Genomic DNA, 72,089 nt, shown 5'->3' on the forward strand with positions numbered 1-72,089 from the left:
TTCAGAAATATAAGAGTTGGCATAATAAGGGTGCTGTTACCCTTTTTAATGAAGGCACATGAGGGCACTTTTTAATGAAGCCACTTTTCAAGGAAGACACAAATGGGGTGGAATGAGGGTTCAAGAGGGGGATTCAATTCCAGAGGTTTTTGTAGTTCTCTGCCTTAAAACAAGCCAGTTCTGGCAATTCTTGGATTTCTTTTAAAATTAAAAATCCATGGAAAATTACAGGACTGCCCAATCTGCTTCAAATGCATACATTGCCTCTGGTTATCTAGCTCCACATGTGTGCCCAATATTTAATCCCTAGGACCATCCCCTGAAAGTTGGTGATTTTTAAAAAATTTCCCATTTACCATTATGGTGAAAAATCCAAATTTAGGTCAGAATTTGGATTCAAATTCTGAATCTGATCCAATATCTCACATGGCTAGAGCCCATCGAATCCAAATCTAACATTGTCAAAGTCAGATCAGGTTGAATCCAAATCTGAATCTTAATTTTCTGAATGCGCACAGGCCTAGTACAAACATCCATACACTTGTACAGCATAATGTCTGAATCTGGCTATTGAAGCTCTGGAAAGGTAAACAGGAAACACTTATTCCATAATTTGCTGCTTTGTTACCTACACACAGCCCTTCCTTTTGATTTATCCCCGCCCCCGCCCCCATTCTCTTCATCTCTTCATTCTTGCATCGGTGCTGATTTGGACTCCAGAGTTTTGGCAGTTTCGGCAGACGTGCCTCTGGTACCATCTGGTCCTATTGTGTTGGATATTTTTCAGTTGGTGCAGCCTGAGGATGTGGACAAGATCCTGGGCAGTGTGTTAGTGGAGACATAGTGTGCTCTTGACCCTTGTCCTTCGTGGCTAATAAAAGCTGCTAGGGAGGGGACAGGTAGATGGTTGGAGGTGATTATTAATGCCTCATTAAGGGAGGGCAGGATGCCATCATGCCTCAAGGAGGCGATGGTAAGACCATTATTTAAAAAGCCCTCCCTTGATTCCTCCAACCTGGACAACTATAGACCGGTCTCTAACCTGCCCTTTTTGGATAAGTTGATAGAGCATGTGGTGGCATCTCAGCTGCAGGGGGTCTTGGATGATATGGATTATCTGGACCCTTTTCAATCTGGCTTCTGCCCCGGATATGGGACTGAGACTGCCTTGGTCGATCTAGTGGATGACCTATTCCGGGAACTAGACAGAGGGAGTGCATCCCTGTTGGTTCTGCTGGACCTATTGGTGGCGTTCGATACCATCGACCATGGTATCCTTCTGGGCCGCCTCTCGAGTATGGGAATCGGAGGCACTGCGTTGCAGTGGTTCCGGTCCTTTCTTGGGGGAAGGGTCCAGAAGGTGGTGCTGAGGGACTACTGCTCGGCTCCTTGGCCATTGGGGTCCCGCAGGGTTTGGGCTTGTCCCGCATGCTGTTTAACATCTACATGAAACCGATGGGAGAGGTCATCCGGGGACTTGGACTGAGTTGTCAGCAATATGTGGATGACACTCAGCTCCATCTCTCCTTGTCACCTGATCCTAGGGAGGCGGTGGATGTCCTGAATTTGGGGCTGGAGGCTGTGATGGGTTGGATGTGGGCTAATAAACTGAAATTGAATCTGGACAAGACGGAGGTAATGTTGGTCAGTAGGAGAGCCAATTGGGATGAGGAGATTTTACCGGTTCTGGATGGAGTTGCACTCCCCTTGAAGGAGCAAGTATGCAGCTTGGGGGTATTACTGGACCTGGCTCTGCTTTTGGAAGCTCAGGTGGAGGTGGTGGCCAGGGGTGCCTTTGCACAGCTTCGGCTAGTGCAAAGGCACCAGCTGTGTCCCTTTCTCAAGAAGGCAGATCTGGCCATGGTTACCCATGTCTTAGTCATGTCACGGCTGGGTTACTGTAACGTGCTCTATGTGGGGCTGCCCTTGAAGAATATCCGGAAACTGCAGCTAGTGCAAAATGTGGCAGCTAGGGTTTTATCTGGAGCTGCCCGGTGGGAGCACATCACACCCATTTTGAAAGAGCTGCCCTGGCTACCAGTTTGTTTCCGGGTCCAATTCAAGGTGCTGGTTTTGACTTTTAAAGCCCTTAATGGTTTGGGCCCAGGATACCTGAGGGACTGCCTGCTCCCAAGGGTTGCTGTCCGCTTGACGAGGTCATCTGAGGGGGCTCTGCTCCGGGTGCCGACAATGAGGGAGGCTAGGTTGTTGTGCACGCGGGACAGGGCCTTCTCTGTTGCTGCCCCCAGACTCTGGAATGCTCTCCCAGTGGCTATTCGCTCCTCAGTCTCCATCACAGCTTTTAGAAAGAGTGTAAAATCTTGGCTTTTTGCCCAGCCATTTATTTGATTCTCTGCTGCTGCTCTTTGTATTCTGTATTGCTTTTATGCTTTTGTTTTAAATTTTTAATCAGATTTGTTTAATATTTTTCACTTAATATTTTAATTGTGTCTTTTTTACCATCTTGTTTTTAAATTTTGCTGTAAACTGCCTTGGGATTGTTTGACTGAAAGACGGTATATAAATTTAACAATAACTAACTAACTAACTAACTAACTAACTAACTATATAAATAAATCAATTCTGCTCCCCCTCCCCACCCACCACCACATATTATAGTATTCAGCCTTTTTGTGATAAGTCTGTGTTCCAAGGATGGTGTGTATTGTTGGAACTAGCTTTCGGATCTGTTCATTGGTCTGTTGCAGGTATACTGATCAGATGCTCTCTCAAATCACTTCCAGTAGGGGGCAGTGCTGTATAAATGCAGGGCACATAAACCTTCTATACACTTAGACCAGGGGTCCCCAACCTGCAGCCCTCCAGATGTTGCTGAACTACAATTTCCATCATCCCAGCCACAATAAGTTGTACCTGGGGATGATGGGAATTGTAGTTGGGCAACATCTGGAGGGCCGCAGGTTGGGGACCCCTGACTTAGACCATTTCTGCATTCAAAGCATGCAGAACTATACTCGGCATACACTGAACTATACTCCTTCCTGTCTTCTAGTTCTTTCAAAACTACCACTTTTTTGGTCGGACATAGCCCACATGTAGTATTGCAAGCGAGCTTCTTGAGCAAGGGTCCTCTAGTCTAGAAGCTGGCTTGGGCCGCCTGGAGGTTTTTCACGCCAGGCTTTGTGCCTCGGGGTATCTGAAGAGCAAATCTGCTTCGCAGCAGATTCACAAACTGTTTCCTTCGGGGGATAAAACTGACAGTCCACATAGCTGTCTGCCCCTCCCGCACTCCCTGTGATCTTTCTACTATGTGCGTTCCCTCTGCTGGTTTCAATTTCCCCCCTCCAAGCAATCACATCCCAGGAGGAGGTGCGAGATGCCTCCCTTCAGTATTACTTTTTTAAAAGTGTCATGGCCAGCGTCACGGGTATCATCGTTATTTCTGAGCCTGGTTCAGTAAGCATCACGTGCTGCTTGATTTAGAAAAGAACGGGGTGGAGGGAGGAAGGGGGGGATGTTTAATTTAGAACATTTAATTAAGAAGTGGCAGCAGTGGCGGCAGGCAGCAGCAGCCTGCGGCAATTAATCATGGCGCATATTTGTGCGTGCGTATGTATGTGCCCGTGCATCCGCCCATGCCCCCATATTTCCAGCTTCTCCCATTTAAAACTCTGCTCCATCCCGATCTACAAAGATAGGAGCCCTTGAGTCACCACTCCCAGCCTTCCGCCCTCCCCACACCCACACTTGCATTTTGCAAAAGAAGAGTGAGCGAGCAAGCGTGTGGGTGCGTAATGGACAAGATCCCTCCAACCCCGGCAAGGCGGGAGGGAGGGAGAGCGAAAAGGTTTCCTGTTGGGAGAGGAGTCCTCTAGCCTCTAGCGTCTCCTCCCCCACCCCCTACAGCTCCCGGATGGCTGCTGCGTGACGACTGAGCTGTCAAACTTCCCTTTGCTGACTCCTGGGTGGGTTTATGAGAATCCACCCAGCAGACTTTTTTTTTTAAAGACACAGAAGTGTGAGTAAGCCAAATTGTCAGCAATGGCCCCTCCGCACATCAAAGGAAAACGTCGGGTTTTCTTCAAAAGCCACTGGAAATACAGGAGTTTTGAAAGCTGGACACCCTTCGGGGTAAACCAGAATGCCCAGCCTCGATTTGGGGGAAAACAGAGTCATGTTTAGACTGGCCCATGATAGCCCACAGAGAGGTCAGGGTAAATACAACTAATATGTGGGCTGGCACACTGCAAGCCAGATTGGATTTGTGTTAAAAGCCATGTGTGTAAATCCTCCAGGTATTTTTTGGGCTGCTACAACTCTCATCATCCTGAAGACCATTGTGGCTGGGAATGATGGCAGTTGTAGTCCAACGTCTGGGGACCAAAGATTGAGAACCCCTACTCTAGAGAAGAGCACCTTCTTTCTTAAGAATATAAGGACAGCCCCGTGTGATCTGTCCAACGGTCTATGCAGCTTAACAGCAGCCAGCTAGACTTATTTTGGAAGTTCACGAGCAGGATGTCAAAATGATAGGTGTCTCCTGTTTATCGATGCATCAAGAGGGAATCCAAATATCGTATACTGAATTGAATCCATATAGGGTTGAATCCATATAGGGTTTTGTTTTCTTTTGTTTGGGCCTGTTTATTGCCAGTACTTGGTATTCAGAGGTAGTTTGGCCTCAGCAGAAAGATCTGATAGGTTCTTTGAATGGTGACCATTCACAGAACTGTCTTCTAGGAATGCGTCTAAGCTACAGTATTTAAAAATCCTTCTAAGCTAGTAGCTTGTGGCCGTGAACTCCATAAGTCATTGTGAAGAAGCAGAATAACATGAGATCAGCCTATCTCTGTTATCTACTTTGAAGTGACTGTAGGATTCTGTAGTTGTTGGGCATCTGGCAATTACTCCTGGATAAAAACCAATTTATCCCCAGATAAATAGGGGAGGGGGAGGGAATGAAGGGCACACTTGCACAGGGACACAGGAAGCTGGCTTGTACCAAGTCAGATTATGGATCCATCTAGCTCAGGATCATCTACACTGACTAGCAGCAGCAGCGCCCCAGGGTTCCAGACCGGGTGCCTTCCCCAGCCCTACCTGGAAAGGCCAGGGATTGAACTTTGGAACATAGGAAGCTGCCATATACTGAGTCAGACCATTGGTCTATCTAGCTCGGTATTGTCTACCAGGGCTGCTCAACTTCGGCCCTCCTGCAGAAGTTGGCCTACAACTCCCATAATCCCTGGCTATTGGCCACTGTGGATGTGAATTGTGGGAGCTGTAGTCCAAAAACAGATGGAGGGCCTACGTTGAGCAGGCCTGGTCTACACAGACTGGCAGTGGCTTCTCCAAGGTTGCAGGCAGGAATCTCTCTCAGCCCTGTCTTGGAGAAGCCAGGGAGGGAACTTGGAACCTTCTGCTCTTCCCAGAGCGGCTCCATCCCCTGAGGGGAATATCTTACAGTGCTTACACTTCTAGTCTCCCATTCATATGCAACCAAAGCAGATACTGCTTAACTAAGGGGACAAGTCATGCTTGCTACCACAAGACCAGCTCTCCTCTCCTTGCATCTGCAGCAAGTGATAGAATGATGTACCTGCTAAATTTCTGCCTGGATGTTTATACTACTACTATTATTATTCTTTATTAACACAGTCAGACAGATCTTATTGACTGATTTGTTTTATCCAGACATCGAGTCCTTCCCAAGGACCTGGGATACCTGAATTTTATTGTCAATGTTGTTATAAATATCGTCGCAACATCTAGGCTGTTCCCAAAGTTCCCAAAGCTGTTGTTATGCATGGTGTGGAGAAAGTAGACAGACATTAGGTCTGTGCTATTGGAAGTAGCAGAACTCCGGATAGCGCCATTCCCTCCCCCACCATGGGGAGGCAGTGGATTGTGGGGCAATTGCCCTAGGCAGTGTGGTGGTGCTGGTGGTAGGTTATTGAAATCCCGACCCAGCCCTGATATGGGGGAGGCTGGTTTGGAGAATGCCAGGAGTGTCCGTGGGGAGGGTGGGGAGGAATTTGTGGGGTGGGTGCTGAGAATGGGCACATGGAGGCTGGGAGAAAGTGTGGGGATGTCTGGGGACTGTAGTTCCTCCCAGAGCTTGTCCAATGGGAGAAGCGTTGCTAGGACTTCTTCACACAACAACATGCATTTATGAATTTGTGGTCACAAGACATGGTGACAGCCATTAGCTTGAAAAAAGAAGGAGGACAGATTGTGCCATCGATCCAGGCAACAACAGAGCCATGTGGTTTTCTTGGTAGAATACAGGAGGGGTTTGCCATTGCCTCCTCCCACGCAGTATGAGATGATGCCTTTCAGCTCCTTCCTATATCACTGCTGCCTGATATAGGTGCTTCCCATAGTCTGGGAAACATACCAGTGGGGATTCGAACTGACAGCCTCTTGCTCCCTAGGCAAGTTGCTTTCCCACTGTGCTGAATTTTATTATCTGTATTGTTATTATTATTATAGATATCATTGTTATTATTATTATAGATATCATAAAATATAGGCTGTTCCCAGTAAACTAAAGTTGTTTTTTGCAGTTGGCTGATGGTGATTTCTGTGGGCCCTATGGTGTTGAGGTGCTCTTCAAGATGTTTTGGAATTGCACCCAGGGTGCCAATTACTACTAGGATTATTTTGGTCTTCTTCTGCCACAATCTTTCAATTTCAATTTGTTGATCTTTGTAGTTTGTTATTTTTTCTGTTTCTTTTTCTTCTATTCTGCTGACACCTGGTATTGCTATGTTCTTCTTCTCCACTACAGTTATATCTGGTGTATTGTGTGGCAGATGTCTGTTTGTATTCAGAAGTCCCATAATATTTTTGCACCTTCATTTTCTACCACTTATTCAATTTTGTGGCCCCACCAATTTTTGGCTGCAGGTAGCTTGTATCATCATCATCATCATCATCATCATCATCTGATTGTGGTAGGACGAAAGCCTCTCCTATCCGGCTGCTGACCTTGGTTGCAGGCAACTGGCCAACGAGAGCATAGTCAGCCCCAATTTAGAATAGGCGGCTTCTCCAGCTCCAATCCTGTTCCTATGCACATGTCTAGTATGAAACTGAATACCCCCCAGTTACTGGGGAGTAACAGAGAATGAAAGTAATTGCCTTCAGGTCCTACTTGTGGCTTCCCAGAGGCATCCACTTGGCCACAGTGGGAAGCAGGATGTCAGACCTTTGATATGATCTGGAAGAAGAGCTCTTATTTCTTATTTTACTGCAGGTGTTAAAAAATGGGGGCGGGGAATCCTGCCTCCATGTCCCCCTTTCTTTCTTTCTACACCAGGATCATGCTTGTTCTGACCTTGGTAGGCATCTTCTGCATAAAGACACAGTTAGGGCAACAGCTTCAGAAGTTTTTACTAGGCACACTCGGATGATTGGCGCATGCTCAGAAAAAAAGAGATTGCCTAATCTGTCAGAGAATCATTTTCTAGTGTACACAAGCCCTTTATGTGAAAATTTGCCATCTGCTATAAACAGATGTGCAATGGCATTCTAGGGATGTGCACGAACTGAGGTCTGTGTACAGGTTTGGTGCCGGCGGTGGGGGGGGGGCAGCGAGTGGCAAGCAGGATCTTTAAAAAGGAGCAGAGCAGCTCTGCTGCCGCATGAAGCTTTCTGCTGTGACAACACCCCCCCCCCAAGAACCCATGCACCGGGATGCACCATGCTGACCATGCAAATGGTGCCCACTCATGCGTGGTGCCATGCGTAATTTCTTGGGGGGAGTGCCGTCGCAGCTGTAAGCGGCAGCGGAGATCTGCTCTCCTCCTTTGTAAAGATCCTGCTTGCTATTCTTCCCCCGGTGGCCCCGAACCTGTGCACAAACCTCAGTCCGTGCACATCCCTATGGCACACGTGTTGTGGAATATACACAGTAGAGACTGCAATACCTCTGGAAGCATTTGTCTCATAAACCAGGTGGGAACAGTCACCACTACATTCATTTGCCATATGAGGAAATCCCTCCCTTTCCTTGCTCTGGCATGTGCCAAGCTAAACCCTTTATGGAGAGAGAGAGAGAGAATTACCGAGAAATATATGTTGCCATCAGGAAGGACTCCTCCAATCACAATGTCTGCACCTGGCATCTCTCCAAAATTGCTGAAGCCAAAAGCCACCCATCCTGTTGACTGGAATTGAAGGTCAAAGCTCATCAAGTCATTCGCATCATAGTCCCATTGCAGGTAGATCTGGTGCCTGGGGTCCAGGAATGCCGAGAAGCGCAGCGGCGAAGTCTCAGAGTGGCTAGAGCAAAGGCACAGAGTGGACAAGAGAAACAGTAGACTTTTCATACAGGAGTGGCTCATCGTCATGGGAGCAGAGTGGGCTCTCTTGCTCGTTCTCTCTGACTGGGGTTTCCCCCATATTAGCTACCTTGTGAGGTAGAGACTCAGTTTATAGGCAAGAGGGGTGCGGGTGGGACCAGTTCCAGAAAGGAGGGGCCATGACTTTAGTTCTGCAGATCAGATTAAAAAGGCGGGCTAGGCGTGTCATTTTACATAACCCAGTGGCATCCTTCCCAAAGGGCTAGGTAGGAGGTTTCTCCTTGCATCTGTCTTACAAAAAGTATAATAGCGCCTTCTGAAAATAGTTGGTGGTGAAAAGCTCCATTCAATGTAAAATGATGGTATAAGTTTTCAACTGCTGTCAACATACTACCATCACAATGCTCTTTGTTGGCTTGTTAATCTGAAAAAGAAAAACAACAGATATGCACATTAGGGGTGGGGGAAGCAAGGAAATGCAAAATCGAATAATTTCTGCTTTCAGTGGCCACAGAGGGGTCTTAAATCTGCACTGCAGTGTCTGGTAAACAATGTGTAAAAGATTCCTTATGCGTCATTTATGAGTCATTTCACAGAACTTCACACATTCATCTTCATCACTCATTGACTGTTACATCAAGTGATGATTTGCATATATGAATAGGCCACTGAAGAATCAATGTCTACACAGACATCTCCATCACTTCCATTCTTTTCATTTGACACTCTTTGGTTTCCCCCCCTTTCCCTTTATTGCAATAAGGTTGCAGTTTATAAACATAATCAAAGATGATAACAATACATGTAATAGTCACCCCTTGGTGACTCTTAGCCAAATGTGTGAACAGGTTCCTTTGAAAAGCCTTGTGCTTGTGGGCCAGTTCACTTCTTTTCTCCTCTTCCAAGTTCACACATTCAGCTAAGAGTCACAAATGGTTGAGTAACCAAGTGATGAGAAACAAAGTGATGGACACGTATGTGTCAATCAACCTTAAGTCCACCCATTTAGTTTCATAGCCTCCCAGCACCCAGGCTAGAAAGACGGAATTTGACACTGTAGGATGAATGATGTGTGAGCAAAGGAACTGATCTGATGTGGTTTAAATAATTTACACTTTATAAGATTTCCGATCACATTACATCTTTCAACATTTAGTGATCATCCAAAAGAGGATGATGCTTCCTGGGGCCTCTGCAGAGGGAGTACCATGGGATACGATCACACTATCCTCCCTTCATCTCCCTTCTCAGCACAGGTGCATCATGGGTGGGTATGTACTGCAGCATACAGGCTATTAGGCAAGCCAGACTGGTTTGGACCTTGTCTGAACTGGTTCGGCACCAAACCAGTTTGGTTCGGACTTGAACTGGTTCGGACCTTGTCTGAACCGGTTCGGCACCAAACCAGTGCAGTTCATGGACATCCCTAAAATAAATGTGTCAGGAAGGCAAAGCAACTGCTCCAGTGTGCATAGCGCAGCATTGTGCATAGCACAGCATTTTCCCCAGAAGGTGGGTGGGGGGGAAAGGGTTTCTTTTTAAAAGTTTTCATTTTAATTCATTTTGTTTTCCATTTGTTTGAGTTTGTCTCGTCAGTGCTTTCATTTGTGTCTCCCCCCATTTGTTTTGTCCAAACCAAAAGCAGTGGCGGTGCGGGGGGGAGGGAGCTCTTTCCCGGACTGTAGCAGGAGCTTCTGAGATGCTGCAGTCACCTTCTGGGGGCAGCTATTTTCTTACACCATGTGCCCCAGCATGCATCATTGGCACAGGGCACCATGAATAAAAAGAAAAGCACCCACCAAGAAAAAGGGCAGTGCCCAAGGGACAACTGCCATTTTTTTCCAAGGCTGTGGTAGCCATATTTCTTTTTACCCACACTGCCCTGTGACAGCAGTACATTCTGGTGGGGATGTGCATGGAACCGGTTTGGAGGCCTTTTATGGCCCTCCGAACTGGTTTGAACAACTGGCGGTTCTGCCAGTTCGAAGGTGGTGGTGGTGGGGTTGACTTTAAGGGCGGGGGAGGGTGCACTTACCCCTCCCTCTGCTTTCCTCCCTCCGGTGCTCCATTGCAAACCAGTGCAGCAGGGTGGCAGCGTACCTCCCTGCCTCCCCGTCTGCTCCTCGGACTGGGAGTAAGTGGAAGTATCCGACGCGTGTGCACAAGTCGGAGGAAAAGTGGAGGGAGGGGTAAGTGCACCCTCTCACACCCTTAAAGTCAACTCATCACATTCAAACTTCCATGCACATCCCTACATTCTGGGGCATATGGTTAAAACAATGGCTATCACCATATGGTTAAAACAATGGCTACCACCAGCAGGCAGCTGTGCCTTGGAAGCTCCTGCAGAGCACTACAATACAACTAGGTTTTCTCTCCCCTCTGCCCCCCATTTAAGAGCTGAAATAAATTAGGGGTATGCATGAACCATGGTTTGAGCACTGGTTTGGTGCTGCGGGGAAGGGAGTGAGGAACGGGAACTGTATGAAAGCGGAGAGCAGGTCCCTACCTGCTCTCTGCTGCCCCATGCAGCTTCCTGTTGGGACGGCGCTCAGCCCAGGTACCCCTGGGCTATGCCAGCATGTACATGGCAACTGTGCATGTGTGGGCGCCATTTGCGTGGTCAGCATGGTGTTGCTGACCACGCAAACGGTGCCCGTGCATGCACGGACACCATGTGTGTGCTGGTGCCATGCGGGGGTAATTCGGCCCAGAACTGCCCCAGCAGGAAACTGCATGGGGCGGTGGAGAGGACATGCTCTCCTCTCTCTTAAAGCTCTCGCTCTCTGCTCCCCTCCCTACGACACCGAACCAGTTTGCACCTTGTCTGTACCGGTTCGGCACCAAACCAGTTTGCTTTGGACTTTGAACTGGTTCGGACCCTGTCTGAACTGGTTCGGCACCAAACCAGTGCAGTTCATGCACACCCCTAAAATAAATGTGCCTGCAAGGTAAAGCAGCTGATCCAGTGTCTCCAAGTCTCCTCATGAGTCACTGACAGTGGAGACTGGGAAGACAAACAGGAAACAAGAAGGAAAGGTCATTGGAGGAAATCATCCTCCCTCCCACTGTCTCTACACCCACACCCCAGCTATGGCAGGATTGGTGCAGTCAGCCTCTACAGCCTAGGAGCAAGACAGGTTACTTTAAATAATAACAGCTGGTAAGAAGTGGGCTTTATTGACTCTAGGCAAATATCATAGACATGTAATGCCTAGAGTATGGGGCCAGTGATGAAATCTAGTCTGGCATCCCCTCTGGGAACTGATATCTCCAGGGAGTAGACACGATTCTGAGGCCACAAAAATTTCTCTTCCATACAAAACTGCAATGAATGTGGGTCCTGAAAGCCACCATTTGTTACCATTTGTTCCATTTGTCCATTTGTTTTGGGGGGAAATGGAACCTGATACCACTGGGCTCAATTTACATTGAGTTCTATATTCATTCAAAATAACAATAACAATAACAATAACAATAACAATAACAATAACAATAACAACAATAATAATAATAATAATTCGATTTCTATACCGCTCTTCCAAAAATAGCTCAGGGCAGTTTACAAAGAGAAATAACAAGCAAAGCAAAACAAAACAAACAAATAAGATGGCTCCCTGTCCCCAAAGGGCTCACATTCTAAAAAGAAACTTAAGACACACACCAGCAACAGTCACTGGAAGTACTGTGCTGGGGGTGGATAGGGCCAGTTACTCTCCCCCTGCTCAATAAAGAGAATCACCACGGTAAAAAACAAATGAACACGCCTAAAGGCCATCACTCAGAATGGGAGACTGGTGAGCATGTATTTTTCCTGTGCAGCCTTCTCTCCAACACAGGACTCCAGCAGTGAATTTGCTGAAGCTCAAACTCTATTGAGAGCCAGCGTGGTGTAGTGGTTAGAGTGCTGGACTAGGACCGGGGAGACCCGAGTTCAAATCCCCATTCAGCCATGATACTAGCTGGGTGACTCTGGGCCAGTCACTTCTCTCTCAGCCTAACCTACTTCACAGGGTTGTTGTGAAAGAGAAACTCAAGTATGTAGTACACTGCTCTGGGCTCCTTGGAGGAAGAGCGGGATATAAATGTAATAATAATAATAATAATAATAATAATAATATTGTTATTGAAATATTGAAATTGAAAGGCTGTGGCAGAAAAAGACCAAAATAATCCCAGTGGTAATTGGCGCCCTGGGTGCAGTCCCAAAAGACCTTGAAGAGCACCTCAACACCATAGGGGCCACAGAAATCACCATCAGCCAATTACAAAAAGCAGCTTTACTGGGAACAGCCTAAATTCTGCGACGATATCTATAACCATTGACAATAAAATTCAGCCATCCCAGGTCCTTGGGAAGGACTCGATGTCTGGATAAAACAAACCAGTCAATAACACCTGAATAAATAAATAAATAAATAAATAAATAAATAAATAAATAAATAAATAAATAATCTTGTGCCCCATGCCGATTCTAGAGGTGGCTGTTTTTGATACAGATGGGATTGTGGCCATAGTACTTTGCCTGTGTTTCTTCCAAACATAAGAAAATAAACACTGCTGGATCAAGCCAATGCTGATCTAGTCCAGCATCCTGTTTCCCACATGGCCCACCAGATGCTTCTAGGAAGCTCACAAGCAAGAGATGAAGCCATGCCCTCTCCCCTACTGTTGCTCCCCTGCCTGGTATTCTGAACCTGGAGGTGGCCTATAGCCACCGGACTCATAGCCATTAATAGACCATTCATAGACCTAAATTCTCCATAAATTTGTCTAAGCCCCTTTGAAAGCCATCCAAGCTGGAGGCCATCACCACATCATGTCCAGTGGCAGAGCATTCCATTGATCAATAGTGTGCTGTGTTAAAAAGTACTTCCTTTTCTTGGTCCCAAATTTCCTGGCCATCAGTTTCATGGGATGACCCCTGGTTCTAGTGCTGTGAGAGAGGAAGAAACATTTCTCTCTGTCTACTCTCTCGACTCCATGCATCATTTTATAGTCCTCTATCATGTCTCCCCTTAGTCACCTTTTTTCTAAACTAAAAAGCCCCTTTGTTGTAGCCCTGCCCTCCTAAGGAAGGTGCTCTAGGCTTCTGATCATCTTGGTTGTCCTCTTCTGCACCTTTTCCAGTCCTATGAGATTCTTTTTGAGATACGGTGACCAAAATTGTATGCAAAACTTCAAATGTGGTTGCACCATAGATTTGTATATAATATTAGCAGTTTTATTCTCAGTCCCCTTCAGCTACCTCATGGCACAGTGGGACTTGATTAGTAAGCCAGAGGTTGCCCGTTCGAATCCCCGCCGGGCAGCAGCGATATAGGAAGGTGCTGAAAGGCATCACCTCATACTGCACGGGAGGAGGCAATGGCAAACCCCTCCTGTATTCTAACAAAGACAAGCACAGGGCTCTGTGGTTGCCAGGAGTCCACACCGACTTGACGGCACACTTTACCTTTACTTTACCCCTTCTTAATGGTCCCTAGCATGGAATTGGCCTTTTTCATAGCTGCACACTGAATTGAATTATTTGAACATTCAATTAGCATTCACATATTAATTAGATACGTTCTCTTGCCATTGTATCTTTGGCTCCACCATAGTGTAGTGGTTAGAGTGTTGGACTAGGACCAGGAGGACCCGAGTTCTAATCGCCATTCAACCATGAAACTCACTGGGTGACTCTGGGCCAGTCGTGTATCTCAGGATATAAATGTAAAATAAATAATACATAAATAGGAATGCAGAATACTGCCGGAAACTGCTAATCTTGGAAGCCGATTGCTTGGGCCCAGTGGCTGGCTTGTGCTTCTGTTCTGCCATTGTCTCATTTCCCCACTGCCCCATTACACAACACACATTCTAAGCTGCCCCTCACCTTGTGCCTACTTTTTTTGCTTTGTAATTCTCATAAGATCCACCACAGCCTGCCCATACTAATCCTTTGGCAAAGGAGAAAACTGAGGGGAGGACATTTAATCTGTGTCTTTAGGAAAGGATTTCAGTAAGGCTCAGATCATCATATTTTGCTTGGATCTTGGTTTACTTTGATGACAACCCTGCAGTACTGTATTAGCCACACATAACGCTGGCATTCTGCTCTGCTTTGGCAGTGAAGGCTTAATCAACACCCCTTCCCTTCCTTCCTTGATATTGGCTTTCTTGCTTATAAGTATTTCACAGGGGCTGAGGCAGGCAGCATTTCATGGTATTTGGGGGCGGGGGCTTAAGGATACCCGCTCTGAATGTGTGTGTGTGTGTGTGTGTGTGTGTGTGTATAAGGAAACAATATATGTGAGAAGCATCAAAAACCTAACAAATGAGTATTCTAACATATTTCAACTGACTTAATTTATTAAATAATTTTAATACAATTGCAATATATTATTAATACCATTAAAAATGTCCCCAGGGTTCAAGTGCCTGTTAATCATCCCTGTGCCTTTGTGTTCATTGGCTAGAAAATTGGAAGGTTGGGCCAGGAACAGGTTTACTCCTTCCTGACTAACTGGGTAGAATACTGCCTGCATGTTTTCCGTGCCTGGAATGTAGCCCCACAACCTCTCCCAGTGTCAGCATCAGTACTTTGCGTGAGGGCATGAAGACATTGTTTAGGGTGTTGTTTTTTACACCTTAAAATAAGGAAAGGAAAGGTTGTGCCATCAAGTCGGTGTCAACTTCTAGTGACCACAGAGCCATATGGTTTTCTTGGTAGAATACAGGAGGGGTTTACCATTGCCTTCTCCCATGCCATATGAGATGATGCCTTTCAGCACCTTCCTATATTGCTGTTGCCAAATATAGGAGTTTCTCATATTTTGGGAAACACACCAGTGGGGATTTGAACCAACAGCCTCCTGTTCTCTAGACATGTTGCTTCCCCACTGCGCCATTAGGTGGCTCACACCTTAAAATAGAAAATGTGAATACAGCACATGGGTGCTTGAAAACATGGGTCATACAGGAAGATGTGGGATTGGTTGTGGCTCCCTGTCAAGAATACACTCAATGAGAACTGCTGGTGTTTATTTGAATACATTTTATGAATCTTCATTTGCATATTGAGTTTAGCAAATGTTTCTTATGCCCATTGAAGACTGATCATGTGCTGTCCTTTTTCTTAAAAGCCATTTATCATCATCATCATCATCAATTTTGATGGCTTAAGAAGATATAAGAAATAACACAATTCCATGAAAGGAGGAAATCTTGGGCAAGATTGAATGTCTCCCTTTTGGTGTTTTAATGGCATCTGAGATGTCTTCAGGAAGAATGAAAAGGTCTGTGTGACAACAACGAGAGATTAAGATATATGAACAGGAGATAAATAATTTTAAAAGCACTTGTTGAACACTTAACATCTGGCACAGAGCAGAATGTGGAGAAAAGCAGTGAAACTTAAACCCTCCAGTGAGACAAAGCATGCATTGAGGATAGAAGTCTGTGTGTCAACATCCTCTGTCTCTCTCTCTCCTTTGCTTCATCAGAGTATTACAGCAGAAATTCTCTTCCTGCCTTAATCAACAGAAAGCGGCTCTTCTGCAAAGCAACATCAAACCTATTATTGGTTTATTTGTTTACTGAATTCCTATACTGCCTGATATAGAAATCTCTAGGCAGTGTTGCTGGGGATTGTTTGCTGGAATTTAATTGCTGGGCATTGTTTAAGTACACCTAATGCTTCCTATCCCTTCCCTTTTCATCCCTCTAGTGGGTAACCGGATGGCAAGGTATCCCTGTCTGCTGTCTGGGTGCTGAATTCCCAAGATGCCTGCTTCTTGATCTTAAATTAACCTCCCAGTTAGGTTTACCAACTCTTCATCCAACCAGGGGCGCACCTAGGTGCCCATTTTGGTGCCCAGGCCTGAAGGGCTTCAGAGGGGCCCCCCGCCCCCACGAGGCACACACTCCCTGCCACAAGCCCCCTGCTGCCACGAGGCCCCCCCTTGGACATTTTTAGTGCAAACCTAGGGGGCCTCCTGCAATGCTGCCTGCAAACGCCACTGCCCTGGCCGCCGCACCACTCCTTGCCCTTTTCACCACCTTTTTGCGGCCACCATGTGCATGGCCGGTGAGGGTGGGGGTGATCCAAGCAGGCCTCCCTCCATGGTGGTGGTGGTGATGGGCGGAGCAGCCGCTGGGCCTGTCATCCAGGGGCTTGTGATGATCTACTCCCACTGTGCAGGTGCGCTGGAGTGCCTCGCAGTTCTCAAGGGCTGCTGGGCTGCTCCGCCCACCGCCACGGAAGGGAGGCCTGCTAGATCAACCCCCCACCCCCACCCCGGCCACGCACATGGCAGCAAAAATTATGAAAAACACTGGAGGTTCAGCGCAGCCGGGCAGCGGCAAGGTGGGCACAGGTGGTGGCAGGAACCCCCACTGACATTTTCCCCAAGGTCCGGGGGTAAGAGCGCCTCTGCATCCAACTGCCAATAGCAAGATCTCTCCATAACCTGCTTCTCTGCACTAAGGAACAACGTAGGTGAGAAGAAAGATGTATATTTTCAAATACTCAGCCAAGGCAGCATGTGGCAAATGTAATTGTTTATTTAACAAATTAACATTTGCTATATAACAACTTCTTCTTCTTCTTCTTCTTCTTCTTCTTCTTCTTCTTCTTCTTCTTCTTCTTCTTCTTCTTCTTCTTCTTCTTCTTCTCCTTCTCCTTCTCCTTCTCCTTCTCCTTCTCCTTCTCCTTCTCCTTCTCCTTCTCCTTCTTCTCAAAGAAATAAACAGTGGTTTTGATTGCAATGAGTGCAAAATAAAGTAGCTCAGCTCCGGCAACAATGGCTGTTCTGCTGCCTCTTTTTTTCTGACCGGAACATCCTCCATTTGGTTGTTCGGAGAAGTGCCTTTTCTTATCATTGTTTGTAAAGAAAATGGGCCTGACACTCTTTCTGTCTTACAAGCAGTTTGATGGTTCTATGACTGAAGTCCAGAATTTCTTTGATCATCTGCTTCTCGATGGACAGCATCGCCAAGCCATTAAGTCTTTGACCCCAGATCCCCAAAGGAAGACAGGACACACGTGTATGGATGAAAACTAGGGCCACTTTATTAACTCTAAACTATGCAGAGATCTGCAACAGGTATAACTATAACCTCCCTAAACTAGAGTGTGGGCAACTCCAATCCCCTTTTTGGGTAGGCACAGCCTCCTAGCGAGGGCTGAGCTCCTCTCACTGTTGGGCAAAGCAGCCAGGCTTGGCAGATGCCATATGAAACCTCAGCATAGCCCCACCAAGCCACACAGTTTACTGTGTCAAGGAGGTAGCCACCAGGGTCACCACCACTGTTCCCTCCAACATGGATCCCCAGATGTTGTGGACTACAACTCCTATAATCCCCAAGCAAAAGCCATTGTAGCTTGGGATTCTGGGAGTTGTAGTCAACATCTGGGAATCCCTGTTAGAGGGAACACTGGTCATCACCCCTCCAGCCCCGAAGCTCTGAGTGGGTCAGCTGAACAGTGCCCTAAAAGTGGTTCATTCGCTAGATGACCAGATTTGGCTTTTTAAAAGCCAAATTCTGGCTTACTGCCCATTTGACCCATGAGTATACCCCTTAGGCTCCTGCCACCTCAGACACCCCTGGGCCACAAAACCCTGAAAGGCTGTTACATGAAACCATCTCTACCTGAAAGGTACCTATGGCTGAGCACCAATTGAGGTCTTAACCTCCAAAGCCCACACTCACCTGCCAAAGTGACCACTTAACCTGCAACCAGACTCCCACCCCTAAAATGGGGGTTATTCCCTTTAAAACACAGTCAGTGAGGAGTAGGCGAAAAAATCTCCACGCAAAGCCAATCAGGTGAAGACCAAAAATTCCTACTCGGCCCATAAGCGACCAGCTAATCTCTCACTGAACTAGGGAGGGTGGGCGGGAGCCGCAAAGCCTGCAAAGTTGGAGGAGGGAAGCATGTGTGGCGCATAAGTAACAGCAGCGCCACACTGACCCCATTGGCCATCCCATGCATGTAGCCACTTCTCACAGAGGACGGCTACATGGGAGCCATTTCCTCCTGGTCAGGGCTGATTTGGCTTGATCTTGGACGGGACCCCCTTTCCTGAAGGCCTGTCTGGTTCGCAATCAAACCATCGAACCAGCCTGGTTCACAGCAGACCAGTTTGCTATTGAACCATTCGTACACACCTGTCAGGGTCCCAACATCTCTAGCCCCCACCTCCCGTGTCCAGAGGGTTCCGGTGGGAATGTTCCCAACCAGGGCAGGAACGCTGCACCCTCAGACGGGTCCCAACCCCCACCTGCTGAGACCGGCAGGCCTTACTGGCTCACCCGGTCAGGTGACCTAGTGTCACCCGACACTGACGTGGTCTCGTGGGATGTTGTTAGCATATTGCAAGATCGCACTCCAAACTCTCGCGAGATCACTAGTGAGATCGCCAGGTCTCGTGAGAGTTGCTGTGAGATTTCAGGGTTATATAAAATGGCCTGGCCCGTGATGAGGGGCAGACGGCTGAGAGCTGTCAAGAGACAGACAGCTCTGGGAAGTCAAGTCTCCAGCAGGTGACAGAGGCAAAGGAATGCCTGTGCAGGCATTAGCCTAGGACATTGACAAGACCTCAGGAGTTATGTGGCCAGACCGACTGGCAACCCTAAACAGGGGTAGAATCAATCAGATGGAGACCTTGCACCCCACGAGGCCCAACAACACCCCCAATGAAAAGGAACACACTGCATAGCACAGGCAAGACCTGATGGCAATTGCATCTGCTTACCTTAACCAGCTGGGATTTGCCACCTAAAACAAACACACACACACACACACACATACACAAGAAGAATGAAAAGGAACTCATTGCATAGCACTGGGAAGACCTGATGGCAAAATTGCCTCTGCTTACCTTACCCAGCTCGGATTTGCCACCTAAAAGAAACACACACAACACAAAACAACAACAAGGAATGAACAGGAACACATTGCATAGCACTGCTAAGACCTGATGGCAATTGCCTCTGCTTACCTTAACCAGCTGGGATTCACCACCTAAAAACAAACACACACAAACACACAGACAAGGAATGTAAAGGAACACATTGATTAGCACTAGAAAGACAGGATGGCAAAATTGCCTCTGCTTACCTTACCCATCTGGGATTTACGACCTAAAAGAAACAAACACACTCACACACAAATGAGGAATGAAAAGGAACACATTGCATAGCACTAGGAAGACCAGATGGCAAAATTGCCTCTGCTTACCTTACGCAGCTGAGATTTGCCAACTAAAACAAACACACAAATGAGGAATGTAGAGGAGTACATTGCATAGCCCGGGAAAGTGTTGGAGATGGACTACCAGTGCATCAACTTTTTGCACCAACTATCCTTATGACCACTAGGGGCATTGGGGGTAGAGATAGTGAGTAAGGGTCTCCCTAATTGTTCTATCGGTCTCTACTCTATAACCCCTGATAGGACTCTTCAGGTATTTCCTGTTGAGAGTCAGAAAGAATCCCTTCCTTTCCTCTTAGAGAGCAGATGGAAACATCTCTCTCTCTCCCCCACCTATTCATTATGTTCTTCTATAAATTAGGGTTAGGTCTTTCCTAACCAAAGTATACTTCACCAATAAATACTTTGTATTTATTCTACAAGAATCTCCATGTGTCTTCTCTAAATAGCTGCAACAACTAAACTCTGCAACTACTCTGTAACTGGAATGGGTAGCTTCTTTAGTGCTCTGCTAATTAACTGGGGGATAAAAATTACAACCCCCCAAGAGAAAGAGCTGCTGGCAAGATCGCCTCTGCTCAGAGGTGCACCTAAGTAATTTTGGAGCCTGGACCTAAAGGCCTTTGGAGCCCACACCCCACATGGCTAATTAAACATTTTTTAACACATACATTCTTTAGGGCACAAACCACACCACCCAGGACAGACTAAAGATTATTTGGGAGCCCCCAAGGAGTAGGGACGCCAGGGGCTGCATCCCCAAAATCCAGGAGTAAAAGCACCTCTGCCACTGCTTACCTTACTCAGCTCAGATTTGCCACCTAAAAGAAATGCACACACGCACAAACACACAAATGAGGAATGAAAAGGGGCTGGAATGAAATGCGGAATGAAATGAGGAATGAAAAGGGGCATCAAGGAAAGGGCAGGTTTCCTACCTGTAACCGTAGTTCTTCAAGTGGTCTTCTGTGCGTTCACACTTGGCTTTTGCGCTTGCCCAGAGCCGCGTTCTGGAAGCTTCCAAAGCTTCACCCCCCAAAAAGGAAAAAAGAGCGGGAAGACCCACTCCCTCGGTAGGTTGAACCCCACACTACCTCTGTCAAGGAGACCGCCGCTCAACAAAAGAGACCAGCTGCTGTGGGGAGGTAGGGCGGGAGTGTGAATGCACAGAAGACCACTCGAAGAACTATGGTTACAACAACAACAATATTTTCACACTGTCTTTCAACAAAGGTTTCCAAAGTTGCTTATATAGAGAAATAATAGAACAAACAAACAAACAAACAATCAAGATGATGCCCCAAACACACAGTCTTGGCAGTCAGGTTTGGACTGAGCCTGCGCTTGGTCATTCTCTTCCATTCTCTGCTGCATCTCACTCACCAAAATGGCTTCAACAATATGAGGCTTGCTAAACTGTAATAAGTCCTCCTGGCCCCTGGACTCTGTGACTTTCACTTGCTGTGAAACGGAATTAAGGACGGAGGTCCACCAGAGGATGATTTGAAAATTAGAAGCATTGAGCTGTTAGTGATGGAAGGACTTCTCTGTGGCTTCCTGGAAATGGACCAGACACCCTTACTTCATGGGTTGCTCTCAAGCCCTTTCTGGGGACCCCACCCCCTCATGGATTATTCTGCTACTTCTCAGGGAGATTGCAGAACTGGGGAAAGGATCAGAGCAGAGCAGAGCAAATGCCTCTCACAGAAATGACCTGGGCTATGTGGAGGAAGGCCCTCTACTCAATGATACCCTACCTTAGCTCTTTCCTTTTTTTTTTTTGCCATGCAGTGCTCAAGGCTGGAAGGGAAGAAGAAATTCAGGCCCACAAATTTTAAATGAAGGCTCACAGATCTGCCAGTTTGCTAAGCACTAGCAGTCCCACCCTCCCAAAACAGTCACCCCAGTCCCAACCATTCCCCAGGAGCCTAGGGCACCTCCTCACCAATTGTGACTCCCGACTACGTTTGGAAGCCCCCTTCTGCAGTTGGAGGAGGAGCCGAAGTTGGCTCAACACGGTTCCTCCTCTTGAAGAACCTCCGTCTGGGGGGCTTCCCCTTGGAGTCACGTGTGTGGGAGGTCTGAAAGAGCTGCCTGCAGCACTGGCAGACCCTTCGCAGCCTAGAAGAGAGCAGGGAGAAGGTGAGAAAGAGACCCTTAGGCAGACATTTGGAGGAGAGGGGGCCAATGGAAGGTATGCAGAACAGCTGGGGCAGCAATACAAGTAGCCCACTAGGTTTCCAGGTATTGCGCCGTCTTCTTTCTGGCTGAGGAATTAAGTAAAGAAAGCTGCCAAAATGCATTGGTGCAGAGACCTTTGGAACACTGTGTGCACTTCTGCTCAACCCAACTCACCAAGCTTATGTTAGAGCTGGGAAAGGCATAGAAAAGGACCACGAAAGAGCTCAGGGGTGTAGCTCCTTCCTGGAAGGGAAAAGGTGGAGGCAACAGGGACCTTTTCATTTAGAAAGAAGAAAAGAATGGAGGGCATGACAGAGGTGCACCCTCTCTTCACATCGTGCACCATGTTTGGGATGGGCTTTTGGAGTATGCTGCCACAAGATGAAGTGAAGGCCAGTGCCCTAGCCAGCAGTCACTTTTCACTTGCAACTAACACTGGTGTGCCGGTTTCCTTGGTGCTGCCAGGGACACCATGCTGCTGGACCAGGAAGTGGAGATGACACTGCTGCTGGGTGTGGACTGCACACTAGAAGTAGGCACTCCCGCAAAAGGCTGAGCAGTCCTAGGCCTCCAAAGGTGTGCCACAGACCCAACATGAAGAGTAGCACACTTCAGTAACAAGGATTTAGGATTAGATGAAAAGGAAAAGGTGTGTAATAAGAACAAGTGTCTTTTCATAAGACAGTCTGTAAGAGAGAGTTTTCATTCAGCATACTGATAACACCTTGCACCAAATCTCCGGAGGATCTCTCCCAGTGGTTTCATGTAGGTGTTAAAGTACTTTGGAGACAATATGGAGCCCTGAGGAACACCATATGAAAGTTCAGATTTGAAAGAGCAACAGTCTCCAAGGGACCCCGTGTGGAATCTGCCCGAGAGGTAGGAGCGGAACCACTGCAAAGCAGTGCCTCCCACCCCCAACCCCCTCAGACACTCCATCACCAAAGATGATGATTTCAATATGACAGCCGATATGCGTAAAGATGTGCTTTTTCAATTGGACTGTGTAACTGAACAGGCCAGGCTTGCAGACTCTTGAAAACTCAAGAAGTGTTCTACCATATGGCCTGAAAGACTAGCACATAGGCAAATACATGTGATCAATGAGCTTGGGGGAAAGGGACTTATTAAGGACTTTAAAGTGGAGTCATGCAGAGAAGCTGCCACAAGGTGCCAGTGTTGCTTACTTAATCAAGGGGTGAGACCCAGCTTTTCTGCATGCCAGACACAGACAGAGTCACAGCGTCCTCTGGAGCTAATACATTCTAATGTCATAGGAACATAGGAAGCTGCCATATACGGAGTCAGACCATTAGTCCATCTAGCTCAGTATTGTCTACACAGACTGGCAGTGACTTCTGCAAGGTTGCAGGCAGGAATCTCTCTCAGCCCTATCTTGGAGAAGCCAGGGAGGGAACCTGGAACCTTCTGCTCTTCCCAGAGCAGCTCCATCCCCTAAGGGGAAGATCTTACAGTGCTATTCTCCCATTCACATGCAACCAGGGCGGACCCCAACCTTCTCCCAACCTTGGAGAAGCCGCTGCCAGTCTGTGCAGACAATACTGAGCTAGATGGACCTATGGTCTGACTCAGTACATGGCAGCTTCCTATGTGTTCCTAAGTACTTGCAAAGTAGATTGCCAGCTAAAGCAATAGACAAGACACCATTTGGCTTGGGCACAAACCCTCTCTAAACCATGTCAAAATGTTGGGATCAAAGGCTTATGCATACGTCCCAAAGGCCAAGAGAACCAAACTCAATCACAAATGCGAACTGGGAGTGTTGGTTGGATATGCGCCTGGCCAAAAGGGATAGAGAATCCTTGATCCTACAAGTGGAGAGGTCAGGATCTACAAGGTGGTGTCATTTGATGAGAGACAAGGGCCAACTAGAGGTGATGTACCAGAACTTGTGCCAGAGATCCAGGTGAAAGAGGAAGCACGTGGGTGGAGTCTCATGATGCAAGAGCCAGACAGTGAATCCAAAGAATCTGTGCCACAACCAGAAGGAGGTTCAGAAGGGGATACAGATTCAGAAGGGGCTGCACAGCCTGAGCCAGAACTGAGGCGCTGCTAGAGGCCCAACAAAGGGGTTCCACCCCAAAGGTTCTCTCTTGGGACCAAAGGAGGAGAGCTACAAGAACCCACCACATGGGGAGAGAAGGAAAAGATGCCAGCTGACAAAAGGTGAGAAATGCAGCATTTGAAGAAATTGACACCCTGCACAAAAATGAGACTTGAAGACTTGTGTCAATCCCCGCAGGAAGAAAGACTGTGGGATGCAAGTTGGTCTTGAAAGTCAAGCAGGATGCAGAAGGGGATGTAGAGCACTACAAGGCAAGGCAAGTAGCCAAGGGATACTCCCAGAACTATGGTGAGGACTACAATGAGACCTTTGCACCACTTGTGACAGACACTTCAATTAGGACACTGCTCAGCGTGGCAGCGGTCAGAAAGATGCAAGTTGAACACATGGATGTAAAGACTGCCTTCCCTCATGGGGAAATTGAGGAAGACATCTACATGCAACAGCCACAGGCTATGAGGTACCTAGAAAGAAGGGGCTTTGTGCAAACTAGAAAGGAGCATCTATGGCTCCGAAACAAGCAGCCAGAGTGTGGAATGAGAAACGAAATCAACTGCTACTTAAGGAAAGGTTCTCACAAGGAAAAGCTGACCCCTGCCTATATTCAAGATTCAGAGACAATAGATGGACTTACATCCTGACTTCTGTTGATGACTTGACTATTACATGAGAGGAAAAGCAAGACAGCCATGAGACTGTACAGCACCTGAACAAGGAAATAGAGGTGAAGGAAGTTGGAAACCTCTCCTATTACCCTGGCATCCTAATACAAAAGAGAAGGGGATGGGACATTCCTTCTCCACTGTAAGTAGAAGAGAAAGGATCTTCTCGAATGCCTGGCAGCTTCCTTGGTGCTTTGCTAAATATTCACAAACTGCAACAACAGCCTCCTTGAAGTGAATGACCATCACTGGGTTTGTGCATGTGTACTTGGGGAAATTACAATGCTGCAGCAACCACATTGTAAATCTCCACAAGCCCATTCTAAGGAGACATGGAGAATCCCAGTGCAATTGTCAAGTTGTACACAATGCTTTTCTAAGTGTTAGCAACAAGATGGAGATCAGATCCTAGGAGGCTGTTTTCAGCAACAGCTCCCTGGTGACCACCAGTACCTGGTCTGACCATTCACACTCCAATTTGCTTGAAGAAAAGCTTTGCCATATATGGGCAAAACTTAAGTACCCCAAAATATACCTAGGATACCAATAGCAGGGGCGGAGCTATAATTGAGCAAAAGGGTTCAAAGAACACAGGCCTCCAGCTCTATCCCTCCCTATTTTCTCGATTGTCTCCCTTACTCTGAGGGGCCGCCAGAGAGAGGGATGAACACGGGCCCCCTCTCCCCTAGCTATGCCCCTGACCAATAGGGCTGGCTCATTATAAGAGAATAGCAACTCAGGCTTGTATTGTGCCAGCTCAGATGCAGCTCTTTGATTAGAACCTTGAAGTCCACTCCCCTCTTCCACAATCAAGCGTGATTTCGGTGCATGACAAGCAACACCAAACAGCTTGAGATGTCCCATGTGCAGCCTGGCTTGCTCTGTACAGGCCTCTGCTACAGGGGAAACTTGTCTCAGGCTCGTTAGATTGCCGTGAACATGTTCGAAAGCACAGCTTGGGGCACTCCCTTCTTCTTTGTCTGCTCCGCTCTTTCCTTCCTTCCTTCCTACCGTCCTTCCTTCCCTCCTCATGAAGGAAGTACAAGTGGCAGGCTTTTAATCTAAGTTTGTAACTTCTTTAAAACAAACTGTTTTAGAACAGTTTGTTTTTAAAAAACACTTTACAAAACACTTTAAAAAACACTTAAAAACACTTTCTCCAGGCCTCTACTCTGAGCTCATCCAACTGGATTACTATGCTAAATGAGGGAGGTGGATTCAAATTCCCCTCTACAATTGGGACATCCGTCAAGCACGTCACAATAGGCATGTTCACAGCTGGTGCCCTTCCTGATTGGGCAGGCAGGCGGGCGGGGGACTCTAGTCAGACCTGGCCAGGAAGAGAGGGAGAAAGGAACATTGGTCTTACCGTGAAGGGTTCTTTTCCCCTGTAGTAGGAGATCCTCATGATGGGTAGTGAACTGAGCATGCTCGAGACAGAACTGGACCACGTGACTTGTTTGTGGGCGTAGCCTCCTCCGTCCTAACCCCAGTTCCAGGGCTGTTGAGCGAGGTGGTATGTCGAGTGGAGAGAGCTCTGTGTAAGTACTCTGTAAGCTGTAGGTAAAGAAGAAAGTGGGAAGAACTCGGAAGAGAGGTTAGAGAATAAGATAGACAAGTGCAAAAAACAGCCTAGGAGTCTACTCCTGAGGGGCTGCCTCCATCCCTGATCAGGGCCATCCTCCAGTGGGCCCCGTTAACCATCTGTGTATCTAGCTCCCGAAAATACATCCGGGTGGGGCTGAGGATCTCCTACTACAGGGAAAAAGAACCCTTCACGGTAAGACCAATGTTCCTTTTTCCCCTGAGTAGGAGATCCTCATGATGGGACGTGCCCAAGCTGAAGACACTAATCTCTGGGATGGGAAGGATGTATTCAAACCCCTTGTCAAAGCACCGTGCGCTCCAAGGCTGCCTGTGCCGCTGAGTGGTCAGAACCTTATAGTGCCTAGGGGAACGGAGCAGCGGAAGGCCAGGTGGCTGGTGCTCTGCAGATCCCCGAAAGTAGGATGGGCTGGGAAAAAGGCCGCAAAGGTAGCTGTGCTTCTGGTCGATCGCGCCATGAACCGAGTGTTGAGATCCGAGTAGGCTGGGTGAATGCATGATCCGATCCTGCCAGTCGAGGCGCCTTTAGAAACTCTGTTCCCCAAAGAGAAGAGACGGGAAAAGACAAGGAGGGTGTTGGACTTGTGAATGTGTCTGGTGCGATGAACGCCAAGCCCTGGGCCCATCAGGCTTGTGCTACAATCATTCCCCTGGCTGGACAGGGGAAAGGCAGAATGAAGGAAGAATGTCAACTCTGGATCTATGAAAGTGAGAATTAACATTTGGGAGGGAGGTGGTGTTCAGACCATGATGCACTGCATCTAGCTGGAAGGTGCAATATACCTTCTGTGCCAAGAGGGTACCTAGCTCAGAAATCCTTGAGCCAAGGTAATAGCTACCAGGAAGAGGGCCTTATAAGACAAGAGCTTCAGTGGACTGGTAGAAATGGGCTCGAAGGAGTCCTTCGTGAGAGCGTTTTGGAACTCAGTTGAAGTCCCCGGCAAAGAACACCTGACTAGAGAGGAGACAGGTGTGTCACTCCCCGAGGAATTTGTATGAGAGTGGGCGCAGGTTCGGTTGGCCCAAGTCAGTGGAAGCAAAAAGGGCAAAACCGAGGCTAGTGAGGAGGTTTGGTGCCTCAGGGTGCTTGGTTGCCGAGGAAGGTCTAGGCCGGCCTGGAGAAAGGTGAGGACCTCAGGCACCCCTGTGGGGAATGGATCTCTCTTTGTGAGATCAACCCTCTGTGGAAGGCGAGCCAGGATATATTCAATTGGTTGATTGGTGTCTGAAGCTGGAATGGTGTCCTAGACCTGTAGTTTCTCTTTCTTTCTTTCTTTCTTTCTTTCTTTCTTTCTTTCTTTCTTTCTTTCTTTCTTTCTTTCTTTCTTTCTTTCAGACAATACATACACATAATAGAAGACCGATACATAAAAACATCCATTAACCATCCTTCCAGATATGTAAATAATTAGATGGAGGAGAATAATTAAAATTATCTTGATTTGTGAACCGAATAAAACTGACCAGATCCTAAAGAAAAATCAGGAGAATTAGCTTGATCTGTTCGAAGACAAATAATATGAGTCAATTTTCCCCCCAGATATGGCAATGTGCCACAAGACTGGTACCAAGAAGTCAACGACATAGTTTTATGCTTCCAGCGTAGTGCAATGGAAAATCCAGCCTCAGTTAACATAAAAACGATAAGATCCTTAGATGATCATGTCAAACTAACTTCCGAAAATATATGTAATAGAGGCAACTCTGCCCAAAAGCAGAATGAGACCAGCATAAACGGAAGTATTCTCAATCACAACACCCTATCACCCTATCACAAGAGCCATTCCAACATCATGGGGACCAACTCTGATTGATGTGGGCTGCTCTAGAAGGGGTCAAATACCACCTGACAGAGAGCTTAACAGAATACCCTCTAATTCAGGAAGACGTAGAAAACACCAGCTTCCATTTTGGTATTCCTTTCCATAGTAAGTCGCTAATAGTTTGCTGTAGGTCGTTTTCCCAAGCCAACTTAAGGCCAGTTAATGGATCAGATGATTGGCTTATTAAAATCTCCTATAATCTAGAAATCAGGCCCTTAGAGTCTTCTGAAGCCTTTAATATTAATTCCACAAACATAGTCAAACTCCTATTAGCTTGCTTAACTATATCAGGATGTAAAATAGAGGAGTGAAACTGAAGAAAATTTTAACCAAGAGCAATGCTTATTCATAAACTTCTCCCAAAATGGTTCTAATCATTTGGGGTATCGAAATAATAAAAATCCTTTCATCTATTGTGTGACACCTCCCAGACATCAAGTAATCGGGAGGGAGAGTCAAAGTTTGAAATTTGGGATGACTACAAATGGTTAACAAGGGGAAATATGGGGGAAATATGGGAGGGCAGAAATTTTATGCCAATTCCCCCAGATCTTAAATGTGGTACTTAAGGTGGATTTGTAACAGATTTAGAACTCTTAATAAATTCAAACCTCAATAACTGGTTGTTGAAATTACCAAGATGTTCCTTGGGAACCTTCATCTTCACCCAGAACCTTTCCAGGTCTACTATTAACCACAAAATATCCCGAAGATGCCAGGCTTCATAGTAGGCCATTAAGTTTAGAACTCCGATACCATCCTGTTATACTTTCCTATATAATACACTGTTACGAAATCTGAACCTTCTGACAGAAAAGCATCTTTGTGGCCCTTGGCCACTAAGTCCGCACACTCAGCCTCCCGGCAGAGAGCTGTACCGCTGGAATCGGAGTGAAGTAGTGTTGCCTGTAAGGGTGAAAGGGAACCGGACCAACTATGGGGGGCCCATTGGGCTCTCTGTGTGGAGAAGGCATGGCCTACTCTTATCCCATGTTTTGACCAAAAACTGGGTCTAAGTGGGACCAAAAGGGGTAGCTCCCACAAATGGAGCAGTAATCAAAGGAAACTTAGAATTATCATCAGCATTTTGGGTCCTAAGCCAAGATGACCTGTATACAGCCACACCCACTGCTATGGCCCGACTGTGTACAATCTAAGCTAGACTTGGCTCTAAGAGCAGCAGTCTTGTTCATTTAGTTAATGCCCTGATGAAACCTTAGGCCAATCGGAGAGACCATCTTGAACAGTGCCTTGGTCCAGAGTCAAACGCTCAAGCAAGGTGGGGTTGGTAGTGCATAACTTGAGGGAGGTGGCTGAAGGTGTCTCGGACCTTCAAGAGAAGGGAGTGTCAGCGCCTGTCATCCTGGGGCTAGAGAGGTCCCTGTCCTATGAGTGTAGGAGACCAATTGAGCCCCTGGAAGGGACAACCTTAGGCATGGCCAAAGGTATTGAGGGGTCCCCTGGGACTGGACATGTTTCTTGGGAAGGTCAACCATCGGTTTGGCTGAGGCAGGGCGCTGCCACTCCGCGCACATCGCCCTGCGAAATAGAGGGGGGAACATAACTGTGGATGTTACCGGAACAGCTGCAGGGAAAACTTGTTAGTCCAGGGGCGAAGACGTCTCTGCAGCTTCCGACGCGGAGACAGCACTGATTGTGCGCTGCGCCTTAGACAGTAAAACCTTCCGAGTTCTGCTAAGGAAAAAAGGTCTGGCAGAGTTAGAAATGGGCGGCATCACATCCCCCCCGATAATTCCCCTTCCTCCTTGTCTGGCTCCAATGGCCCAGTAGGGTCCCGAGGCAGAGATGGCAAGAAGCCCCTTTTTCTGACTGATGGTCAGGTGGTAACTGGGCTGTAGGCCTCCCCGGTCTTTGGGGAAGGGGAGGGTACGAGGTGATGCCTTTCAGGCTCTTCGTAAAATACTGGTAACTGTATAGCTACCCGCGAGGATTTGAGCTGGCACCCTTCTGCTTGTTAATCAAGCATTTCCCTGCTGCACCACTTGAGGTGACTGGGGGGAAGGGAAAAGGGGAATGGTGCAAGTTGACCCGGTGTGAGACCGGAAGGCCGCCTTATTATTATTATTATTATTACCTTTATATCTCGCTCTTCCTCCAAGGAGCCCAGAGCGGTGTACTAAATACTTAAACTTCTCTCTCACAGCAACCCTGTGAGGTAGGCCAGGCCGAGAGAGAAGTGACTGGCCCAGAGTCACCGAGCTAGTTTCATGGCTGAATGGGGACCTGAACTCAGGTCTCCCTGGTTCTAGTCCAGCACTCTAACCAGTACACCACACTGGCTGCCCTAGGGAGCATGGGGCGTTAACAACTCCTGTTCCACCAGCAAGGGTGGGAGGAAGAGGGGAAAGAATCCCTGCGCCTTCTCTTGGTTTTGCATGGCAAAAACTCTGGTCATACACCAACCACGCTCATACGGAGGAGAAAAACCCCCGAGCCATGGGCTGGGTTCAGGCGAGGGTGGAAACAACTTGGGAGTCACACGTGTCCCTGCGTGTAAGGGGTGAGGCCCCGTAGAACTGGTAAGGGCCATGCCAGGGGAGTAGCAAGCGAGGCTGTCGGTGGCTCAATGGAAAACTTTTATATCGACAGCGTTCAGTCTCCCATTCAAATGCAAACCAGGGGGGACCCTGCTTAGCAAAGGGGGAAAAATTCATGCCTGCTGCCACAAGAACACTTTCCTCCCACTGCTCCGAAAAAACTCACGCAGCCATTGAGAATCCCGGGAGAGAAAAAGTCTTTACTTACAGCGGTGACCGGTGAGGGTGCGGACCAGCCGGTTCCCCCTCAAACGCTGAGGCCCCAATGGGCGGAGGATGAGACGCCAGGATAGTGCCCACCGGGCTCTGGTCGTCTCCCTCAAAGCGAAGGCGCTTGTTGGATCCAGCCTTCCACTTGGCGCCATTGGGTTGCTTGCGCTTTTGATTTCCAGCTGGCCACCTGAATCAACAGGCGCTCCCTTAAAAGTACCTTGGAAGGACTCCCTCAGGCTGGCGCCTCTGTTTCTTGGCGTCCGCTGCGCCTGGACCTCTTGGGGGTTTTGGCCAAGTGCCGCCCCAAGGTCCCCGTCCCCATTGTCTGAGCCGGAGGCTGCAGGGGGAATCTGAAGCAGTCCTGCTGGACTAAGGCGCGGCAACAGCAAGAGCGGAGAAAACACGTGCGCAGCTGAGAGGCCGGAGCCTCCAACGCTGAGCCCTGAAAGGGTTCCTCTGAGAGGAACTCCGCGCTGGCCAGGACCCCTCCAAACAAATGCAAATACTTTAGTAAGCAGCCAATCAAGCCGAATGCAAGCTAGAAGGATTAACTTGAGCAGGAAATCTTATCTGATGGTTGGTTTGTTTGCTGGCTCCAAAGAGAGGCAGCTCCCTTCCCCACCCATGCAGAGCCAAGCGGAGAGGAAGGGGGGGAGGGGGAGGGAAACCACCAGGCAGGCCCAGACCCAAAGAGTGGTGACTCCTGTTTCCCTCCATAGCCAGAGGCTGGTCATGAAGGAGAAGAAATAAAACAAACTGAAGCAAAGGCTTAACTGCAGGAGCTCTCTCCTAAAACATCCTATCCAGGAGCCCCTGGAGGCCCAGTGGTAAAACTGCCGCCCTGTCACCAGAAGGTTACAAGTTCGATCCTGACCAGGGGCTCAAGGTGGACTCAGCCTTCCATCCGTCCGAGGTCGGTAAAATGAGTACCCAGAATGTTGGGGGGCAATATGCTAAATCATTGTAAACCGCTTAGAGAGCTTCCAGCTATAGAGCGGTATATAAATGTAAGTGCTATTGCTATTGCTATTGCCAGGGGCGTAGCAAGGTTGGAATGGGCCCAGAGACAAGATTTTAAAATGCCCCCCCCCACTCAAAGTCCAGGGCCTCCGCACACCCCAGATTTTATATCCCGCTCTTCCTCCAAGGAGCCCACAGCGGTGTACTACACACTTGTGTTTCTCTTTCACAACAACCCTGTGAAGTAGGTTAGACTGAGAGAGAAGTGACTGGCCCAGAGTCACCCAGCTAGTATCATGGCTGAATGGGGATTTGAACTCGGCTCTCCCCAGTCCTAGTCCAGCACTCTAACCACTACACCACGCTGGCTCTGTTACTTATAGGTTACTATTAATACTTCCAATGAAGTATCACTTGTAACTATTAAGAAAGCACAATTCTATGCTAATAAAATAGTTTGGATAGATGTGTTCCTATGTAGCCCAGTTCCTGCAGGATAGTTAGAAACTGAAGTGGATGGCATCTTAATTCACTCTATAAGTCACTTGATAATCTTCCCTTCAGTCCTACAATAGCACTATTTTATTTTCTCTCTCCCCACCAGTTTCTGCCCTCCCACCAGCGTTCCCCCTAATTCTTACCATCAGTGAGCAGAAAGAGTTTTGTTCTGGGCAGCACTATCAAGGCAGTGTGTGCACATCACTCTCTTTCTCACACACACACGCAGACACACTTAAGGGCCTGTGATGGGGGTTTCAGGCAGATTGGGTGGAAGATACTGCATGGGACGGAAGTCTTAGGAAGAAGGCTGAAGATGGAGTCAGAGCTGAAGGCGGAAGGGCAGGCAGAGAGCTCAGGTGCCTCTTCCCTTTCAGGAAGTCAGTTTACCAGGGAAGAGAGTCATTGCTGGCTAGATACTGATGACCTGGGGAATGGCTACCCAGTGTTAAGAGTTTGATTTTCATTGTTCATTTGTTTTAATTGTTTATCATGTTGTGAATCGCCCTGAGCCATTTTGGAAGGGCTGTATATAAGTCTGACAAAAAAATAAATAAAATAAAATAAAATAAAATAAAGAGAGACGGAATTGAGGACTGCAAGAATTCAAGCAAGCCATCAAGGAACAGCAACCAAGCCTGTTTGAAAAATTCAAGGCTGAAGAATCCATCCCAGTTGTCAGAAGGCAGGCCTGGCTTAGAACCGTCCAAGGCCTGTGGCATTTAAAGGGATAGCACACCTTTGTCATCAGCTTCTGTGATTGCCACTTGAAAGGACAATTAGGGGGAACTGACGGAAATGTCAGTTACAGATTCAAACTGATACAACAGAAGGAGAGCTGGTCTTGTGCTGGCAAGCATGACTTGTCCCTTTAGCTAAGCAGGCTCCGCCCTGGTTGCATATGAATGGGACACTTGATGTGTGAGCACTGGGAGAGATTCCCCTCAGGGGATGAAGCTGCTCTGGGAAAAGCAGAAGGTTTCAAGTTCCCTCCCTGGCTTCTCCAAAGATAGGGCTGAGAGAGATTCCTGCCTGCAACCTTGGAGAAGCTGCTGCCAGTCTGTGAAGACGATACTGAGCTAGATAGACCAATGGTCTGACTCAGTATATGGCAGCTTCCTATCTTCCTATGTTCCTACATGCAAATAATGCGCCATGCACAGTGTGGCACACAAAAACATTATATCTCACCTCCAGCCCCCCACCTCTGGCTCTGACTTTACAAGAAGTAAGGTCTCCAGGATAGCTGAGAAGAGAAAAGTATCTGCCCCTCAAGCTATATTATTTATGGCATATAGAAGAACAGGTTCATTTCTCATGGGGTTATGAAATCTCATGGCTCCTCTGTCCCTTACAGATTATTATTACATTTATATCCCGCTCTTCCTCCAAGGAGCCCAGAGCGGTGTTAAGTTTCTCTTTCACAACAACCCTGTGAAGTAGGTTAGGCTGAGAGAGAAGTGACCTGCCCAGAGTCACCCAGCTAGTTTCATGGCTGAAAGGGGATTTGAACCCGGGTCTCCCCAGTCCTAGTCCAGCACTCTAACCACTACACCACATTGATACATATGCTACATGGAAGATGCTGAAAGGCATCATCTCATACTGCGCAGGAGATGGCAATGGTAAACCCCTCCCGTATTCTACCTAAGACAACCACATGGCTCTGTGGTCACCAGGAGTAGACACCAACTCAATAGCACACTTTACCTTTACATGTCCAGAACTGAATGAGAAGTGTGTGTGTGTGTGTGTGTGTGTGTGTGTGTGTGTGTGTGTGTGTGTGTGTGTGAGAGAGAGAGAGAGAGAGAGAGATCGAGAGATCCGTATGTATATTCTTTAAACTAAGGTGTAACATATAAGTAAGGTATTCATTTCACAGCAATTCACTGGCCAGCATGAACAACCACCTTCACAAAATCCTTCTTACTCCCTTCTATCTCATCATTGAAACTTACACAAGATCACACACAGGCTTTTTCCTTTGTGCCAATTAATCTCAATTTTGTGCATACATTCATGATTAAGCAGGCAAAACACTCAAGTAGTCCTTGCTCCTTATTTTCACCCTTTAAAAAATAGTCCCTACCTATGCCTGTAAATTCTACTCAATTTACTCAAAATAATCATACTGAAAATTAAATTGAACATTATACTGCATTAAGCAACTAAAACATACTGCATTTATGCATTTTTGCCCTGGATTCTACAGGCACTGCATTTTTTGCATTCAGTACTCTGCCATCTCCAGAATCACAGACACAGAGTGATTCCATGCCCGGTATCTCCTCATTTCACAAAACATCCCCCATTTGCACCCCTCCATTTTTGCTTACTGTTTTTGAAATAGGAATGCTAAAGGATGCTTCCTCTTTGAAATGAGACTGTGCCTGAGGTCTTGCTCCCCATGTCTCCTTTCTCCTCACTCTGATCTGAAGAGCCTCACCCATGAGGTGAGGAGTGACTATGTGCATGTACAGAGAGTCTAGCCCAGAGAGCAAGCAAGGGGAGGAGGAGAGCCTCTTTCTACTTGGCTCTGGTCAGGTTTGTTTGAGAGTCCCTTTGCAAAACAAAGAGAGTCCCTTTGTTTTGACTTGTTGACTCAGACTGAGCAGAACGCCCTGTACCATAACGGGAGGTAAGCCCGGCAGAGGCAGGGGTAATTCCAGTGGAGGCAGCTACAGATCGAGTACGGCTGCATGCGCCAGTGCATGTGAAATTAAGGATATTGTGCGATGGTTTGTGCAATCTGTTAAGTCTCCTTTCTTTGGTATGGGTATGTAGACTGACCTCTTCCAATCTTTTGGCCACTGTGTCATTCTCCAGATTTGCTGGCATAGTTTGGTTAGAGCCTTGACTGATTCTTCTTCTGTTACTAGCCATATTTCTTTAGCCATTCCATCCATTCCTGTAGCCTTCTGACTTGGTAATGACCGGAGTGCTAATGTAACTACATATTCCAGTACTAGAGGTTCTTGCAAGTAGGAATATCTTCTAGAGCAGGGATTCTCAACGTTGGGTCCCCAGATGTTTTTGGACTTCAACTCCCATAATCCCCAACTAAAGGGCACTGGGACTGGAGATTATGGGAGTTGAAGTCCAAAAACATTTGGGGACCCAACATTGAGAATCCCTGTTCTAGAGTATCTTGGATGTTGGCGTCCCTGCTGTACAGATTTTCAGTATACTCCTTCCAACTCTGTTTGATCTTCTCTGAATCAGTTACTATCTGTCCTTTGGCATCTCTTAACATACCAATTCGAGGTTGGAACTTGGAACCACCCTCTGAGTTCAGAGATCTTTTGGAAAACTTGCCTTATTTTTCCATTTCTATTTCCTTCCTCAAGGTCTTTGCAAATGCCATTGTAGTACTGTTCTTTGTCTTTTCTAACAGCTTTCTGAAATTCCCTAATAAGTTCCTTCCTGAGGTCTTTATCTTTCTTGACTTTGGCTTCTCTCCTCTTCTTGGCAATTTCCACCGTCAGTTCTGACATCCATTTTACTTTCTTCTGTTTCTTGGTCTTTGGCAGTCTCTTTTCACATTTGTCCTTAACAACTTCTTTGATTTCATTCCACAGTTCCTCTGATCCAACATCAAGTCCCCAAAGGACGTTCCCCAGGGGAGTGGGAGAGATGCTTTTTTTGGACATGGAGATGTTAAAAATCATGGGGGCCAAAACAGAATTCTATGGGACCCTGTTTGTCAAAGGCTATGGCTTTTGAGCAGCCTTAAGGAAACCGCTGCCAGTCTGTGTAGACAATACTAAGCTAGATGGACCAGTGGTCTGACTCAGTATAAGGCAGTATAAGGCAGCTTCTGTTATGAGCACCCCAGAACATTAATAAGTATATGGAATATAGGCCTGTGTCTGATTTCATTTTATATTAAGAGTTCAATTAGATCTGCCTGGGTAATGCTTGGTAAATGATTTGTAGAGGCAGGGGTAATCTAGCATTGGTTATCAGTGTCTGTGGAAGCTCACTGACACAATGGGTCAGGCTTAATTACCAGTCTCACACTGCTGAAATTAACCTGTGGTCCAGTAATCCCCCTTACCAGGATGCTTCTGCCTTAAGTCAAATGTGTTAAGTAACTTGCCTCACACAGGTATACCTTTTGATGTTACTTTGAATACAAATACACACTAGATAGAGGTACACAAGAAATAATGTCTCACACAAATAGAACTAACTCTCTCTCACTAACTGCTGATTTTTAACACCTTTTGGGATCAGGCTAGCACATCTGGGGGCCCATTTGCTCAGAGATGCAGATGTACTATGGGCTATGCCCCCCTCCTCAAGATAGCAGCTAACAGAAGATGAGATGGAGATCTCTCTGAACTGACCAAATATCCTGAGCTAATTTTGGTAATTAAAAGACAATATTCAGAGGATAGCAGGAATAAAATGCCTTTTGTGATCCAGAAGACTAAAAAGGGACATCAAAGGATGGAACCACTATAAGAAGGAGTCTCTGGACATGGCAGATTAGCTATCTTGTGCCTACAACAAGATTTGCTCACAGCAATGCCAGAGTTTGCTGCTAAGGAACTCTGTCCATGAACAGGAACTGTCTGTGACTTCTACTGCGCAGTAAGAAGTCAAGGCTTCTCTAGCCATCTGGCTCTCAGCTGTGATCTGAGCACTTGCAGAACGCTCCTGTCTCCAGCCTCTTGTCTCAGCTGAAAAGATCTCCACTCTCAAGTCTCTGATCCTGGTAAATATGCTGCTCCTCTACAAGCCTTGGGTCCCTTCATCCTTGCCCCCTCCTTCTCCTTCCCCCCCTCCTTTCCCCTACTAATTCCAAACCATGCCAGCCCTCAGCTTTCCCTACACCCCCCCCCCCTTTTTCTGCCTGTATCGGAATTGTATTAGGCTTTAGGAAGATTTAATTGCACACACATATGTTAGGCACACGGGTTGAATATTGGTAAATACTGTTGCTGATAGAGTGTTCTGCTTTCTGCTTTGCTAGATTATGTTGTTAGTCTTTTATACTCAATAAAGCCCATTGAACTCTTTCAGGAGTGGTTTGATCCCCTTTCTTCCTTGTGTCCAGATCATACATGATCACTAATATAAAAGAGCTTGGTCACTTGGTGACACTATGAGCCAGACCTAATTTTGTATACCAGCTAATGAGCATATTTAGTATATAAATCAGGCCTGGTCTGTAACACTTCCAATGTTTCTAAGAGTGGTGGGAATGTATTTGAAAACTAAATCCAATGTGCAGCACATACTAGGTCTGATGTTTAGAACTTAGCAGCTGATTTAAAACAATGCAGACTTCAGATGAACCACTAAATAATGTTATATTTGCTGTTCTGATCCGGAGCTTGGGGATTGTTATGTGCAAGTTAGCACAGCACATTAATATTTTCATATACAGTGGTCCCTCTACTTACGAAATTAATCCGTTCCGAATGCACATTTGTAAGTCGAAAAATTCGTAAGTCGAAAAGCGGTTTCCCATAGGAATGCATTGGGAACGGATTAATGCGTTCCGGAGCCTAGAAAAAAGACCCAGACCCCCAGTAAGGCTTGCAAACTGCACAGGAACATTTCTTTTCAAGAATAAACAGGCAGTAAACAGGCAGGCAAGTCAAGGAAACCTCATGTAAAATTTGAAAGTCGAGGAAACCCCATCTAAAAATTTGTAAGTCAAGGAAACCCCATCTAAAAATTTGTAAGTCGAAAAAAACGCATCTAAAACCGGATCTAAAACTGCCGTTTGTAACTCGAAAAATACTTATGTCGAGTAGTTTGTAAGTCGAGGGACCACTGTATGTTTTTGAATTAGAACCCCAGTCCTTTACTATGATTCCTGTTGACTAAATAATGGGGTTGCAAGGGAGGGGGAGAGAGAGAGAGAGAAATAAGACAAAAAGAGGCCATAGATTAAGATATAAGATAATGAAAAATGCAACTCACCACAGTTGGGAATCCTAGGACCAGGTGGCCTGTATTTCTGCTCAGCCTGCTGCTGTCTAGGAGCTACATTCTCAAGACCCATGTCTGCTGCCTTATCTGAAATGCACCTGCGGGTTAGGCTGACCAGCTCTTCATCCTCATTAAGCGAGCCTCCATAGCCAGCTTGTCCACAACCTAGGTGAGAAGATGTGCATTTTAAAGTTCTCAGCACAGAGAACATGTAGTGAATGGAATGGATTTTTTGTATATATTAAATCAGCATTGGCAATATACTTTGCATATGTCAGCAAACAAAACATGGCTCAATGCTTTTTTAATCATTAGTGCAAAACAAAGCAGCTCAGCTTTAGCAACACTGACTGCTGTTCTGCCTTTTTGCCAACATATTCACCGATTATTACAAAACCTAAAAAGGGAACACACACACACACACACACAAAATGAATATTCTGCTCCAGAGCGAATGGGTGGACAGGGAAAGGTCATGTGGACCAGAAATGTGCAAATCATATGGAGCAGCAGGCAGCCCACGAGGGACCTCCAGGTACACACATACACACGGAATGAAGAGGAACACATCACTTAGACCTGAGAGCAATTGCAGCTGCTTACATTATCCAGCTGGGATTTGCCACCTATCACACACACACACACACACACAACACCGGGACCACATTGCAAACCCTCAGCCTCTCATTGCCCTGCTCTGACTGACAGCTGCTCTCAGGCAGAGCTCTTTGTCTCACGGCAGCCAATCTGTGACAGGCCCTGGATGGAGTTGCCAGCAGTCAGTGGGATCTACCAAATAAGGCAAGAGCAAGAAGCCGGTTCGAGGTAAATCAAACATCAGTGGCCCTAAAGACACATTTCAAACAGAGCAAACAGTGACCATTGCACTAGGTAAGACCCCCCCCCCACAGATCCCAATCTCCAGAGGTGCCCCTCCCCACAGAGCCCCCTCACCGCTCCCGTCATCATTGCCTGGCCCTCAGCACTGCTCTCTGCCTTCAGGATCTGTCGCAGCAGGACCGTCTCCTCAGGAAAGTCTCCGTCCTTCCAGCCTTGGTCTCTCCTCCTCCTCCTCCTCCTCCTCCTCCTCCTCCTCCGCTTCTTCCCCCCCAGCCTCCCTCCTTCCTTGGGGTCCTGGGCAGGGGCGGAGCTAAGGGAGAGGGGGGGCCTGTGTGCCCCCTGACCCCTCTCTCCAGCAGCCCCTGGTGGGCAAGAGTAAGGGAGAGCAGGAAGGAAAGAGGGAGGGGTGGAGCTGGGGGGGTGGGGGGCTCGGGCTCTTTGAACCCAAAGTCCGCTCAATTATAGCTGCACCCCCAGTCCTGGGTCACCTTCCCTCCTCCTCCTCCTCCCCCCCCCCCGGGGGCTCTTCCTCCCCCCTCTTCTCTCTTCCAACTTCTCACTCACCAGCAGCTCCAGCAACAGTTCTATTGGACGACTGGCCTGGTTACCTAGGCGACCTCCCTCCCTCCCTGCCCACCTGGTTACCTAGGCGACCTCCCTCCCTCCCTCCCTCCCTCCCTCCCTCCCTGCCCACCCCCACCCCACGGCCTCCCCTTAGACATTGCCTGTGATGGTGTTTTTCACACTCGGTGCTACAGAATCAACCTGGGCGATCCGTGGCAACTCCACCGTGGAGCCTTAATGCCTTCTTTTGCAAAAGTGCGTTCCCCAAATTTGGAAAGGATCCACCGCCCTCCCCCCTGCTGCTCCCTACAAGAGATGCCCTTTTGCTGAGTTAGGAAGACATAACTCTAATAGTAGCGCCTGGAGGGGAGGTGACTCACCACCACAAACCAGCACCCCTCTCGCCAGACTCCTCAAACCCTTCCTGCCACCAGCTGTACCCCGAAATGGCTTGGGGGAAAGGCTGCTTGCTGACTTCGGCCTGGTCACGTGCAGGGACAAGGTGCAGGGCCCAGCGTACTGAATGCAAAAAATGCAGTGCCTGTAGAATCCAGGGCAAAAATGCAATAATGCAGTATGTTGTAGTTGCTTAATGCAGTATAATGTTCAATTTAATTTTCAGTATGATTATTTTGAGTTAATTGAGTAGAATTTACAGGCATAGGTAGGGACTATTTTTTAAAGGGTGAAAATAAGGAGCAAGGACTACTTGAGTGTTTTGCCTGCTTAATCATGAATGTATGCACAAAATTGAGATTAATTGGCACAAAGGAAAAAGCCTGTGTGTGATCTTGTGTAAGTTTCAATGATGAGATAGAGGGGGGTAAGAAGGATTTTGTGAAGCTGGTTGTTCATGCTGGCCAGTGAATTGCTGGGAAATGAATACCTTACTTATATGTTACACCTTAGTTTAAAGAATATACATACGGATCTCTCTCTCTCTCTCTCTCTCTCTCACACACACACACACACACACACACACTTCTCATTCAGTTCTGGACATGTAAAGGTAAAGTGTGCTATTGAGTTGGTGTCTACTCCAGGTGATCACAGAGCCATGTGGTTGTCTTAGGTAGAATACGGGAGGGGTTTACCATTGCCATCTCCTGCGCAGTATGAGATGATGCCTTTCAGCATCTTCCATGTAGCATATGTATCAATGTGGTGTAGTGGTTAGAGTGCTGGACTAGGACTGGGGAGACCCGGGTTCAAATCCCCTTTCAGAAGTGAAACTAGCTGGGTGACTCTGGGCAGGTCACTGCGCTCTCAGCCTAACCTACTTCACAGGGTTGTTGTGAAAGAGAAACTTAACACCGCTCTGGGCTCCTTGGAGGAAGAGCGGGATATAAATGTAATAATAATCTGTAAGGGACAGAGGAGCCATGAGATTTCATAACCCCATGAGAAATGAACCTGTTCTTCTATATGCCATAAATAATATAGCTTGAGGGGCAGATACTTTTCTCTTCTCAGCTATCCTGGAGACCTTACTTCTTGTAAAGTCAGAGCCAGAGGTGAGGGGCTGGAGGTGAGATATAATGTTTTTGTGTGCCACACTGTGCATGGCCCATTATTTGCGTGTAGGAACATAGGAAGATAGGAAGCTGCCATATACTGAGTCAGACCATTGGTCTATCTAGCTCAGTATCGTCTTCACAGACTGGCAGCAGCTTCTCCAAGGTTGCAGGCAGGAATCTCTCTCAGCCCTATCTTTGGAGAAGCCAGGGAGGGAACTTGAAACCTTCTGCTTTTCCCAGAGCAGCTTCATCCCCTGAGGGGAATCTCTTCCAGTGCTCACACATCAAGTGTCCCATTCATATGCAACCAGGGCGGAGCCTGCTTAGCTAAGGGGACAAGTCATGCTTGCCAGCACAAGACCAGCTCTCCTTCTGTTGTATCAGTTTGAATCTGTAACTGACATTTCCATCAGTTCCCCCTAATTGTCCTTTCAAGTGGCAATTACAGAAGCTGATGACAAAGGTGTGCTATCCCTTTAAATGCCACAGGCCTTGGAGGGTTCTAAGCCAGGCCTGCCTTCTGACAACTGGGATGGATTCTTCAGCCTTGAATTTTTCAAACAGGCTTGGCTGCTGTTCCCTGATGGCTTGCTTGAATTCTTGCAGTCCTCAATCTGGTCTCTCTCTATTTTTTTTAATTTATGTTTTATTTATTTTTCAGACTTATATACCGCCCATCCAAAATGGCTCAGGGGGGTTCACAACATGATAAACAATTAAAACAAATGAACAATTAAAATCAAACTATTAAAACTGGGTAGCCATTCCCCAGGTCATCAGTATCTAGCCCGCAATGACTCTCTTCCCTGATAAACTGACTTCCTGAAAGGGAACAGGCACCTTAGCTCTTTGCCTGCCCTTCCTCCTTCAGCTCTGACTCCATCTTCAGCCTTCTTCCTAAGACTTCCGTCCCATGCAGTATCTTCCACCCAATCTGCCTGAAACCCCCATCACAGGGCCTTAAATGTGTCTGCGTGTGTGTGTGAGAAAGAGAGTGATGTGCACACACTGCCTTGATAGTGCTGTGCTGCCCAGAAGAAAACTCTTTCTGCTCACTGATGGTAAGAATTAGAGGGAACGCTGGTGGGAGGGCAGAAACTGGTGCGGAGAGAGAAAATAAAACAGTGCTATTGTAGGACTGAAGGGAAGATTATCAAGTGACTTACAGAGTGAATTAAGATGCCATCCACTTCAGTTTCTAACTATCCTGCAGGAACTGGGCTACACAGGAACACATCTATCCAAACTATTTCATTAGCATAGAATTGTGCTTTCTTAATAGTTACAAGTGATACTTCATTGGAAGTATTAATAGTAACCTATAAGTAACAGAGCCAGCGTGGAGTAGTGGTTAGAGTGCTGGACTAGGACTGGGGAGCGCCGAGTTCAAATCCCCATTCAGCCATGATACTAGCTGGGTGACTCTGGGCCAGTCACTTCTCTCTCAGTCTAACCTACTTCACAGGGTTGTTGTGAAAGAGAAACTCAAGTGTGTAGTACGCCGCTGTGGGCTCCTTGGAGGAAGAGCGGGATACAAAATGTCGGGTGTGCGGAGGCCCTAGACTTTGAGTGGTGGTGGGGGGGGCATTTTAAAATCTTGTCTCTGGGCCCATTCCAACCTTGCTACGCCCCTGGCAATAGCAATAGCAATAGCACTTACATTTATATACCGCTCTATAGCTGGAAGCTCTCTAAGCGGTTTGCAATGATTTAGCATATTGCCCCCCAACATTCTGGGTACTGATTGGCTGCTTACTAAAGTATTTGCATTTGTTTGCAGGGGTCCTGGCCAGCGCGGAGTTCCTCTCAGAGGAACCCTTTCAGGGCTCAGCGTTGGAGGCTCAGGCCTCTCAGCTGCGCACGTGTTTTCTCCGCTCTTGCTGTTGCCGCGCCTTAGTCCAGCAGGACTGCTTCAGATTCCCCCTGCAGCCTCAGGCTCAGACAGTGGGGACGGGGACCTTGGGGCGGCACTTGGCCAAAACCCCCAAGAGGTCCAGGCGCAGCGGACGCCAAGAAATAGAGGCGCCAGCCTGAGTGAGTCCTTCCAAGGTACTTTTAAGGGAGCGCCTGTTGATTCAGGTGGCCAGCTGGAAATCAAAAGCGAAAGCAACCCAATGGCGCCAAGAGGAAGGCTGGATCCAACAAGCGCCTTTGCTTTGAGGGAGACGACCAGAGCCCGGTGGGCACTATCCTGGCGTCTCATCCTCCGCCCATTGGGGCCTCAGCGTTTGAGGGGGAACCGGCTGGTCTGCGCATTCCCTCCACGCTGCATGATGGATTGATCACACGCTCCCTGCCTTCGCTTTGAGGGAGACGACCAGAGCCCGGTGGGCACTATCCTGGCGTCTCATCCTCCAACCATTGGGGCCTCAGCGTTTGAGGGGGAACCGGCTGGTCCGCACCCTCACCGGTCACCGCTGTAAGTAAAGACTTTTCCTCTCCCGGGATTCTCAATGGCTGTGTGAGTTTTTTCGGAGCAGTGGGAGGAAAGTGGTCTTGTGGCAGCAGGCATGAATTTTTTCCCCTTTGCTAAGCAGGGTCCCCCTGGTTTGCATTTGAATGGGAGACTGAACACTGTAGATATAAAAGTTTTCCATTGAGCCACCGACAGCCTCGCTGGCTACTCCCCTGGCATGGCCCTTACCAGTTCTACGGGGCCTCACCCCTTACACGCAGGGACACGTGTGACTCCCAAGTTGTTTCCACCCTTGCCTGAACCCAGCCCATGGCTCAGGGGTTTTTTTCCTCCGTATGAGCGTGGTTGGTGTATGACCAGATTTTTTGCCATGCAAAACCAAGAGAAGGCGCAGGGATTCTTTCCCCTCTTCCTCCCACCCTTGCTGGTGGAACAGGAGTTGTTAACGCCCCATGCTCCCTAGAGCACAATCAGTGCTGTCTCCCCGTCGGAAGCTGCAGAGACGTCTTCGCCCCTGGACTAACAAGTTTTCCCTGCAGCTGTTCCGGTAACATCCACAGTTATGTTCCCCCCTCTATTTCGCAGGGCGATGTGCGCGGAGTGGCAGCGCCCTGCCTCAGCCAAACCGATGGTTGACCTTCCCAAGAAACATGTCCAGTCCCAGGGGACCCCTCAATACCTTTGGCCATGCCTAAGGTTGTCCCTTCCAGGGGCTCAATTGGTCTCCTACACTCATAGGACAGGGACCTCTCTAGCCCCAGGATGACAGGCGCTGACACTCCCTTCTCTTGAAGGTCCGAGACACCTTCAGCCACCTCCCTCAAGTTATGCACTACCAACCCCATCTTGCTTGAGCGTTCGACTCTGGACCAAGGCACTGTTCAAGATGGTCCCTCCCGACTGGCCTAAGGTTTCACCAGGGCATTAACTAAATGAACAAGACTGCTGCTCTTAGAGCCAAGTCTAGCTTAGATTGTACTCAGTCGGGCTATAGCAGTGGGAGTGGCTGTATACAGGTCATCTTGGCTTAGGACCCAAAATGCTGATGATAATTCTAAGTTTCCTTTGATTACTGCTCCATTTGTGGGAGCTACCCCTTTTGGTCCCACTTAGACCCAGTTTTTGGTCAAAACATGGGATAAGAGTAGGCCATGCCTTCTCCACACAGAGAGCCCAATGGGCCCCCCATAGTTGGTCCAGTTCCCTTTCACCCTTACAGGCAACACTACTTCACTCCGATTCCAGCGGTACAGCTCTCTGCCGGGAGGCTGAGTGTGCGGACTTAGTGGCCAAGGGCCACAAAGATGCTTTTCTGTCAGAAGGTTCAGATTTCGTAACAGTGTATTATATAGGAAAGTATAACAGGATGGTATCGGAGTTCTAAACTTAATGGCCTACTATGAAGCCTGGCATCTTCGGGATATTTTGTGGTTAATAGTAGACCTGGAAAGGTTCTGGGTGAAGATGAAGGTTCCCAAGGAACATCTTGGTAATTTCAACAACCAGTTATTGAGGTTTGAATTTATTAAGAGTTCTAAATCTGTTACAAATCCACCTTAAGTACCACCTTTAAGATCTGGGGGATCTGGCATAAAATTTTTGCCCTCCCATATTTCCCCCATATTTCCCCTTGTTAACCATTTGTAATCATCCCAAATTTCCAACTTTGACTCTCCCTCCCGATTACTTGATGTCTGGGAAGTGTCACACAATAGATGAAAGGATGTTTATTATTTCGATACCCCAAATGATTAGAACCATTTTGGGAGAAGTTTATGAATAAGCATTGCTCTTGGTTAAAATTTTCTTCAGTTTCACTCCTCTATTTTACATCCTGATATAGTAAAGCAAGCTAATAGGAGTTTGACTATGTTTGTGGAATTAATATTAAAGGCTTCAGAAGACTCTAAGGGCCTGATTTCTAGATTATAGGAGATTTTAATAAGCCAATCATCTGGTCCATTAACTGGCCTTAAGTTGGCTTGGGAAAACGACCTACAGCAAACTATTAGCGACTTACTATGGAAAGGAATACCAAAATGGAAGCTGGTGTTTTCTACGTCTTCCTGAATTAGAGGGTATTCTGTTAAGCTCTCTGTCAGGTGGTATTTGACCCCTTCTAGAGCAGCCCACATCAATCAGAGTTGGTCCCCATGATGTTGGAATGGCTGTTGTGATAGGGTGATAGGGTGTTGTGATTGAGAATACTTCCGTTTATGCTGGTCTCATTCTGCTTTTGGGCAGAGTTGCCTCTATTACATATATTTTCGGAAGTTAGTTTGACATTATCATCTAAGGATCTTATCGTTTTTATGTTAACTGAGGCTGGATTTTCCATTGCACTACGCTGGAAGCATAAAACTATGTCGTTGACTTCTTGGTACCAGTCTTGTGGCACATTGCCATATCTGGGGGGAAAATTGACTCATATTATTTGTCTTCGAACAGATCAAGCTAATTCTCCTGATTTTTCTTAATAGTTACAAGTGATACTTCATTGGAAGTATTAATAGTAACCTATAAATAACAGAGCCAGTGTGGTGTAGTGGTTAGAGTGCTGGACTAGGACTGGGGAGAGCCGAGTTCAAATTCCCATTCAGACATGATACTAGCTGGGTGACTCTGGGCAGGTCACTTCTCTCTCATCCTAACCTACTTCACAGGGTTGTTGTGAAAGAGAAACTCAAGTGTGTAGTACACCGCTGTGGGCTCCTTGGAGGAAGAGCGGGATATAAAATGGAAATAATAACAACAACAACAGAAAACAGAGTTTAGATATCAACAGTTAACAGAAAAAAATTAATTATTAAATGAAACAAAAAAAAGGGCTGTGAAACCCACCCATTCTGCTGAAAACGTGGCGCCCTCCCCACATATGTTCCCCCACCCTCTCAGTGCCCCCAGTCTGGCCCTGGTCCCTCCGCTCCATCCCGGTCATCACGCCCTGCTGCTGGCGCCGCTGTTACTGTGCATCACGTGGACCTGCCTGGCGCCTGCGTGCAGCATCCCAGCCATCTCCCGCTGGCGCCTCCTTCCTCTTCCCGCGCTCCAGACGCTGTGCTTGCTGTGACTCCCCTCTGAGCTTGTTGCGGGCATTGGAGGGGAGGAGGTTTAAACAACAAGCAGCAGCAACCAACCAAGCCAATTCTCTTGTTTTCCTGCGTGCGGGTCCGGCCGTTCCCCTTTCCCTGCTCTTGAGGGCGGACGGAGCTGCCTGAACAGATGATACCAGACAGGGTGAAAAGTTGTGGAGGAGCTGCGCCCTGGAAGGAGTGGGAAACAGGTTCCCCTTTCCCTGCTCTTGAGGGAGGAGCTGCCGGCCTCAGCCTATTATACAGCGTTAACAATGAGCAGCCTGACATTGACTCAACTAAGTTTCCTTCAGCTGAGGTTAAAACCTTAGTATCATGATCCCAACCTGATCCATCTTTTTGTTTTCCTGGCTGTCCATGGTATCCTCCAAAGTCTTCTCCAGCACCAAAGTTCAAAAGTGTCGATGCTTTTTCTATCTGGCTTCTTCAAAGTCCATATATATTATATGCCTAATTATATTTTATAAAGTGTTATGTACATAATTACATAAAATCTTTGTGTATTAAATTTTGAATACACAATAATTGTATTTCAAAATTTTCACGATAACTAAGGGCGCTCAACAGAATGTTGCATCTGGGCGCCAGGTCCCCTAGAGCCGACCCTGCTTAGAGGTCTGTGTGTCAACATCCTCTGTCTCTCTCTCTCTCTCCTTTGCTTCGTGAGAGTATTACAGCAGAATTTCTCTTCCTGCTCTAATCAACAGAAAGCGGCTCTTCTGCAAAGCAACATCAAACCTATTATTGGTTTATTTGTTTATTGAATTTCTATACTGCCTGATATAGAAATCTCTAGGCAGTTTTGCTGGGCATTGTTTGCTGGAATTTAGTTGCTGGGCATTGTTTAAGTACACCTAATGCTTCTTATCCCTTCCCTTTTCATCCCTCTAGTGGGTAACCCGATGGCAAGGTATCCCTGTCTGCTATCTGGGTGCTGAATTCCCAAGACGCCTGCTTCTTGATCTTCAATTCACCTCCCAGTTAGGTTTACCAACTCTTCATCCAACCAGGGGCGCACCTAGGTGCCCATTTTGGTGCCCAGGCCTGAAGGGCTTAAGAGGGGCCCCCCGCCCCCACGAGGCACACACTCCCTGCCACAAGCCCGCTGTGCCACGAGGCCCCCCTTGGACATTTTTAGTGCAAACCTAGGGGGCCTCCTGCCGCTGCTGCCCGCACGCGCCACTGCCCTGGCTCCCGCGCCACTCCTTGCCCTTTTCGCCACCTTTTTACGGCCACCTGCATGGCCAGTGAGGGTGGGGGTGATCCAAGCAGGCCTCCCTCCATGGTGGTGGTGGCGATGGGCGTAGCAGCTCCTGGGCCTGTCATCCAGGGGCTTGTGATGATCTACTCCCACTGTGCAGGTGCGCTGGAGTGCCTCGCAGTTCTCAAGGGCTGCTCCACCCACCGCCACGGAGGGGAGGCCTGCTAGATCAACCCCCCAGCCCCGGCCACACACATGGCAGCTAAAATTATGAAAAACACTGGAGGTTCAGCGCAGCCGGGCAGCGGCAGGGTGGGCATGGGGTGGTGGCTGGACGCCTCGCTGACATTTTCCCCAAGGTCCGGGGGTAAGAGCGCCTCTGCATCCAACTGCCAATAGCAAGATATCTCCACAACCTGCTTCTCTGCACTAAGGAACAACTGAGGTGAGAAGAAAGATGTATATTTTCAAATACTCAGCCAAGGCAGCATGTGGCATATGTGATTATTTATTTAATAAATTAACATTTGCTATAGAACAACAACTTCTTCTTCTTCTTCTTCTTCTTCTTCTTCTTCTTCCTCCTCCTCTTCTTCCTCTTCCTCCTCCTTCTCCTCCTCCTCCTCCTCCTCGAAATAAAAGGTGGTTTTGATTGCAATGAGTGCAAAATAAAGTAGCTCAGCTCCGGCAACAATGGCTGGTCTGCTGCCTCTTTTTTTTCTGACTGGAACATCCTCCATTTGGTTGTTTGGAGAAGTGCCTTCTCTTATCATTGTTTGTAAAGAAAATTGGCCTGACACTCTTTCTGTCTTACAAGCAGTTTGATGGTTCTATGACTGAAGTCCAGAATTTCTTTAATCTTCTGCTTCTCGATGGACAGCATCGCCAAGCCATTAAGTCTTTGACCCCAGATCCCCAAAGGAAGACAGGACACACGTGTATGGATGAAAACTAGGGCCACTTTATTAACTATAAACTATGCAGAGATCTGCAACAGGTATAACTATAACCTCCCTAAACTAGAGTGTGGGCAACTCCAATCCCCTTTTCGGGTAGGCACAGCCTCCTAGCGAGGGCTGAGCTCCTCTCACTGTTGGGCAAAGCAGCCAGGCTTGGCAGATGCCCTATGAAACCTCAGCATAGCCCCACCAAGCCACACAGTTTACTGTGTCAAGGAGGTAGCCACCAGGGTCACCACCACTGTTCCCTTCAACATGGATCCCCAGATGTTGTGGACTACAACTCCTATAATCCCCAAGCAAAAGCCATTGTAGCTTGGGATTCTGGGAGTTGTAGTCAACATCTGGGAATCCCTGTTAGAGGAAACACTGGTCACCACCCATTCCAGCCCCAAAGCTCTGAGTGGGTCAGCTGAACAGTGCCCTAGAAGTGGTTCATTCCAAGACACCCCTGGGCCACAAAACCCTGAAAGGTTGTTCCATGAAAACATCTCTACCTGAAAGGTGCCTATGGCTGTGCATCAATCAAGGTCTTAACCTCCAAAGCCCACACTCACCTGCCAAAGTGACCACTTAACCTGCAACCAGACTCCCACCCCTAAAAGGGGGGTTATTCCCTTTAAAACACAGTCAGTGAGAAGTAGGCGAAAAAATCTCCACGCAAAGCCAATCAGGTGAAGACCAAAAATTCCTACTCGGCCCATAAGCGACCAGCTAATCTCTCACTGAACTAGGGAGGGTGGGCGGGAGCTGCAAAGCCTGCAGAGTTTGAGGAGGGAAGCATGTGTGCCGCATAAGTAACAGCAGCGCCACACTGACGCCATTGGCCATCCCATGCATGTAGCCACTTTTCACAGAGGACGGCTACATGGGAGCCATGTCCTCCTGGTCAGGGCTGATTTGGTTTGATCTTGGACTGGACCATCTTTCCTGAAGGTCTGTCTGGTTTGCGATCAAACCATCGAACCAGCCTGGTTCGCAGCAGACCAGTTTGCTTTTGAACCATTCGTAAACACCTATCAGTGTCCCAAGATCTCTAGCCCCCACCTCCCGTGTCCAGAGGTTTCCGGTGTGAATGTTCCTGAACCAGGGCGGGAACGCTGCGCTCTCAGACGGGTCCCAACCCCCTCCTGCTGAGACCGGCAGGGCTTACTGGTTCCTCTGGTCGGGTGACCTAGTGTCACCCGACACTGACGTGGTCTCGTGGGACGTTGTTAGCATATTGCAAGATCACACTCCAAACTCTCGCGAGATCAAAAGTGAGATCGCCAGGTCTCACGAGAGTTGCTGTGAGATTTCAGGGTTATATAAAATGGCCTAGCCCGTGATTAGGGGCAGACGGCTGAGAGCTGTCAAGAGGCAGACAGCTCTGGGACGTCAAGGGGCTCCAGCAGGTGACAGAGGCAAAGGAACGCCTGTGGAGGCATTAGCCTAGGACATTGCCAAGACCTCAGGAGTTATGAGGCCAGACCGACTGGCACCCCTAAACAGGGGTAGAATCAATCAGATGGAGACCTTGCACCCCACGAGGCCCAACAACACCCCCAATGAAAAGGAACACACTGCATAGCACGGGCAAGACCTGATGGCAATTGCATCTGCTTACCTTACCCAGCTGGGATTTGCCACCTAAAAGAAACACACACAACACAAAACAACAACAAGTTATGAAAAGGAATACATTGCATAGCACTGGGAAGACCTGATGGCAATTGCCTCTGCTTACCTTATCCAGCTGGGATTCACCACCTAAAACAAACACACACAAACACACACACAAGGAATGAAGAGGAACACATTGATTAGCACTCAAAAGACAGGATGGCAAAATTGTGTCTGCTTACCTTACCCATCTGGGATTTACAACCTAAAAGAAACAAACACACTCATACACCAATGAGGAATGAAAAGGACCACATTGCATAGCACTAGTAAGCAGGGTGGATTTGATTTAAATCAAACTGATTTAAAACACGATTTAAATCACGATTTAAATCACTAGCAGGGTGGATAAAAATCAAAAAAATCTGATTTAAATAAAAAAAATCAGATTTTTTTCATTTAAATCGTTTTTTTAAAATTTAAATCGGATTTTTTTGAGTTTAATCCATCCTGCTAGTGATTTATATCGTGGTTTAAATTGTGATTTATATCAGTTTGATTTAAATCAAATCCACCCTGCTAGGAAGACCGGATGATAAAATTGCCTCTACTTACCTTACGGAGCTGAGATTTGCCAACTATAACAAACAAACACACAAATGAGGAATGTAGAGGACTACATTGCATAGCCCCGGAAAGTGTTGGAGATGGACTACCAGTGCATAAACCTTTTGCACCAACTATCCTTATGACCACTAGGGGCATTGGGAGTAGAGATAGTGAGTAAGGGTCTCCCTAGCTGTTCTATCGCTCTCTACTCTATGACCCCTGATATGACTCTTCAGGTATTTCCTGTTGAGAGTCAGAAAGAATCCCTTCCTTTCCTCTTAGAGAGCAGATGGAAAAAAATCTCTCTCTCCCGCACCTATTCATTATGTTGTTCTATAAATTAGGGTTAGGTCTTTCCTATACAAAGGTGTACTTCACCAATAAATACTTTGTATTTATTCTACAAGAATCTCCATTTGACTTCTCTAAATAGCTGCAACAACTAAACTCTGCAAGTAATGAGCCCCTGGTGGCGCAGTGGTAAAACTGCTGCCCTGTAACCAGAAGGTTACAAGTTTGATCCTGACCAGGGGCTCAAGGTTGACTCAGCCTTCCATCCTTCCGAGGTCAGTAAAATGAGTACCCAGAATGTTGGGGGCATTGTAAACCGCCTAGAGAGCTCCGGCTATAGAGCGGTATATAAATGTAAGTGCTATTGCTAGTGCTATTGCTAATCTGTAACTGGAGTGGGTGGCTTCTTTAGTGCTCTGCTAATTAACTGGGGGATAAAAAATTACAACCCCCCAAGAGAAAGAGCTGCTGGCAAGATCGCCTCTGCTCAGAGGTGCACCTAGGTAATTTTGGAGCATGGACCTAAAGCCCTTTGGAGCCCCCACCCACCCACCCCCAATGCAAATTAAACATTTTTTAACACATACGTTCTTGAGGGCACAAACCACACCACCCAGGACAGACTAAAGATTATTTGGGAGCCCCCAAGGAGTATGGACGCCAGGGGCTGCATCCCCAAAATCCAGGAGTAAAAGCACCTCTGCCACTGCTTACCTTACTCAGCTCAGATTTGCCACCTAAAAGAAATGCACACACACACAAACACACAAATGAGGAATGAAAAGGGGCTGGAATGAAATGTGGAATGAAATGAGGAATGAAAAGGGGCGTCAAGGAAAGGGCAGGTTTCCTACCTGTAACCGTAGTTCTTCAAGTGGTCTTCTGTGCGTTCACACTTGGATTATGCGCTTGCGCAGAGCCACGTTCTGGAACCTTCCAAAACTTCACCCCCCAAAAAGGAAAAAAGAGCGGGAAGACCCACTCCCTCTGTAGGTTGATCCCCACACTACCTCAGTCAAGGAGACCGCCACTCAACAAAAGAGACCAGCTGCTGTGGGGAGGTAGGGCGGGAGTGTGAATGCACAGAAGACCACTCGAAGAACTACGGTTACAACAGGGGCGTAACAATGTTGGTTTGGGCCCAGAGACAAGATTTTAAAATGGGCCCCAACCCCACCCGTCACCACCTTCCTCTCCTTCTCCTGGCCCAATGTAGACTCTGCTAACTATCCCAACTAGTTAAAAGGTGTAAACAGCATAGCAGAACCAACTAATACAACAGAAGAACTTTACTCATTGCACATATTCCAACTACAGTTACAAGGTGTGCACAACAACAGACCCAACTAAAAACAGTATCAAGGAAGAACCGTTAACACTGCACACATAAATAACAGAACCAACTGTTAAAACAGCATCAATGAAGAACTTTAACCATTGCACACATCCCAACAGTTACAAGGTATAAATAACAGAACTATTACAACAGTATTGATGAAGAACTTCACATTGCACATATCCCAACTATGATATCTCACACCCACCATCCAGAACTTAATTCAATGGCTTCTTGCGTGCTTTCAGTTCAGCAAAGTTGTCTATTATCTTTTGTATATCCAATTTCTTTGCTCTTTCATTTTCAATGGATAGAAGAGCAAGGCCACTGAGTCTTTCCTGCGACATGGAACTCCTCATGTAGTTCTTGATGAGCTTCAGTTTTGAGAATGATCTCTCAGAAGATGCCACTGTTACGGGTAGGGTAAGGAAAAGCATATATGCTGTGCAGATATCAGGGTAACTGATGCAAAGGCCACAATTGTCAATCATGAGCAGTTCAGCAACTTCCTTTATAGTGTTTTGTTTGTTTTTTGTTATGAAATCCCTTCTTTCAATAAATTTCTAAACTGTAGCAAGTGTCTTGGAAGAGAGGTAGTCAAGTCCGTGTCATATTTACTGACCAAAAGTTCTCCTGCTTCAATTCCTCATCAGTTGCTGATGTCAGTGTTGATGGGTGAAGAGCACTGAAGATAGTAACAATTTCATGTAGGCCCTCAAAGCGTTGTTTCAATTGTGAGGAAGCTATATCCAGCACACAGAGGAACACATTTAATCTAAAACGGTCCTCTGCATTTGTTAGCCTTTGATCCTCAGATAGCTCATCATGAAACCTCTTCACCTTTTGCACGCGTTGCTCCTCAAACACCTGGGATACTCCCCACTTTTCTGACATTTTTGCTGCAGTTTCACGGAGGGAGTCATACTCCTTTTTGTTCTCTTGCAAATTAGTGTGAATGGTTCGGAGATAGGTTGCTGCGTTGCTGAGGTCGGTTTCTGGGGACTGTAGCATCATTGAAACAGTATTAACAGGTCCTAAAATGTTAGATAGCAGCACAATAAGGAAGACAAACTGAAACTGCTCCATTTTAGATTTCAAAGCTTCGGCTTCTGCGATTTCATCTTTCTTCTTGCTTAGGAGGATTATTTCAGTAAACACTTTGAGGATATCTGTGAAGCGGCACTGAAGGGCTACTAGTGCCTCATGACGTGACGACCATCTGGTCGGACAAAGTTTCTTCAGTGTGGTTTTTGATCCAGATGTTAAGTGAGCTAATGTATGCCAGCGTTTGATGCTATGTGCAAAGAAGATGTATATTCTTTCCACAACTCCAAAGAAGTTCCTTACCTCTGGAATACTGGACATTGCATCATTCAAGACTAGGTTCAGGTTGTGGGCAGCACAATGAACGTAAGTTGCCTTTGGCTGTAAAGCCTGAATTCTAGCTTGCACACCACTGTAGACACCACTCATGGTTGCAGCTCCATCATAACCTTGGCCTCGCAATTTTAGGAGGTCCAGTTTATTGCTTTCCATAGCATTCAAAATAGTCTCTGTGAAGCCAGATGCAGACTGATCCTCCACCACCAACCAGAAAGCCCAAGAATGTTTCATGTATTTTTATTTCAACTGGCTGATCCTTTTCGTTGGTCTCAACAGAAACAAAGCGGACTACCTGGCTGAGCTGATCTGTCTTGCCAGCATCCTGTGTTGTGTCTATGATGACAGAGAAAAATGCAGCTGTGTTGGCATCCTTTATTATTTCTTCCTTGACGCTTTCTGAGAGTATATCAATCAGTTCATTTTGAAAAGCAGGGCTCAGGTACTTTGTTTGTCGCTCTGGAATATTTAGCAGCTCTTGCAATACAGGATCATATTTTGCAATTAAGGTGATGATGGAGAGAAAGTTGCCATGATTTCCACCTGAGCTCACATCTTCCCTGTGACCTCTAAATGCCAGGTTGGACGTAGCCAGGGTCAGTGTGACATTGATGATTCTATCAAGCACTTGCCTCCAGAAGTTTGCCTCTTTCCTAATCGCAGCTTCTGCTTCTGCTGACATTGTTTTGTTCAGCCGCCAATGATCCAGAACAGTGCTACACTCCTGATGGCCAACAGCACCTTCATGGACTTCTATCTTCCTTTTCAGATTATGCCAGTCACGAACTCCTCTCACCCATCCTCCCTCTCTGTCCTGAGAAAAAAGCCAGCATGGTTGACAGTAGGCTTGGTCTGAAGTTGGCGAGTAGCACAGCCATTTCCGCTGCAGTTTTAGACCACTTTTACTCAATTCTGAATCGTAGGTTTTTGAGAAACGTCTGTTTGACTGGCCATGCTGTGGAAATGGACCTGGTGGTTGGCATGGCCCATTTGAAATAATGAAGATCTTTTCATCTGTACTAAGAGGTTCACTGTAGAGTTCTTTGTCAGTAGGAAATTTTTTTGAGATCAAATCTACATTCAATTCCTTGCCAGCATGTTCTCTTGTCTCTCCTTCATTATGTTCTATAAATTAGGGTTAGGTCTTTCCTATCCAAAGGTGTACTTCACCCATAAATATTTTGTATTTATTCTACAAGAATCTCCATGTGTCTTCTCTAAATAGCTGCAACAACTAAACTCTGCAACTACTCTGTAACTGGAATGGGTAGCCTTTAGTGCTCTGCTAATTACTTGGGGATAAAAATTACAAGCCCCCAAAAGTAAGCGCTGCTGGCAAGATCGCCTCTGCTCAGAGGTGCACCTAGGTAATTTTGGAGCCTGGACCTAAAGGACTTTGGAGCCCCCACCCCCCATGGCAAATTAAACATTTTTTAACACATACGTTCTTGAGGGCACAAACCACACCACCCAGGACAGACTAAAGATTATTTAGGAGCCCCCAAGGAGTATGGACACCAGGGGCTGCATCCCCAAAATCCAGGAGTAAAAGCGCCTCTGCCTCTGCTTACCTTACTCAGCTCAGATATGCCACCTAAAAGAAATGTAGACACGCACAAACACACAAATGAGGAATGAAAAGGGGCTGGAATGAAATGAGGAATGAAAAGGGGCATCAAGGAAAGGGCAGGTTTCCTACCTGTAACCGTAGTTCTTCAAGTGGTCTTCTGTGCGTTCACACTTGGGTTTTGCGCTTGCCCAGAGCCGCATTCTGGAACCATCCAAAGCTTCACCCCCCAAAAAGGAAAAAAGAGCGGGAAGACCCACTCCCTCTGTAGGTTGATCCCCACACTACCTCAGTCAAGGAGACCGCCGCTCAACAAAAGAGACCAGCTGCTGTGGGGAGGTAGGGCGGGAGTGTGAATGCACAGAAGACCACTCGAAGAACTACGGTTACAAGCAGGAAACCTGCCCTTCTTCTTCGTGGTCTCTGTGCATCAAAATTGAGATCATAGCGAGCTAGCTTACCTGGCTGGTGGGAGCAGCCTAATGAGAGACTGAGTGAAGTACTGCCGTCCCCAAGCACGCCTGATCTCTGGAACGGACATCCAGCGCATAGTGTTGTATGAAGGTAGACGGGTTAGCCAAGGTAGCTGCCCTGCAAATCTCCTCCAATGCAATTCCCCACCAAAAGGTTCTGATGACACCACTGCCCTCATGGAATGGGCCCGAATAGGGCCCGGCAATTGCCTTTTAACGAGCTGGTAGGCTAGACATACAGTCTCTGCTATCCAGGATGAAACTCGCTGCGTTGATATAGGCATGCCCATAGATGAGCCTGAAAAGCTGACAAAGAGTCTCTCTGTCTTCCTGAAGGGTCTTGTCCGATCTACATAGAAGGCAAGAGCCATCCAAACATCCAAAGAGTGGTAGGCCCTTTCTTTCTCCGAACGTGGATCAGGGAATAAAACGGGCAGCCTTAGTTCTTGCGCCAGATGGAACTCCAACACTTCAATGACAGGAGCTTCAAAGAACAAGTTGCCATGGGTTCGAAAGATGGTGACATTAACCGTGAAAGAACTAGTTGAAGGTCCCATATGGGCAACAAACGTGGATGAGCTGGGAACAAATTTAATAACCCTTTCAAAAACTTCTTAACCACCAGGTCAACAAACAGACCCAAATAAGTGTGGTAGGAAGCAATAGCGGCCAAATGCACCCTGATGGATGCCTGTGCCAGTCCAGACTCTCTCAGAGCCAGAAGATATTCCAGGATAGTCTGGACCAGGACCTGATCAGGGGCTAGACCAGACTTCGCCACAAAATCAGAAAACTTCTTCTACTTGACAGGATAGCAGCGTCGTGTAGATGGCTTCCGTGCTGCTTCCAGGACTTTAAGTACAGAGTATGAGATGGAGGGGAGCGTCAGATCCTCCAAGCTGTCAGATAGAGGGATTCTACGTTCAGATGGATCCTGCGGGCCCCCTCCAATGTCAACAGTTCCAGGTATACCAGCAGGTGCACAAAGGTGTGGTTGGCCAATTGCAGGAGGGAAGTGAACCAGGGTTGCCGCGGCCACCAAGGCGCCACCTGAAACGCATCTGCTCTGTCCCTTTTCAGTTTCTCAAGTACCCTTGGAATTAAAGGGAACGGCGGGAATGTGTACACAAAGTTTCTTCCCCAGTGGTGAAGGAACGCATCGCCCAGGGATCGTCGGCCTATCCCACCCCTGCTGCAATACTGGATGCACTTCCTGTTGCTCTCCGAGGCGAATAGATCCACCGACAGAGTCCCCCAGCGATGGAACAAGCCTTTCAACACATTCCTCTCTAGAGACCACTCACGAGAGTTTTCCGTCTGTTGGCTGAGGGCTTTCTCCAGGGTGTTCGAGACTCCTTCTATGTGCACCGCTGTTGGCCAGATACTTCTGCGTGTGCACCACGCCCAGATCTCAAGCACCAGAAACAATAACTTGCAAGAAACCGTCCCACCTTGACGGTTTAGGTATGAGCGGGCTGTGGTATTGTCTGTCAAGATAAGAACAGACTGTCCCCAGATCCAGTGGCGGAAGGCCTTTAGTGGGGGAGGAACGGGAGTCCCGAGAAAGACAAATGGCACAAGTGTCCTTCATTTCATTTGAGATTTCTCTGCTTCCATTTTGTGACACATGAAAAATGAGCCGAATTGTTCCCATCTGGTGCCCTCTTCCAACTAGATACTATTCAGGGCCAGTTCAACGATGTGGCCAAAGTGGCACTGGCCAGGGGTGCCGAGGATTAATGGGCTCCGGAGGAGGATGGTGGGCTGGGGAAGGAAAGCCCGTACCTGCTGCTCTCCTTTCCACACAGGCTTCCTATCTTGCTGGAACCGTCTGGGTAACACGTGAGAGGGAGAGAGCTCCTTCACCAGCGCGCACACACACACCTGCTGTGTTTAGCAAGGCTGCGTGGTGTTTGTGTGGTGTGCTTAAGCACTATCATTCTCCCCCTGACCAGGGATCTCTTCTCAATTTCACTTGTGCTTTGGAAAACTGGGGGGTGGGGACACCCGAGGACTCTTTTTAAAGCCTTCCTGCCTAATCAAGCTATTATCTGGTTAAGGACACCTTGACTGATTAATCCAATTAGTTTTCATTGATCGATCAATTAATCAATCAATCAGTAAATCAGTTAGATGTGATTAACTGATTAACATGTGATATGACTAAAAATAAGAGTTTTGAAGGGAGGAAGTCTACTTGCTTCCGTTTTAGCTATTTGTATACTGCTTTTCAACACAAGAAAAGTACATAGAAAAGTGAAATACATGAAATACATAGAAATACATTGAAATACATAGAAAAGTGAGAAATAAGTAAAGATGGTTCCCTCAGGGACATTTCTTTTTGAGTAGCACACATTCATTCTGCATTTGTGCTTGCACTTATTAGGAAGGGGCTGGCTTCAGAGAGCAACTTTCTTTGAGTAGTGGCACACATTAATTCTGTGTTTTGTTTCTTGCTTGAATTTACTTTGAGGGTTCATTTTTAAAATCCACCTCTGCAGCCCATTCCTTTTCCCTTTCATGTTGGCTCCGTTGTCGTAGCCTTGGTCCCTCATACCACCAATATTAAGATTCCAGGCATGCAGTTGATTGACAACAGTGTCACACAAACCCTCTCCAGTTGCATCATGCACTTCCAGGAAACCTAGGGAATGTTCTTCTATGTCCACAGTGCCTTCTTTGCAGGAAACGAAATGTCATAACCATCATCTGCTCAGTGTGACTGATGTCTGGAATGCAGTCAATATTATAAAATAGTACTTTGCTTTCTTGATTGCAGACAAGATCTTTTCAGTGATGGTCTTGCCCAGAATTGCAATAATTTAATTTTGTATGTCTTTGCGCAAATAGTGGTATTTGGATTCCTGTCTCTTTTGCAAGCACATTAATTTTAAAATCTACTATCTAGGTTTACATTATACTGTATTCAGGCGACTTGGACTCCACTGTTTCTGTGGAGTCTGTTAAGGTGGTGGCCAGCAATCCTCCTTGCAGTATTAGATTGGATCAGTTTCAATCTGTGATGCCTGAGGACATGGACTAGCTGCTTGGGGCAGTGCGGCCTACCACTTCTTTGCTGGATCCTTGCCCGCCTTAGCTGCTTCTATCTAGCCCGACTTGGCTGCTTCTATCTAGCAGGGAAATTGTTGGAGATGATTGATTTGATTGATTGATTGATTAAGAGCCGTCAAGTTGGTGTCGACTCTTAGTAACCACATATAGATTCTCTCCAGGATGATCTATCTTCAACATGGCCTTTAAGGTCTCTCAGTGGCGCATTCATTGTTGTCGTAATCGAGTCCATCCACCTTGCTGCTGGTCGTCCTCTTCTTCTCTTTCCTTCAAGCTTTCCCAGCATTATGGACTTCTCAAGGGATCTGGACTTTGCATAATGTGTCCAAAGTATGATAGTTTGAGCCTGGTCATTTGTGCCTTGAATGAAAATTCTGGATTGATTCGTTCTAGGATCCATTTGTTTGTTTTCCTGGCTGTCCATGGTATCCTCAAAAGTCTTCTCTAACACCAAAGTTCAAAAGCTTCAGTGCTTTTTCTATCTTGCTTCTTCAAAGTCCAGCTTTCGCATCCAGAGTGTCATGGGGAAAACCATTGTCCGAACAATTAAATCAATTAAAATACCTGGGGGTAATTTTTCAATATAATGCTGGGAAATCAGCACATATTAGTATGCTCACAGATTCGGCAAAACGCAGCACAGCAGCAATTTTAAGGTTTTTCAGAACTCAGGGTGCAGGCTACATACCAGCTGCCTTAAAGCTTTATACCGCAAAGGTCATTCCGCAATTATTGTATGGCATACAACTAGGTCCATACTCAAGGTTTGACACTTTGGAAAGAACCCAATCAGGGTACTTGAGGAATTTATTTGGTACACCAAAATGTACAGCAAATGTGACTTTAAGGACAGAGGCTGGTTTCATAAAAATTGAATCTCGGGCCTGACTTTTGATTATTTATTTCTGGTTGAAAATACATCTGCGACCAGTTGCTTTAATTCCTGAGTTTCTTTCAGTTAGTCCCCAGCCATTATGGTGTACTACAGTAAGTACGAAGCTCTCCTCTCTAGGCTTAGACCCAGCCCAACTACTGGAATTGGGTCTAGTGAACGCGAAAAGAGTAGTGAGACAACGCTTTGTTGATATTGAGATCCAAGAAAACTGGGCTGCGCTTCCAGAGTTTGATAGAGCTATAAGAACTAATATGGATCTTTTCCCCGCAAAATATCTGTCGACAATGACTTTCTCTAAGTTTCGATGGATATTCACAAGAGTAAGGGTTAATTCCTTTCCATCCGCACTTCTAGCTGGGAGGTTTCAAGGTGTGCCTTTAGAAGAATGACACTGCCGTTGTGAGTCAGGAGATACAGAAACTGTCGCGCATATCCTTCTCCACTGTAATCTCCATTTGTATCCCAGGGAAGGCCTTATTGCTCCTCTAATATGTAAACTGGCAGATCAATCTGATGCTAACCTTGTAAAACATCTGCTTTCAGACAAAGATGCTTTAATTTCTATTCCTGTAGCTAAGTTTAGTTATATTGCTTTTAAAAGGTATAATGGGATATCACCCCAATCTTAAACTGTATTTATGTATATACATATTTTAATGCTTACTGGTTTTTACTCTCTGTTTGGTCAATGACTGTAAATAAAATTACATTACACATTACATTACGAAGGAGAAAGTATACAGCCTTGTCTTACTCCTTTGTCAACCTGGAACCAGTCTGTTTCACCATGTTCCGTCTGGACTGTGGCTTCCTGTCCTGTGGATAGGTTTCTCATGAGAACAATGAGGTGTTCTGGGACACCCATTTTCCTAGGATATTCTAAAACTTTATGGTCAATGCAATCAAAGGCTTTTCTGTAGTCAATAAAGCACATGTTGACTTCTTTCTGGTGTTCTTTGACTTTCTCAATTATCCAGCATGCATCGGCAAAGATATCTCTTGTTCCTCAGTATTTTCTGAAACCAGCTTGAACATCCAGCATTTCCCTTCCACATAAGGCTCTAATCTGCATTGAATGATCCTGAGCATTATTTTGCGAGATGTGAAATTAAGGATATTGTGCGATGGTTTGTGCAATCTGTTAAGTCTCCTTTCTTTGGTATGGGTATGTAGACTGACCTCTTCCAATCTGTTGCCCACTGTGTCATTCTCCAGATTTGCTGGCATAGTTTGGTTAGAGCCTTGACTGATTCTTCTTCTGTTACCTGCCATATTTCTGCAGCTATTCCATCAATTCCTGTAGCCTTCTGACTTGGTAATGACCGGAGTGCTAATCTAACTTCATATCCCCGTACTAGAGGTTCTTGCAAGTAGGAATATCTTCTAGAGCAGGGATTCTCAACGTTGGATCCCCAGATGTTTTTGGACTTCAGCTCCCAGAATCCCCAACCAAAGGGCACTGGGACTGGAGATTATGGAGTCCAAAAACATCTGGGGACCCAACGTTGAGAATCCCTGTTCTAGAGTATCTTGGATGTTGGTGTCCCTGCTGTACAGATTTTCAGTATACTCCTTCCAACTCTGTTTGATCTTCTCTGAATCAGTTACTATCTGTCCTTAGGCATCTCTTAACATACCAATTCGAGGTTGGAACTTGGAACCTCCCTCTGAGTTCAGGGATCTTTTGGAAAACTTGCCTTAATTTTCCATGTCTATTTCCTTCCTCAAGGTCTTTGCAAATGCCATTGTAGTACTGTTCTTTGTCTTTTCTAACAGCTTTCTGAATTTCCCTTTTAAGTTCCTTCCTGAGGTCTTTATCTTTCTTGACTTTGGCTTCTCTCCTCTTCTTGGCCATTTCCACCGTCTGTTCTGACATCCATTTTGCTTTCTTCTGTTTCTTGGTCTTTGGCAGTCTCTTTTCACATTTGTCCTTAACAACTTCTTTGATTTCATTCCACAGTTCCTCTAATCCAACATCAAGTCCCCAAAGGACCTCCCCCAGGGGAGTGGCAGAGATGCTTTGTTTGGACATGGAGATGTTAAAAATCATGGGGGCCAAAACAGAATTCTATGGGACCCTGTTTGTCAAAGACTATGGCTTTTGAGCAGCCTTGAAGAAACTGCTGCCAGTCTGTGTAGACAATACTAAGCTAGATGGACCAATGGTCTGACTCAGTATAAGGCAGCTTCCAATGTTTCTAAGAGTGGTGGGAATGTATTTGGAAACTAAATCCAATGTGCAGCACTTACTAGGTCTGATGTTTAGAACTTAGCAGCTGATTTAAAACAATGCAGACTTCAGATGAACCACTAAATCATGTTATATTAGCTGTTCTGATCCGGAGCCTGTGGATTGTTATGTGCAAGTTAGATCAGTACATTAATATTTTCATATATGTTTTTGAATTAGAACCGCTGTCCTTTACTATGATTCCTGTTGACTAAATAATGGGGTTGCAAGTGAGGGGGAGAGAGAGAGAGACAGAATAAGACAAAAAGAGGCCATAGATTAAGATATAAGATAATGAAAAATGCAACTCACCACAGTTGGGAATCCTAGGACCAGGTGACCTGTATTTCTGCTCAGCCTGCTGCTGTCTAGGAGCTACATTCTGAAGACCCCTGCCTGCTGCCTTATCTGAAATGCACCTGCGGGTTAGGCTGGCCAGCTCTTCATCCCACTGCAAGTAGCAGGGGGCCTCGCAGCTCCTCATTAAGCGAGCCTCCATAGCCAGCTTGTCCACAACCTAGGTGAGAAGATGTACATTTTAAAGTTCTCAGCACAGAGAAGATGTAGTGAATGGAATGGATTTTTTGTATATATTATATCAGCATTGGCAATATACTTTGCATATGTCATCAAACAAAACATGGCTCAATGCTTTTTTAATCATTAGTGCAAAACAAAGCAGCTCAGCTTTAGCAACACTGACTGCTGTTCTGCCTTTTTGCTGACATGTTCACCGCTTCTTACAAAACCTAAAAAGGGAACACACACACACACACAAAATGAATAAGAACATATTGGCATCGAAAGGAACACACTATGTAGCACATAAGAGGCAGAAACAAATCCTGAGTCCCTTCTGAATAACGTGCTACCCAAGCTTTGCCCTGGTGTCTCTGCTCCAGAGCGAATGGGTGGACAGGGAAAGGTCCAGTCATGTGGACCAGAAATGTGCAAATCATATGGAGCAGCAGGCAGCCCTCGAGGGACCTCCAGGTACACACATGCACACGGAATGAAGAGGAACACATCACTTAGACCTGAGAGCAATTGCAGCTGCTTACATTATCCAGCTGGGATTTGCCACCTATCACACACACACACACACACACACACACACACACACACACACACACCGGGACCACATTGCAAACCCTCAGCCTCTCATTGGCCTGCTCTGACTGACAGCTGCTCTCAGGAAAAGCTCTTTTCCTAGCTACCCAGGATCCCTGCTCCTCCTCTTACCAACCCTGTCTGCTGTTCCTTTGCACAGGAAGCCGATGGAGACTCCAAGGGAGTCTCCAAAGGAAACCAAGATCTCAGAATTCTGTGGCTTGTTGGGACATCATGACCTGATCAGTCAGTGAGGACGGCTGCTCTAGTCTAAATCCACACTCAGGTTGTTCACATGACCGGCCCTACAGGGACAAGGCAAACTTACGTAGGGCTGGTCATGTGCAGCGCCAGAATCACTCCTGATCCCGGTGCTCCATCCCCAGGCAGCCCTGCTTTTACCCAGGCTAAAAGTTAGGTAGCAGGATGTGTACTTGCCTTCTACCTCACACCCGGGTGGTGTGGCCGCTCAGGCTGACGGCAGCCATCCTTTCCACAGAGCCGGGGGGGAGGGGCGCATGGAACGGAGCAGCATCGGGAACTTCCTCAATGCACTGCACTGTTCGCATAGTGCATTGTGGGATTCCTGGCAGCAGCGAAGTAGTCGTAAATTCCTAGGTGTAGCCACACCCACCCAAACAGCGGCCAGAGGAATCCGTTTAGAAGGAACCAGTGCATTCCTGTGGGCATTCCCTGCCATTTGATTGAGGACACTAACCCACCGGAGCACTTGCATGCTGACGGTACTTGCTTTAATCAGGTAGCGCTAGGAAAGACTCCTGCCTGAAACCATGAAGAGCTGCTGCCAGTCAGTGGGGCCCAGGCTCTGACTCTAGGAAGGCAGCTCCCTCTGTTCCTAAGATATTAGCATGCTAATCAACGGTTGGAAGAGCAAGAGCATCACACTAGCCCTATGTCGAAAGCCAAGGGCTTTGCATCCCTACTGAGACCCCAGATGGGGGGAAGTACCCTCCCTGCAGCACTACAACACTGCCTGGGGGGGGGCTGGTTTCCTTCTCTCCCCACCACCCCTCCACTCCAGATCACCTCGCCACTCGCCCCTGTGCTACCACAATACAACGTAAATAGATTTTTAAAAAAATATTTGAATTGCTTGTTATAGTTTCTCAGAATGGGAGAAAGATGTAGGCTAGATGGGATAGTGCCAATCCTTGATTAACATATGAAGCAGATTTCCCTTCCTAATACCAGCTCATTTTAAGATTCACACCAAGAATCCTCCCCTGCCCCCCTCCGCTCTATCCACCAGGGCCCAATTATTTCCCTCCAATTAGGATGGGCTCCACCAAGGCTTCCACTCACAACTACCGGATGGGGACTCAGATCTTGCAGCTGGTGACGTGACAGGCACTCACTCCTCAGAATCAGGAAGATGGGGCCTCTGGGGGTCCACTGCTTCCCCAGCCACCTTGAACACTTGACAACCCAAGTGAATTTCAGCTCCTCCTTCCTTATACTACTGCTTCCCTGGCACCACATGTTCTCTTTCCCCCTGGCTCCACAGTAGCTGAATGGTCATTAGAGCCCTGAATTCAGCTGGTGACTGGACTCTGTGGTCCTGCACGGTCTGCTAACTGACCCAATGACAGGTTCAGCATCTTTGCCCATTTTCATTGGATCAGTCTGGGTCCCTAACAGTTACATAGTGTGATGAGGTAGGCAAACCACCTCATAATCAGGTACCTACACATACACACATAGCTTTGATTATGATGTTGATCTTATTATAACTGGCACAAATTCTCATTTGGCCTACTTTCTTTCAGACCAGAACTACAAGAGCTGCCCAGGTCTGTGGAATGCGGAAGTTGAATTCCTAGAAGTTGAATTTTACCTCTAGCCTCCATTGCTGCATCTTTTGCTCAAATTCACACTGAAAATGAATGGGGAAAATGGGGGTCCTTGCTTGATCAGGCTGTCATCTCCCATATTGATTTTGTGTTGGGCTAACCAAGTGCAGCCTATGTCATTCTCACCACAACTGAGGACATCTGAAGACAGTAGCAGAACCTCTTGAGCTGCCTGTATGTGCTCCAGCTTCAAGCTGCCTTGATTTAAGACAAATATCTTCCAGCTTTGACGCATTCCAGGGGCTACTGGCCTCAGGCCTCCCTTCAGACAATCTCAGCAGGTTGGCATAGATTGAATTCCTCAAGCCAGAATTCTCTTGCAAGTTAGACACTACGGCTGCAAATGCTTCATACCAGGGGCGTAACAAGGCTGGAGTGGGCCCAGAGACAAAATTTCGCTGATGCACGCAATATATAGTCATGTGACTTGCCTCATGTGACTTGCCTCTAGGGGCCCCCTCGAGGCGTGGGGGGCCCCAGGCAGCCGCCTCCCCTTGCCTAATGCAATGCAATTCGGGTCAAGTCTGTAGCTGACTTTCTTGGGCAAACAATGAGTTATTGTTTCGAATATTCTAGTCTCTTCATTTTTGCTGAATGCCTTAGATCTGTGGCCATCATTAGGCAGACTCTGTTGCAACAACTCCCTTGAAATAACATCCATTTTAGATTCTAAGCGTGAGGCCATCAGAATTATATAATGCTATGTGGCTGCAGTAAGAGAGCAAAATCGTGAAAGAAGAAAGTTCTGGTCAGGTAATTTCCCCTTAGTTTGTATTTCAGGGAAAGTTTCCTCAAGGGAATTTATTACCTCTTCCTGGTGATCCTCCTGCAAATCCTCCTGGTCAGCCAATAAATCAAAACGATTATAAAGAGGTATGGTTGGTTTGTCTTTGAAGGAATTAGAAAGGCATCCAACTTCTGTTGTTTAGAGGAGCGTTCCGTAGGCTGGTCTGGGGGAGAGGAAGGGGAAAGAGCCGCTCACGTTCTTTTCTTCTTGGTCATTATAACTTGTAATCAGCAAAGCTTTAACAGGGAGGCAGTCATAATACAGTCTATCTTCCAGGCCAGAGATAAAATACCAATCAAAAGCCCAGAAGATTTAAAAAAGATTCAAAATAGGTGGAGGCTGATGGAGCTTAATAGAAACACAACCGCACCGGCAGAAAGCACCACCGGAAGTCCCTTGCCTAATGGTAGTTACGCCCCTGCTTCATACCAATGACTGCCCCTTCTTACAGCACCTGCGGGTCTGTCCGTAGGTTGGCTATAGGCACCAGAACTTCACTTCTTTTCCTCTTGAGCATCACGGATCCCACAAGGCATGCTAGCCAGTTGGCAAGCTTCAGTTCAAACAGACCATCCTGATCTTTCCAGTTTCTGCCCCGCAGTCAGCCTCAAATAACCATCTCACTTCTGGAAAGTGCAACAACATTACTCTTCACTTCAACTTCGTAAACTGATTGTAACGTTCCGCGTTTCACAGACCAGAAGCTTTGCTCCATTAGCTACTGGAACTATCAGTCCACAGGGTATGAAATGCCTCTCATGTTCTTTGTTAACTTGCTCCCAAAACTGGCTATGAACAATTGATACCTGTGCACCTGAGTCCAGCAGAAACTGGTACTGTACAACTTGCAGATTTCCTTCCAAAGAGTATCCCCGGCCTTCCGCCTCAGCAATTAACATTTCATTGTTTGAGCCACCATCTGTGTTGGCAGTGGATTGGCCCCCATCCACTGCCTTCCTTAGTTTCCCTCTTTTGGATCTCCCCTGTGCAGAGAATATTTCCAAAGAAAATGACATGGGCTTCCACAGTTCCTGCATCCTTTACTTACTTTCTTACAAAGGGTTGATCCCTTTGATTTAGCCTACGTGCTCCATTCATTCTTGCTTTGAAGTTAAACATGAACCACCTTTTTTAGCCTATGAAGTTCACAGCAGATATCTCTTGGGGGGCCCTGCTATCACTTGCATATTCAACTGCTCATCAGAAATGACTCTTGTTTCCTTGATTGTGTGAACATGCCCTTCGGTTTCCAGAGCCTGGAAATTTTTTGTTTCCAGTTTTCTAGCCTTCCAGTTCTGGGGCCAATTTGATGGCATTAGCCCAATGCCAAGACTGTCCTAACTGGAACTGGAGGTGCATTTCTCCTTTGAAGGCATTGTTAGCGATCTGGCCTCTAGCCATCAGATCTTGCACCTCTGCACTAGTTCCAGGGAAAGCTTTCACCGCTGACTCTCTGAGGGCAATGCCAAGTGCTTGCAATGATTCTGCAGGGCCTTTCTTATAATGAAGGAAAAACTGCTCCGTCCCAATCTGCATACCCACTAGGTCCCAGAGAAGTTCTTAATGCTTTCATCACTTGCATATAATATGTTGTATGTCTCTGCTGAGCCCACAATACTCTCTCCTGGCCTTTCCCATAAGTAACAGACGCAGGTGCTTTAAGTTAAGGCAGGGACTCTCAAACTTAGGACTCCAGGGCATTTTCCGGATGAGATTTGCAATGCTTAAAGTGTTGCAAAGTGTAATGGAATGAGGCAGCAGTTTGAAACCGCAAGCGCAGCGATTCTCAGGCAGTATGATATGCAATGTGACAAGGTTATGCCCGTCCATACTGCCCATCACTGCAGCAGTTTTTCCAGGCAGGGAGCTTCTATATCCCACCTCTGGAACACATCCACTGGCCCCTCATCCTCCCCAATTTCGGGCCAAAGGGGTTGCAGAGGGAGAGGGGGATTGCTGACATGATGGAACTTAAAGAATAAATAAATCTCGGTGCACTTGTGCAAATCCGCCAGTAGGGGGACGCACCGGTCCAAAACAATTCCTTTTGTCATAGCCGGCTTGTGTAAGACAAGCAGGGGTTTAAAAAATTTTTAATCCAATGGTGATGGAGAAGGGAAGATGTGGAGGGGAGGGGAGGGGAGGACGAGCAATCTGACGACGCGGGGCGGGGGAGCAGGCTGCCCAGGAGAAGGTCTGCTCTCTGTGCCCCACCCCACCCCCCACCCCCGCACAAGCAAGAGCAGTGGCTCTTCTCGGACTAGCAGTCCTGGGCTTTCCCTAACCTGGGCTGTCTCCACCGCCACCACTTCCACTCCCCATCAGTGCAGGGCTGGCAGAGGCGCTCCAGAAAAGCAGCGGATTTGCAAGAGGGAGGAGGGGCCGCGAAAGGGAGGGCAGGTAGGCCCCCCACCCACACACCCAAAGAGCCCTCTGGAAGGAGAGCAAAATCAGTCTGGTAAAATTATTTCATGGATGGATCGTAGAGGGGCTGTAAAATCAACCAATTCTCACACAGCTAGATTTAGTTCGATGGGCTTCCTCTTCAGAAAAGTGCCACTCTTTTGGCAGGGAAGGAGGTGGAAGGGAGCCTCTTGCCAACCACCCCCATCAAAAGCAGTGTGTGCCCCCTCCCTTCCCCCACCATAAAATAAAATAAAATAAAATAAAATAATAAAATGAAATAAAATAAAATAAAATAAAATAAAATAAAAATAACTGTCAACACTGCAAAATGCCGGTTCAAATCCCTGCTGGTACTATATTGGGCAGCAGTGATATAGGAAGATGCTGAAAGGCATCATCTCACACTGCGTGGGAGATGACAATGGTAAACCCCTCCTGTATTCTACCAAAAGAAAACCACTGGGCTCTGGGGGTGCCAGGAGCCCAAATTGACCTGCCAGCACCCTTTACGTTTACCTTCTAGACCAGTGCAGGGGCGTAACGATAATAGGGCAAGGGGAGACCGTTGTCTGGGGGCTCACTGCCTTGGTGGTCCCCCAGAGGCAAGTCACATGACTGACTCCCCCAGCTGTGCACCCTCCCGGGCTTCCTTCAGTTGTATTCATCCTCCGAAATTGATGAGGGTGTTAAGACCTGGAGCTACCAGAACAGCATGTCTTTCTCTAGTAATATCCTATGTGCCACATTAGAACATCATCCTAAGTTATTTTTTAAAAGGTTTTGTAAATTGTGGATGATGCAAGTCATTTAATGGTACTAGAGAAAGACAGGCTGTTCTGGTGACCTGCCTCTGGGGGGCCCTCCAAGGCAGTGAGCCCCCAGACAACTGTCTCCCCTTGCCCTATTATCGTTACGCCCCTGCACTGGTCTAGAAGGTAAACGTAAAGGGTGCTGTCAAGTCAATTTTGACTCCTGGCACCCCCAGAGCCCTGTGGTTTTCTTTTGGTAGAATACAGGAGGGCTTTACCATTGCCATCTCCCACACAGTGTGAGATGATGCCTTGCAGCATCTTCCTATATCGCTGTTATTTATTTATATATATATATTTATACATATACATATACATATACATATACATATATATATATATATATATATATATATATATATATATATATATATCCCTTACCCTTAGCCTTGAAGCCTGGGTCACTGGTTCTCATTCAGTTCGTTATTTGGCCCCATTACCGTTGCCCCAGATCCCACTCTGCCCCACGGCAGCCAATCTGTGACGGGACTGGGAGTGCCAGCAGTCAGTGGGATCTACCAAATGAGGCCAGAGAACCTAACTTAATGGGCAAGGGCAAGAAGCCGGTTCAAGGTAAATCAAACATCGGTGGCCCTAAAGACACATTTCAAACAGAGCAAACAGTGACCATTGCACTAGGTAAGACCCCCCCCCACAGATCCCAATCTCCAGAGGTGCCCCTCCCCACAGAGCCCCCTCACCGCTCCCGTCATCATTGCCTGGCCCTCAGCACTGCTCTCTGCCTTCAGGATCTGTCGCAGCAGGACCGTCTCCTCAGGAAAGTCTCCGTCCTTCCAGCCTTCGTCTCTCCTCCTCCTCCTCCTCCTCCTCCTCCTCCGCTTCTTCCCCCCCAGCCTCCCTCCTTCCTTGTGGTCCTGGGCAGGGGCGGAGCTAAGGGAGAGGGGGGGCCTGTGTGCCCCCTGACCCCTCTCTCCAGCAGCCCCTGGTGGGCAGGAGTAAGGGAGAGCAGGAAGGAAAGCGGGTGGGGTGGAGGTGGGGGGGTGGGGGGCTCGGGCTCTTTGAACCCAAAGTCCGCTCAATTATAGCTGCACCCCCAGTCCTGGGTCACCTTCCCCCCCCTCCTCCTCCTCCCCCCCCCGGGGCTCTTCCTCCCCCCTCTTCTCTCTTCCAACTTCTCACTCACCAGCAGCTCCAGCAAGAGTTCTACTGGACGACTGGCCTGGTTACCTAGGCGACCTCCCTCCCTCCCTGCCCACCTGGTTACCTAGGCAACCTCCCTCCCTCCCTCCCTGCCCACCTGGTTACCTAGGCGACCTCCCTCCCTCCCTCCCTGCCCACCCCCACCCCACGAACTCCTCTTTGACATTGCCTGTGATGGCGTTTTTCACACTCGGTGCTACAGAATCACCCTGGGCAATCCGTGGCAACTGCACCGTGGAGCCTTAATGCCTTCTTTTGCAAAAGTGCGTCCCCCAAATTTGGAAAGGGTCCACCGCCCTCCCCCCAGCTGCTCCATACAAGAGACACCCTTTTGCTGAGTTAGGAAGACGTAACTCTCATATTAGCGCCTGGAGGGGAGATGACTCACCACCACAGACCAGCACCCCTCTCGCCAGACTCCTCAGACCCTTCCTGCCACCATCTGTCCCCCGAAATGGCTTGGGGGAAAGGCTGCTTGCTGGCTTCGGCCTGGTCACAAAGGGACTCTCTTTGTTTTGCAAAGGGACTCTCAAACAAACCTGACCAGAGCCAAGTAGAAAGAGGCTCTCCTCCTCCCCTTGCTTGCTCTCTGGGCTAGACTCTCTGTACATGCACATAGTCACTCCTCACATCATGGGTGAGGCTCTTCAGATCAGAGTGAGGAGAAAGGAGACATGGGGAGCAAGACCACAGGCACAGTCTCATTTCAAAGAGGAAGCATCCTTTATCATTCCTATTTCAAAAACAGTAAGCAAAAACGGAGGGGTGCAAATGGGGGATGTCTTGTGAAATGGGGAGATACCGGGCATGGAATCACTCTGTGTCTGTGATTCTGGAGATGGCAGAGTACTGAATGCAAAAAATGCAGTGCCTGTAGAATCCAGGGCAAAAATGCAAAAATGCAGTATGTTTTAGTTGCTTAATGCAGTATAATGTTCAATTTAATTTCCATTTCACACCATTGCCATATCCTGCGCAGTATGAGATGATGCCTTTCAGCATCTTCCATGTAGCATATGTATCAATGTGGTGTAGTGGTTAGAGTGCTGGACTAGGACTGGGGAGACCCGGGTTCAAATCCCCTTTCAGCCATGAAACTAGCTGGGTGACTCTGGGCCAGTCACTGCGCTCTCAGCCTAACCTACTTCACAGGGTTGTTGTGAAAGAGAAACTTAAGTATGTAGTACAGCGCTCTGGGCTCCTTGGAGGAAGAGCAGGATATAAATGTAATAATAATCTGTAAGGGACAGAGGAGCCATGAGATTTCATAACCCCATGAGAAATGAACCTGTTCTTCTATATGCCATAAATAATATAGCTACTTTTCTCTTCTCAGCTATCCTGGAGACCGTACTTCTTGTAAAGTCAGAGCCAGAGGTGGGGGGCTGGAGGTGAGATATAATGTTTTTGTGTGCCACACTGTGCATGGCGCATTATTTGCATGTCGGAACATAGGAAGATAGGAAGCTGCCATATACTGAGTCAGACCATTGGTCTATCTAGCTCAGTATCGTCTTCACAGACTGGCAGCAGCTTCTCCAAGGTTGCAGGCAGGAATCTCTCTCAGCCCTATCTTTGGAGAAGCCAGGGAGGGAACTTGAAACCTTCTGCTTTTCCCAGAGCAGCTTCATCCCCTGAGGGGAATCTCTTCCAGTGCTCACACATCAAGTGTCCCATTCATATGCAACCAGGGCGGAGCCTGCTTAGCTAAGGGGACAAGTCATGCTTGCCAGCACAAGACCAGCTCTCCTTCTTTTGAATCAGTTTGAATCTGTACCTGACATTTCCATCAGTTCCCCCTAATTGTCCTTTCAAGTGGCAATCACAGAAGCTGATGACAAAGGTGTGCTATCCCTTTAAATGCCACAGGCCTTGGAGGGTTCTAAGCCAGGCCTGCCT

The 72,089-nt window shown here is 47.2% G+C and overlaps 1 long non-coding RNA gene across 1 annotated transcript; it reads right to left on the reverse strand.

The window, feature by feature from the left end:
• Positions 1–19,294: 19,294 nt before the first annotated feature.
• LOC128344327 (uncharacterized) lies at positions 19,295–38,146 on the reverse strand. Its single transcript, XR_008315793.1, has 3 exons — positions 37,991–38,146; positions 20,266–20,288; positions 19,295–19,517 (listed from the first exon to the last, which is right to left on the reverse strand). It is a non-coding gene; the product is annotated as an uncharacterized LOC128344327 (long non-coding RNA).
• Between the last annotated feature and the right edge of the window lie 33,943 nt (positions 38,147–72,089).

Source organism: Hemicordylus capensis, chromosome 2, assembly GCF_027244095.1.
Source record: "Hemicordylus capensis ecotype Gifberg chromosome 2, rHemCap1.1.pri, whole genome shotgun sequence".
Classification (NCBI taxonomy): Eukaryota; Metazoa; Chordata; class Lepidosauria; order Squamata; family Cordylidae; genus Hemicordylus; species Hemicordylus capensis.